At 38.4% G+C, this 72,089-nt stretch overlaps 2 protein-coding genes across 2 annotated transcripts; one reads left to right on the top strand and one right to left on the bottom strand.

Moving 5' to 3' along the window:
- Positions 1-39,314: 39,314 nt before the first annotated feature.
- On the bottom strand, positions 39,315-40,337 carry LOC145114286 (uncharacterized). Its single transcript, XM_079050289.1, has 2 exons — positions 40,089-40,337; positions 39,315-39,995 (listed from the first exon to the last, which is right to left on the bottom strand). Exons 1-2 carry the CDS (start codon positions 40,335-40,337, stop codon positions 39,315-39,317), a joined length of 930 nt encoding a protein of 309 aa, XP_078906415.1.
- A 2,754-nt stretch (positions 40,338-43,091) lies between these two features.
- On the top strand, positions 43,092-44,839 carry LOC145116044 (LOB domain-containing protein 16-like). The gene is made up of 2 exons (XM_079052409.1): positions 43,092-43,498; positions 44,343-44,839. The coding sequence occupies exons 1-2, from the start codon at positions 43,220-43,222 to the stop codon at positions 44,661-44,663; spliced, it is 600 nt and encodes a 199-aa protein (XP_078908535.1). The 5' UTR covers positions 43,092-43,219; the 3' UTR covers positions 44,664-44,839.
- Positions 44,840-72,089: the final 27,250 nt, after the last annotated feature.

The raw sequence follows: 72,089 nt of genomic DNA, 5'->3' as shown, positions 1-72,089 counted from the left end.
ATTTGTCAAACCATAATGACAAGACAAGGTTAGTGACAAATTCATATGGACTGAACTTGTGCAGTCTTAAATTCTTGCCACCTGGCAGCACAAGGGTCTGCCATTGCTTCCAAGTTGTTACGCAACCAATTGAGAACTCTTAGAACTCATATGCAAAGCCAACTTTAAGTGGAACAGGAACAGAAATGGAATATGTCAACACGATAGGTTATAAACCTCAAGTCGTGTGCTAGTGATAAACTACAAGTTTTATTCTTGATTAGATCTTGAAGTTTTTTTTCAAGATCTTTAGACTCCCACTGTCCTCTTGACATATAAGACTTTCTTGTCAAGAACCATTCCTTGACAAAACAAATATTCAAGAGATAGTGCGAATTCTTATCAAGACAAACACTTCACACAATTGGCCTTAGTTGGTCTTTGTTTTATCCAAAACATCACAACTTACCAATTTCAAATGTACAAGAGTAGAACACATTTTAATCTTACATTTGACAAGTGTTAATACACCTTATTTAAGATGTGTCACTCAAGTTACAATCTTGGAGTATGACTCTAAGACTTGTTTTGGAACGAAGTATGACTCATCTTCTTGATTTAACCACTTCAATAATTCATGACTCCTCTTCTTAGCCATAGGAATGCACTAAGATGTCCCTAGAGGATGAATTGAGGTATGGTCTCACAATCATTAAGATGATCATAAAACATGATACTAAAGTACTCTCCCATCTTTTTAGATTTGAGAAACTTTTATCTTTCTGCCAAATTTGATTCTTCTCATTCGTTCTGCCATACATCGAAACTTTTCCAATGTTTCAGAATTATACTTACACTTGTAAGTATAACCATATTTACTCAACTTTAGTAAATCATGACGAATAGACTTATCGATCTTTTGTGGTGGACTTGACCAGTGCACAAGAATGTGTACTCGATCCCTTAGTCCTTCACTTGACTCACATATACATGTGAACAAGGAATTAGTCTTAATTTTCCAAAGATGAAAATTCTCATTCATCATACGAATTGCATGATTCCAAGTTTCTATCCAACTGAAACTTGGATGATGAGAATCTTTCCTTATTTGGTAAATTATGACACTACCAAAACCGAAAGAATCAAATCCATTTTCCAATGTTGCTATCACTGGAATCATATAAACAACAATTTTTCCCAAATGCCATTGTAAGGATACTTAAAAGTAAAATAAAAAACGAAACTTTTCTTTTATTTAAAGCTTGCGGAAAAACTTATCCTTACAATGCAAATGTATATGAAAACTATGTTGTTATCTATTCCTAAGCAATCTATCACAACTCTTAAGGAGCAGCTCAAAAATTCTGATCACCGAACCATGCGATCGAAATCCATCTTTGCGATCAGAATCAGCTTACTCTTCTTTAAGCTTCCTCTCTTTTCTTTGATTCTTACAACTTCAACATGTGACCCAGTCACATCATGTAATAAGAATCTCCAAATAGGAACTTAATAGAGTTAGACAGTAGACTTACCTGAGGTAGAGTCAAACTTTTTGAATTGACCAACCTTATGATCTTTCAGGTAAATAGGAAAGCTTTGCAACCAATGCCCCTTCCTTTGGCAATATAAGCATATGGACTCTTTGGGAATGGTACATAAGACTGTCTCAGACTTAGCCTTTCTCTTTACCATCTGGTCAACCGAGTTGACTAAGGCCGATCCCTTTCCATTGGGAAGAGAAAGCTTTTCTGGATTTTCAATGTTACCATTGTCAATGTCCATGGAAGTTTGGGAAGTTGATCTTCTAATCAAATTTACTTTACCAGTGCTCCAAATCATTGCTGATTTAGAATCACCAAGCAAATAGATAAGATCATTAAGGGTCATGTCATAGTCTGTTACATAGTAGTCCCAAAGGAAACTCACTATGGACTTTAAAAGTGATTGAACAACCAACTTTCTCAAGACTTTGACACCCAACTTGCCCGATCTGTCAATATGTGACTTCATCTCCAAGATGTGAGCATACATAGACCTTGCTTGCCAGTAGGGCTTGAGTAACCTTGAACTATTCAAGAACTTGTGGGTTATGGAGAATAATTGGAGGAGGTGAAGGAAGAGAAGTATGATTTCCATGAACCAACCATGGGACATCATCTTCATTAGGAAAGCTTGTTCCATGAGATTTGGGAAGATCATAGTTGTCTGAACCAGACATTTACAATGAGAGAAATTCAAGTTAGTTGATTTAAAGTCCTTAATATAACACCCAATATGAAATATTAAGGCTAGGACCCAACACAATACTTTTATAACTTGGAAGAGGGATGCCGTAATCCAAGCTATAAAATATTTGAAGGTAGGTGAATGACGATTCACCAATTTCCACCATGAAAAACGAAATAAATTATTAGGTTTTTAATTGGCTTTGAAACTCCTAGATCTTTTGAGATTCATTGAACTTTTCAATGGCATGTTTCAATCTCGATTGTGCCCTCTCAAGTTTTATGACTGGGATGCCGAGGATCACAAAACAAGGTGTGAATAACCATGCAAATATACTTGGTACCCTTAATATTTATCACTTAATCGATGTGCCGGTTAACCACACGCGCTCCACCGATCCTATGATAAACATTAAGTTACCCTTTGCCTACCTTGTTAAATCCAGGTTAGTGTGCCGGTTAACCACACACGCTCCACTAACGACTTAAACAAAGTGCAAAGTGTAATTTCATGGGTTAGCACCAAATTCACATTTTCCTAAAGTAACTAAGATTGGGAATTTATAAAAGGTTTAGTTACTTTACATTTATCATTATACTTATAATGAGAATTATAGTCCTTGTCCTACCCGTTCAGCTAACGACCCTCCACCAGTCAAGGAAGCAGTGGGTGAGAGTGGACACCCATTAAACTGCCATTTTATAGGCAGTAACCTTATACCCCTTTATAGACCGGCTTCGTGAATGAGGCCTACTAACGGTAAGACTGACTTTGTTCTTATATATATGTATATATATATATATATATATATATATATACATATATATATATATATATATATATATATATATATATATATATTAACTTATAATACTATAAAGTATAAGGGTTGAATTTTAACTTTTAAAACTCTAGGGTTTGGAATTAAAGTGTGTGTGAGACTTAACAAATTCCAAAACTTGAGGGCAAGTTTTGAACTATTCAAAAACTTTTGGATTTTCATAACTTATGAGTTTAATTAAGGTTTAAAAACTTTAATGAAGAGATTCTTGAACATCCATAACTTGAGGACAAGTTATGGAGTTCATAAAACAAAAAGACTCTTCAATTTTGTAACCTATGCATTTTAATGGATCTTTAAAAGAAATGACTTTTGGTAATCCATAACTTGAGGACAAATTATGGACTCCATTAAAATACATTTAGATAAAAAATTAACTAACAAACAATTTTTGCAAATAATTCGTATGATCTACCAAAACTCATAAGTGTATGAACTATCATATCAACAATTTCAAGAATTACATAAACACACATAAAGCTTGAAATTTTGATAACAACTTTGAAATTGGTTTACCATAATCATTACCACATCAAAAACAGGTTTTATAAGTCCAAAACAGTTTAAGGTAATGATTCTAGACCAATTCCAGCCTTAAAACTCGAAGATATGCTGTCAGGGGGTCCAACTCGTCGAGTGCATGAACCAACTCGGCGAGTTGGATGAACTTAGGCATGGACTCGTTGAGTCCCTTAATGGACTCGGCGAGTCAGTTGTCCAAACAGCATATAAACTTCGATTTTCAGCAATTTGCATCAAGTATAAAAGAAAACAAGCCTAGGCTCTGATACCACTGATGGGTTTTGAGCATTCTAACACTCCTATGGTGTACATGCAACCCTATAAACCTTGGATCTATGTTTTCTCTATTATACATGCAAATATTCAATATTCCAAGGTTTCATCCTAACTAGCATAATATGAAGTAACTATACTACAAAAGCCTAGTTAGATAACATACCTTTTGGTGTAGCTTGAAGTCTTGAACTTTAAGAACTTAGCCCTAATAGTGTGGAAGGCTCAAGTGGATTCACAAATCACCAAAAATACCTTGGAAAACTTGAGAGAATAGCAAGCACTTCTAGAAATCGGCCCACCCTTTGTCCTCACACACTAGTGCAAATTTCAAGTGCCAAGGACCTCTTTATATAGTATGGAGGATTAGGGTTACATTCATGTAAACCCTAATACCCATGACCTTTCATTTCCATAGGATCCATGGGTTAAACACTCCATGGACTATCCATGAAAGCTTAACCCAACCTAAATGAACTTGACCCATTCCATATAGAGTCCATATTTAATTAGTACCTTTTTTATCACTAAATTAATTCTAAATTAATTCTTGATCAATACTAATTAAATAATATGATTCCATATTAATATATTAGAACTTATAATATATTAATATAAATCATAAACATACTATTCTCAAAATACTATCCATATAAATTGTTCTGGTGAAGTGCAACCCAAATGGACCATGCCAAGTCGGGTCAAGTACATACTAATTATAGTTATGGGCTTAGACACTAATCCAACACTACCTCCTCCCACCAGTCTCGGGTTCTGTCCTTCAGAAGACAGGAAGCAAGTTTGACCTTTTTGCCATCAGGGGAACTGTTAGTGCGGAAGGCATTAGCGACATCCGCTAACCAACGTCTACTCGCGATCGGGTCCTTCTTCCTGAAGAACCACGGGGCTCCACATACCCAGAACTCACGGAAAGTCAAAGTGCGAGCTCCCATCATCGCTACAATCTTAGAACGGAATGAGACCAAATGCTCCTCTAAAACATCCATGATACCCTCCTTGATCATACCAAAGATCATAGGAGTTTGATTGAGTATGTTGCGGGTAATCTCAGATGAAATCAACTCCCACATCTGATCATCCAACTTCCCGACTCCAGAACCCGAGCCTAAACCCACACAAGCACCAGGACCACTAACTGGTCTTCCTCGAAGGGTCACCGTACTGAAAATAGACCATTCAAACCATCAGAACACGCATAAATAAATATCGGGAAGTCTCATACTCTACAAGCATACTGGTATCATCGCAGCTCTCCTTGACTCGAGTACGGATTCTCTGCTTCTAGTAGTACGGGCCCATACTGCATTCCACATCTATCTGTACTTTCCTCAAGGATCACTTCGAATTCTCCAAGTCAATTCCTTATCCATACATACAATCCTCAACAAGACAAGGCTCCCAACACTAAATCTCTTCCTAGGTTTTCCTAGGGCAACCACCACACTACTCCCCACCATCAACTGTAGAAGGACCCCCCCCCCCCCCTAATATCCTCTAACTAGCTCACGAATACAATTACATATCACCGACACCAGATAATTCTTCTAATGAAAGGTCTCAAACTACAACGGTTGGACTCAAACAAGGGTTGTGCAATAGAGTTAAAACCTAACCTTCTAAAAGTATTTAGTCTCAACAATATATAACTTAGTATACTCACTTACTAGTTAGTTGAAGTTAATGGAAACTCCTAAAAGCACAAAGCAAACAACATTCGAGATTCGAGTAATTAGAACAAGCATAACCTAAACATGCCATCCTACCACTGACTGATCAATACTAGCATGCAAGTCTACAAACTCATACATTAGGCACATAAAGGCATCTCTCCTAGAGGCACGATTAGAGGCACGACAATTGTGGTGCTTGCTTCCAAGAGATCTACAAATGAAGGATTCTTGTTATTTACTATAATAACAATAAGGTATTTAATCCTAAACCCTTCTTTGGTATTTTCGAAAATAACCTAGGGTTTCTAGGGTTTATCATTTGATGTTCTTAGTTATAGGTTCAATAGTGAAAACATAGATCATTTAGGTTGCATGTGAACTTAAGGGTTTTAAGTTTAACTGTTTCACCTAATTTCTATAAAGAATGAAGGAGTGGTTTGATTTTTGAGCAAGGATGGAACCCCAATTTTTTGGTACTTTGCAAACTCCAGTGATGATGCAAAGTGAATTTTCTGGTTGTGATCATTGTTTTAATGGGAGTATGAGTTATTCATCGTAGGAACTATAGCATTAATGTGAGAAATTGATCATTCCATCTAATGATTGAAAACCAATCAAGTATTGGTGTTGTTTGTATACATGTGTATGCAAGTTTTTGGAGATGGAATGATTGTTGAGTCTGTTTTTATGCAAAAAGAAATAGACGTGTTGCATCCTAGAATTAGGAGTGCATTTTTATGCTTTGATTCAACTATACATTTGAATATGGTTTTAATTTTCCTGTTAGAGGTTTAAATTTGCTTTTGCTTTTAGGTTTGATGTTTGAATGTGGTGGTGGTGGCGACTGGCGACGATGGTGTCGATTGGGGGTGACATTGAATGGTGGTGATGGTGGCGATTGACGATGGTGGTGGTGGTGGTGCTGCTGCTGATTGGTATTGACGTTGACAATTGGTGACGATGGTGGTGATGGTGGTGGTGATTAGCGATGATGGTGGTGATGTTGGTGATTGGTGGTGGAGCTATTTTATTTATTATATTAAATAATTAAATTAGATAAATAAGAAAGAATGAAATAAGAAAAAGACAAACATATGGGCAATCTTGTCATTTCATATACACTTAACATAGCATCTTAGACGACAACCGTCTCACGGACCTTCATTGTAATATTTGGAAACCATAAGGACCAACTATATCTTTTTTCCCCAAAATTTGATCAAATGTGCAGATCGGAACAAACCACAATGACCAAATATGTAATTTATTTTAAATACCATGGTTCTAAAACACGTGCTCTAAGGCGTGTCATGACGCAAGTTGCGGATATGCCGTCTCGAAAACCTCATGACAACAATGTAAAACGTGGTGTGTGTCAATATGGTTCAAGATGCGTTATGACACTAGTTTTTTCAAGATATTTTTTTTTCATTTTTTTTACATTTTCAAATAAGAGATGAATACATTGAGAATTTATTAACTTTTTGTTACCGGGTTATAATATAACTCTTCAAAAAATCTGATATATAATATATCAATGAATTATATGATTTATCCTCCTTATATATGATTATCGTCTTAAATCACATCTCATGAATTCATGATTCATCATAGGGAAAATGACTTATAAGCCCAACGAAGTTTATAAACCATTCAAAAAGCACTAATTATGTTTTTTTTTGTTCAAGAAAACCTAACGAGCTTAACATTTCATCTAAAAAAACTATACTAACTTACACTTTTGTTCAATTCTCATTAGGGTCATCCTGTTAATGAAAGCCAACGAATGACATGGCTTATGACATGGAATTAAATATCGGGAAAATGATTTGTAAGACCAACGAAGTTTCGAAACCGTTCAAAAAACTCCAATCAAGTTTTGTTTGTTCAAAAAAATCCAACAAACTTAACATTTTGTCTAAAAAAATCCCAATGAACTTACACTTTTGTTCAATTCTCATTAGAGGTAACCAAATTCATTAGGTATACAATTAGTTGGAAAATAACATGACATTATATTTAATGACATTGAATAAACAAATTAGAATTGCTCTTTATTTATTGATTTAGGGCTTGAAGAAGAGAAAAACGAACGACGTTTATCTTCGATCTCTTGTAAAGGCTATTTCTTCTTCTTCCTCTCAATCGTTGATGTCCAACTCAAGATATACAAAGAACATATTTGATGATGCAAACCCTTATGGATGTCGACACCCTTCTTGGATTTGGACATCTAGAACGGAGGATCGTCCAGAGAAAAAGTTAAGGGCTTGTTCGAACATATGGATAAGTGTAATTGGAAGTTTTATCTTGTCTATCTTCTATCTATTTGTTTGGTTCCTTCAAAAGCAATAAGTTATTAAGATGGACATGATAAAACTTTCAATTACATTTACCTATCTGTTCGAACAAGCCTTGAACTTTTTCTCTGGATGATCCTCCGTTCTAGATGCCCAAATCCGAGAAGGGCGTCCAAATCCACAAGGGTTTGCATAATCAAATATATTCTTTGTAAATCTTTAGTTGGACATCAACGACTGGGAGGAAGAATGATCAGTAGCAATTACAAGAGATCAAACACAGACGTCGTCCATTTTTCTCTTCTAAAAGTTCTAAATCGATATATAAAGGGCAATTCTAATATGTTTATTCCATATCATTAAATATAATGTCATGTCATTTGCCAACTAATTGTATACATAATGAATCTGGTTGCCTCTAATGAGAATTGAACAAAAGTGTAAGTTTGTTGGTTTTTTTTGAACAAACAAAATATGATTGACGTTTTTTGAACGATTTCGAAACTTCTTTGGTCATATAAATCATTTTCCCGATATTTAATTATACGTCATAAGCCATGTCATTTGTTCACTTTCATTAGTCGGTTGACCCTAATGAGAACCGAACAAAAGTGTAAGTTAACTGAGTTTTTTTAGACAAAATGTTAAATTCGTTAAATTTTCTTAAAAAGAAAAAACATAATTGAAGTTTTTTGAATGGTTTGAAAACTTTATTGGATTTATAAGAAATTGTGCCTTAGTCATACGTAGTAAATTTTTTGAATCTTTGATCATACCTTCATATCACATTGCTAAATGCTAAGTAGTATGGGTGTGTGTGAGTTTCTTAATATAGAATAAGGTGAAATAGTGGTTTGAGTTGTGAGTTACGTACACGTGTCTGAAGTATTATAAGTGAGGAAACGACAAGGAGCAGCAGTTCCCAGGTGCGGCGTTCGGCGGAAAATTATTTATTTATACAAACAAACTCTCAGCATTTGGACTGGACCCACCAAACTTTGAATAATTACGCACGAGCACTCCATTATCGTTGAATTTTATTTTCAGCGAATAAAAAAAAAGGAAAAATCATGTAATAGTTTAACTTATTATCATAATCCCATATAATTTAGATTTTGAACGCTAACTACTGTTTTATAATTGAATTATTGTGTTTTTTCACAATTTAGTTATTAAAACTAATTTTACTGTCTTTGTTTTAGAAAAAGGACTTATAAAATAAACAAAAATTTAAGTATGTCATTGTTTTACTTTTACAAAAGATATCTCATTTAAAATAAAATTTTAATTATTATATGTTTTAGTTATAATAATTTGAACTTAAAATATATATTCTTAGTAAAATTTTCTTTTCTCAATACACGAATGAGTTCATTGAAAGTCAGAGTAGCACGTAAGGATCTCTCTTTCCAAGATGCTGAGGACGAGACATGCTTACCAAGTGTAAAATCCAACGAATTGAATAGGGCTAATTTGTACAAAGGCTATTAAAAAATAATTAAGGAAGTGATTTTATTTCTACTTAGACCGAAAGGAATGGTAACATGTTTAGCATGTTGTCACATCAGATTTTTTTCATGCCATAGAAGCTAGAATGAGTGCTAACATCAAAGTTGTAAAAAGATAGGAGTGTTGGTGTGTTAGTTTAATATATTATATTTTAGTAAAAAGAAAAAAAAAAAGAAAAGAAACAAAAACCAACCAATCAAAACCCACCATTCCATTTTCTCTCTCCTCTATCCTCTCGCTATGCAGGTAACGAGTTTTTCTTAACACCCTTCTTAACACACGGTAGGGGGTGGTGTAGCAAGTGATAAGAATGCCTTGGCGAGAGCTCTTAGAGAGCCCACTCCTTTCAGCTTTAGAAGTTAAAACCATTATTCCATTATTATTATTATTTTTAGAGTAAATTATACGAATTGTCTTCCGTATAGGTGTCAAAAGACACGTTTAATCCATATTTTCAAAAATTAACTCAGACCGTTCGTATATTATCATTTTTTCACCCGAGTTGTCCATACGGATATAAAATGACTATTTATCCTATATATATATATATATATATATATATATATATATATATATATATATATATTAATTTTCTTTTATTTATTTATCATTTTTATATCAAAAAAAAGAAAAAAATATCTCTACCCAAAAACACCCTAACCCCTTTCCCATGTTTCCTTCTACCCCTTCGTCTCCATTTTTCTCATGTTTTCTTTGGAGCTGCCGAATCTAGAGATTCGGACCCGCCATTATCGGAGCAAAAAGGAAGAACATATATGTTATTTTCTGCCTCCATCTTCGTTCGAAACCCTAGCTCCACCTCTATCTCTGTTTGAAATCCGATGAACCTGAGGTACAGGGATGTGCAACTGACGATAATTCAGGTGATGACGAACCCTAGATGGTTCGACAATGGTGGCACGTTTCGAATCCGTGGCTATCTTCTTTGAGTTTGTTTCTCATTTGGGAGTCGAAGCCGTGTCTGTGATTGCTCTACATTTCGAAGTAAACCAACTGAAGTTGAACCCACCTCTCTTTCTCGTTTCAAGTTTGCTACAGATCAAGATTAGAGTACCCCTCTCTAATTTGGGTGTTATTTATCTCATAAGACAATGAACTGGAGGTTAGGGGTAAGAAATCGTTGAAGAAGGGATTTTTTTTGTGTGATCATTGATTTTCATAAAGGTGTTGGCTTGGTAAGGCCGTGATGATTAAGGTTGTGGTTGGTAGTTATTAAGCAATAGATGATGATGGTGGGGGTATGTGCAGATGTTAATGATGGATGTTTGAAGGTGGTTATGGTGGTAATGAATTCTGGGTGAGATGGATTTAGTGATGTTGGTGGTTGTGTGATTTTCTTTTATTGTTGAAGGCTAATTCGGGAAAAAAGGTGGTAATTGATGGTTGAGGGCGATGGTCCGGTGGTGGTGATGATTTTCTGTCAAAGAATTTAGGGGGAAAGATTTAGAAGGGAAAGGGTGAGGTGTAACGCTTGGTTTCCGGTATGAACTTATTTTTCCAATTGTTTATATTTTTCTTTGGGACACGACGTTTTGGAAGCCTCAACACGACGTGTCGAGATGACTTTGGCCGCGAAGATTAATGAACCTACACGGCGTGTCGAGGTGCCTCAACATGGCGTGTTGACAGCTGGGAAGGAAACCCTAATTTTTAGGGTGTTGCACTTATTTAAAGGCCTTAAGTCCTTTGGTTGGCCTCCTTACCAGCCTCCTATGTCCAAAAACCCTAAAATAAAGTATCATCTTCCTTTGTTGAGTGTGTGAGCTTGTGGAGAACCTTGGGTGTTCATTTTTGGTGCATTTTGAAGGAGCTAAAGAAGCTAGGAGTTGCTTGGCTTGAAGAAGAGGTCTTGGATCCAGAACCACCATCTTATTTGCCAAGTTTTTGAGGTATCAAGTTCTCACCTTGTTTGTTAGTTGCTTAGATCTCTTCTTGGGTTAGATTGTATGCTTTTAGCCATGGTTGGGTGGATATTGGGGATTAGGACGTCCCAAATGCTTTTTCTTTCAGATCTAAGGCCTACATGAACTCTTTTGGCATAAAGGTGCCAACTTTATCGATTTAAGGGGTTCATACATTCGTTAGGTCCTTCATTTAGCCCCTTTTGAGCATTTGAGCTTCTCCTAGTCATGCATGAGCGTAAAGTTGGAAACTTTACGTGGCCTTCCATCTTTAAGGGATCAGATCTGCATGTTGGGGCTATGTCTTTGATGATTAAGTGCTTAATGATTAAGCCCTCACTCTATTAAGCCTATTGGTTTGGGTTTTGGACCCATTTCGGTGGTTCCTAGGGGTATAGTTGGAAACTTTACCCTTCTAGATATCATTTCGGTTGAGATCTGAGCTTTGGAGCTCTTATATTCGATGGAGGCAACTTAATGTATTAAGCTGTTAGATTTATGGCGAACATGGCGTGTTTATTGGAAACACGGCGTGTTGGCTTGGTTTTCCCTGAATTTCCAGTTGATGGAGAAACACAACGTGTTGAAGGACGATACAACATGTTGGGTCAACTCAGACCGTTGACCTTGACTTTTGACTTTTGACTTTGACCAAGTTTTACCTATAAGGGGTATTGGGGCATTTTGAGTTGTATCTAAGGAATTGTTTTTGTTTAGAGGTTGGGTGGAGCTGATATTCGGAGCCGGAATCTATTCAGCTATCGTTCAGCATTCGAGGTGAGTTTCCTCACTGGGCTATAGCGGGTCTAAGGCACCAAGGCCGGCCCTTATTGGTTATGATAGGATGCTAGGAGTCTGTGTGACCCTTGCATGTGTTATGTGCTTCTATGTATACCGGGCGGGGGTCGATGACAGGCGAGGCCTGAAGACTGGAACATAGGCTTGAGTTTATGATCATTATGTGTATTAGCATGATTATGTGATATTGATTGTATGTGTATAGCGGGTGAGGCCCAATAACAGGCGAGGCCTGAGAATAACAGATCTGTATACCGAGTGGGGCTTGATGTTGGGGGGGGGGGGGGGGCCTGATGCCGGGCGAGGCCCGAGGTTGGGCGGGGGCCCAGTATATGATTTGTTATGTGTGGTATGGGGTATGTTGGGGGAATCACTAAGCTTTGTGCTTACGGTTTCTAGTTTATGTTTCCGGTATATCCGGTTGCAAAGGGAAGAGCTCATGTTGACTGCATCGCACACACCATTGGGATTCCGCATATGATATTTTACTCTGATTATATATGCTATTTGATACATTGGTTATTTGAGATGTATGGATGATATTTGGAAATACTATATTATCTATTTTAAAAATGAAATTTTAGGGACCATATTTTTCGATGTTACAAGTTAGTATCAGAGCCTTGGTTTGAGGGATTCGGGCATACTCTCGGGTGTGTCTGAACTCAAACTAAGGATTTGGTAGAATTTTCAAAAGAAAAACGTTTTATAAAAAGGATTTCTAAAAGAGATAAAAGGTGTGGTGCATGCAATCGACCGAGCTCAAGTAAGTTTTCCCAAAATACCCATACATGTTATTTGATATGCTTGAATCTGTGAATCGCATGCTAGTTAGGGCTAAGGATATGCTTAGTTTTGCATATACAATGCTAGGAGAAATGCCTTTGTATGCCTGTTCTATGAGCTTGTAGACTTGCATGCTAGAACTGATCAGTCGGTGATAGGATGGCCTGATTAGGTTATGCTTGGTTTTGATACTTGATGCTCGAATGCTACTTTCTTTGTGCTTTTAGGAGTTCTAGCTAACTTCAGTTAACTAGTAAACGAATATGATAAGTTACATATCATGGGAACTAAATAATTTTAGAAGGTTAGGTTTTAACTCTATTGCGCAGCTCTTTTTTTAGTCCAACCGTTGTAGTGTGAGACCCCTTATTCGAAGAATAATCTAGTTTTAGTGATATGTAATGGTATTCGCGAGCTAGTTAAAGGAAGTTAGTGAGAGTTCCTTCTGCAAATGATGGCGCAGAGTGGTGTAGAGTTTGCCCTAGGAAAACCTAGGATGAGATTTAGTGCTGGGAGCCTTATCTGTGAGGAAGGGTTACATGGATTTAGAGTAACTTGTTTGATTCATTCTCGATCAGACTCCTGTGATCTTCGGCTCGGTCAAGGGGGGTATCTTGGAGGTTTTGGGGGAGCAATTGAGCACGTTCTGTTCTGAGATGATGGCTGTTGCAGGAGCTCGATCTTTAACATTTAGGGAGTTCCGGTCTTGTGGAGCTCCAGACTATCACGGGGTGAAGGACCCCATTGCGAGTAGGCGTTGGTTAGCAGATTTTGCTAACGCCTTCCGCACCAGTCATTGTCCCGAGGGGGACAAGGTCAGATTAGCCTCTTGCCTCCTAAAGGACAGGACGCGGGACTAGTGAGGGGAGGTCAGTAATGTTGTGGGTGATGATGTTGTCGATGGGATGATTTAGGATGATTTTTTGACCAGGTTTTGAGCTGAGTTTGCACCGATTATCGAGGTGCAGCAGCTGGCACGGGAGTTCCAGGATCTCATCCAGACGAATGAAGCGGTGGCTGAGATCACCGCTATGTTTATGAAGAGGGTGCTTCTGGTTCCATAGTATGTGGCGGACAAGGAGTTGAAGAAGGCCCGATATCATGAGATAGTGAGGAGCGACATCCGACAATTTGTGAGCCGACCCAGCTGCAAGACACTGGAGGATATGATCGCTCGAGCTAGGGAGAGGGAGATTGACTTGGAGATGGAGAGGAAGAAGAAGCCAAATGAGGTTCAGACATCAGGGGGTTTGGGCAAAAGGCCCAAGGTATCGGATTCCAGATCCAGGGGCGATCAGGTTCGTAGCCATTGTGGCAAGTGTGGTAGGACACACGAGGGTGCGTGCAGGAGTAGTAGTGGTGGTGGTTCTGGCTGCTTCAAGTGCGGTCGGACCGGTCATTATAGCAGAGATTGTACTGCTACCACCACCTAGGGATCAAATCTGATTTGCTTTCATTGCAATCAGCGGGGCCACAAGAAGGCCCACTGTCCGAGTTTGGCTGCAGGAGGACCGATGTCAGCACCCGCTCCTGCGACTTTGAGGATTACTAACGACCGTCATGTAACATCGAGATTTTTCATCCAAATTTTTTTTATTTTTAAAACACTTATTTAACAGAATACGTTGCGGAAGACTTATTATGATTGTTTCAGAAACATCACCAATGTTACTTTCATGTCAAAATAAACTCATCAAAATATAAAGTTCACAAAAACATGATGATGAAAACCCAACATGTCCAAATGGTATCATAACTAAAGATACTAAATTATACTACCCAAAGATTCCCATCCTCACCAAGGCATCATGTCAAGCTACCTGTTCCATTCCACAGAAACCAACAAGCAAAGAACAAGTGTTAGCATAAGCTAAGTGAGTCAATATAGTACAGTGTTAAGAGAACACTCATATCATAGATGGATTCACACAAAACATCCATACACAGTCAAGGACTCACTAGAAAGACATACAACATCACACCACATAACAAACACATGTTTAGCTCAATTTATTTTAGTTCTTCAGTTAGAGCTTGTTTTATTAGTTACTCTCCTCAACGCCGTTGTAACTAATTTAATCTCACCGCTTAAATATATACTATTTTGTTTCTCCGATTTACATTAATAATCACTCACCGCTCATCGTTGTAATTATTAAAGTATTACCTCCTAGTTAGGGTCTATTTATTCACCGCAAAAACCTCCCCAAAGCTAGACCCCGTTCGCTACTAACGTGACCGGCACGACCCAATGCACTAAGTGAGGTGCGACTCTCACCCGTAATCATTGCCCCCGGTGCACTGCGTTCGCTACTCCGACTGTGCACATACGTATACATGCGTTGTCTTTCAGGATTGGTATGAGCGGTGCCAATTCCAACAGATACACCTCCCAAATCCTACGTGATGTTTGCGCTGGTCCCACCGCTTGACCAACATCACTCCAGTCCCGGTATACCAAGGTGTACCTAGACCATCACTCCAGTCCCGGTATACCAAGGTGTACCAAGACCATGTCCTGAGTGGTTGTCTAGAAAAACCAGTCGGCGTCAAAGTTGGCTTAAGCTCTTTTTTCCTATAGGTATCTTTCAACCCACTAGGCCATCATAATATCCGGATTGGGTATATACCTATGTCTAGGTTTCTACCCTTCGTCCCGCTAGTGTGTTCCCCTTTTTAATTTAATAATGATTAATTAAATAAGGAGTTACACTTTTACCCTTTCAAGTAATCATGTAATTATTATGAATATTCTTTTATTAACATATTACCTCCTTAAGGGTTATTTTCATGCAAACATGTAATTTCATGAAGTTATCACATTTTACATCACACACTACTTTCATACACAACTCATCTATAAAGTTGATACAATACTAGCATGCTTGTCCTAAAACATTTTAAACAAATATTTTCAAACAAGAATTAACATGCTCACATAATGTTCATACACTTCACTCAATCTAGCATGACCCTAGATCACATCTCACACCAAACAAAGAAGAGTCTAGCATGCAACACCCTAGATATCATTACACATAAAACATTTCAACAAGAATGGCATTACAATCAATCACCAAAAGGGCACATGCATCCTAGATAACTAGGTTCATCCCAATCCATCTAAGATATGAGATACTCCTAACAATGTACTTTTAAAACCACAAGTTGACTCACCTTTGCCAAAAATGTGACCAACTCACACTTCAAATATTGTATTGGTTGAAGTATCATCCTTGCCCCTATTACATTTCGAATAACAAGGTTATTGGAGTTCTACAATGCCAAAGATGACAAATCTATAAGCCAAACACATAAATCAACTAACAAGTAAAATTCCCAGTTTTGGACCAAAAATAGCCACCTGTTTAGAGCGGTTTTAGCAAACTTATAACCTGTATAACTTTCGTTTTTATTTCATATTACTGAATTTTAGACTTTTAGCTTTTCAGAATGTACTTTTGAAGGTCCAAAAGATTTTTCTACAATTTTATATGATTTTTACAAATCTGCCTATCAATGCAGCTAAATTCTGACCAGCTGGTGAAAAAGGCGATTTTCACCTAAGTTAGAAGCAACAACAGGTTCTGGAAAAAATTCATGGGTAAACTAAACTCAAAATGGAAACTTTGAGAGTTTACAGATCATTAATTCGATTCCTGGTTATTTTTCTATATTTTTTCCAACACAAGGACAGATTGGTAATTCTTGCTGAATTTTCCAGCTTTGGGTTTCAAGGGCTTTTTGACCACTTAACACATTAAGCCATCACTAAAAACACCTATAAGGGTAAAAATTAACTTCTTAACAGAAATAGCATGATTTAATCACAGAAACATATCCATTTGATTCATGGTGGAATTTAACATAAGTTTTAGAAATCAACAAGAAGAATTGTGACTTCAAAACTTTGATCAAAACATAAACTTGAGCAATAAACTTAACGAAGGTGTTCATAAGCAATTTTTGACAGCATTGAGCCATCATAAACACCCAATAAAAGTGAAATTGAACCATATTAACCTTCAAGGTTTCTAGGAAGAAGAAGATGAGATTATGATCATCAATTAAGAGGAGAATTGACATCCATAATCTTCAATTGACAAGGAATTAGACATATAACCACAACAAAAGAGATTAGAAGATGCTTTTACCAATACTTGGCCAAAAAAATCGATGCACTCATTCTTTCCCTTATCACTCTCGTTCTTTTTTTCCTTTTCTTCGTGGCTTGATCGACGATGCACCCTACCACTAACAAGAATCGGATTTTTTTTCTTCTTCTGTTGATGTCGCACAAACACACAAGGGAGGTTCGGTTTTTTTATGTGTTCGTATATGGAGAAGGGAAAAGAACGCACGATTAGTTTTTCTTAACATTACCCTAATTAATGAACGTAAGGGCTTAACCCCAAGAAAGAAACTGACGAATTGCGCATTCAATGAAATCAATTACATTCGTTTAATTGATTTTGATTGGATTTATAATTGCATTTACATCTTTGATCCCTATAATTTTCTTATAATTACTCTTTGAACCCCAAACGTAAAAACACCAATTCCTCCACTTTCAATAATAACGATTCACCCACCTTGACTTTATTTGTTATATTAAAAGGATTTTATCTATCCTAACTATACCCACAATTTAATTAATTAACTTTTATACCTTTTAATTATTAGCTAATCTTTTACTTATTAATTAACGACCTTTTTATTTAATTTACATCATTTTACAATCTTAAAGTTGAAACAACTAATATTCGACTAACGAAAAACTAACTTCCTTAACGGACGGATTTTCGGGTCGTTACAATTCTTCCCTCCTTAAAATGATTCCGTCCTCGGAATCAAATACCGTTATGAACAACATAGATTAACAAATCGTCACGCCTTTATCAACTACCTAGGTCACTTCTGACTCGTACCCACCCTTTCATTAGACTTTGATGAGCTTGAATCAGTTCATTCATTCTTGCTTGATCTTTCTCTCTCTAAGGTATCTACCAGCTCTCACGTGACGTGTATCAACTCATCGAATCACAAATTGCCCATCAACAAAACACCCGACTCTTAACTTGCCTCAATTGTCGTAATAAATAATTCTCATCCAATGGGAGTCTTTCAGGGTCACACTTCGATGGTCTATAGTTGAAACTCCTTGACCACATCCATAAAAGATAACCACTAATTACCTTGATCCCTCTATCGCATGATCCGAGGGAAACCTTGCACATCCTCACTAGTCACTTGCTCACCACAACACAAATGATGGGAACGAACCCTACTGTTCCCTTCCTGCAAACCTGACACCATCACCTTCCCTCGTTGCATGATTACACCCTAAACCAGAATAGGATGTAGATACTTAATACTTTCCTCTGGATCCTATCCAATCTTAGGTAATTGATACCCTTCAGCATGTAGCGTCTTTTTTTTAACGAATTGAACCAACACTCCCCAAGACGAGGAACTTTGTCGAATAATCCACACTCAAACAACTCATGAAGCTACGTCACCATTTCTTTAATTACCGAATGAACCAATTATAAAGGCGTCATGCCAGAAATAAGGTAAAAGTAGAGCTCTATCTGACGTGGTGTTTATACACTCGACCATTAATCTGGGAGAAACTTCACCATATTCCCTAGTAAGCTCCATATCGAAAAGACTCATCGTCTTCCTTGAACTCTCAATCGTACGAGTGAAGAAGACCTTACATCACCTCATTAGGCAGTTACATGCCTTCATCTCATACGTTTTAGGAATAGAATCTAGATTAGAACTTTATCCCCATAGACATATCCTCCCTCGATAAGTAGAATACGCACACGCTTTTCAACACAAAGAATTTTGGTCTGGTTGGTGGAAAGTGAAACCATACTAACGACAATATCGAATGATTAGATTCCAAAAGGGAGTCGTTTTTAAGGAGAAATATGGTCATCTACAAAGATTCCACGTGCAACCAACATCTTCCTACACCGAGACTAGATCTCCCATAGCCACATTATTATCTAACGTCGAAACCAACAGACTCTGAGGTACATTAAGACGAGCACAAAAGAAATCAATGACATAAAAAGGTCTACCTCCTAACTCTGAGTACCGGACACCAGGTCCTCGGGTTTCTTCGTGGTTCCTCCAGTCCCAAATATATATCATGTGCTTATGATAGTACGGGCCCAATACTAACGTTCACACCTATATATATTTGCTTCTAGCATTACCACAAAGTAACTTATCTCGCTGGTTTAAGTTAAATACTGGCACACCTATTCCGCTCCTGAGGTTCCGTAACCTACTAGAATCCATAGACTTCGATAAAACTTCTCTTCATGGTATGCCATCAACCAACGATAAATAAACAACTTGCAAGGCTTGTCAAATATGTGGAGCCAAATCATCACTCCAACATGATCTTCCATTTCCTCGATACGTGCAACACCATTCGAACTATGAATGCTCTGGGATCACTAAGCTTGTAGGTCATGAGCAGTTCCCCTAACGTCGAGCAATGTCAACAATTACAGTATCCACAAGAGAGGAGAGAGGATAATCTCATAATGGAAAGTAATAAGAGTCCTAAAGTAAAATAACAAATAACAAATAACTCTCGGCACACACCTTCCCCCCATTAAGAATCCTATAGCACTTAATTGAGCCAGTCTACACTGTGAGTCTGAACACCGGCCTCTGTATTCAGTTCACTCACAGCATGGCTCTGATACCAACTTGTAACATCGAGATTTTTCATCCAAATTTTTTTTTATTTTTAAAACACTTATTTACAGAATACGTTGCGGAAGACTTATTATGATTGTTTCAGAAACATCACCAATGTTACTTTCATGTCAAAATAAACTCATCAAAATATAAAGTTCACAAAAACATGATGATGAAAACCCAACATGTCCAAATGGTATCATAACTAAAGATACTAAATTATACTACCCAAAGATTCCCATCCTCACCAAGGCATCATGTCAAGCTACATGTTCCATTCCACAGAAACCAACAAGCAAAGAACAAGTGTTAGCATAATCTAAGTGAGTCAATATAGTACAGTGTTAAGAGAACACTCATATCATAGATGGATTCACACAAAACATCCACACACAGTCAAGGACTCACTAGCAAGACATACAACATCACACCACATAACAAACACATGTTTAGCTCAATTTATTTTAGTTCTTCAGTTAGAGCTTGTTTTATTAGTTACTCTTCTCAACGCCGTTGTAACTAATTTAATCTCACCGCTTAAATATATAATATTTTGTTTCTCCGCTTTACATTAATAATCACTCACCGCTCATCGTTGTAATTATTAAAGTATTACCTCCTAGTTAGGGTCTATTTATTCACCGCAAAAACCTTCCCAAAGCTAGACCCCGTTCGCTACTAACGTGACCGGCACGACCCAATGCACTAAGTGAGGCGCGACTCTCACCCGTAATCATTGCCCCCGGTGAGCTGCGTTCGCTACTCCAAATGTGCACATACGTATACATGCGTTGTCGTTCAAGATTGGTACGAGCGGTGCCAATTCCAACAGATACACCTCCCAAATCCTACGTGATGTTTGTGCTGGTCCCACCGCTTGACCAACATCACTCCAGTCCCGGTATACCAAGGTGTACCAAGACCATCACTCCAGTCCCGGTATACCAAGGTGTACCAAGACCATGTCCCGAGTGGTTGTCTAGAAAAACCAGTCGGCGTCAAAGTTGGCTTAAGCTCTTTTTCCTATAGGTATCTTTCAACCCACTAGGCCATCATAATATCCGGATTGGGTATATACCTATGTCTAGGTTTCTACCCTTCGTCCCGCTAGTGTGTTCCCCTTTTTAATTTAATAATGATTAATTAAATAAGGAGTTACACTTTTACCCTTTCAAGTAATCATGTAATTATTATGAATATTCTTTTATTAACATATTACCTCCTTAAGGGTTATTTTCATGCAAACATGTAATTTCATGAAGTTATCACATTTTACATCACACACTACTTTCATACACAACTCATCTATAAAGTTGATACAATACTAGCATGCTTGTCCTAAAACATTTTAAACAAATATTTTCAAACAAGAATTAACATGCTCACATAATGTTCATACACTTCACTCAATCTAGCATGACCCTAGATCACATCTCACACCAAACAAAGAAGAGTCTAGCATGCAACACCCTAGATATCATTACACATAAAACATTTCAACAAGAATGGCATTACAATCAATCATCAAAAGGGCACATGCATCCTAGATAACTAGGTTCATCCCAATCCATCTAAGATATGAGATACTCCTAACAATGTACTTTTAAAACCACAAGTTGACTCACCTTTGCCAAAAATGTGACCAACTCACACTTCAAATATTGTATTGGTTGAAGTATCACCCTTGCCCCTATTACATTTCGAATAACAAGGTTATTGGAGTTCTACAATGCCAAAGATGACAAATCTATAAGCCAAACACATAAATCAACTAGCAAGTAAAAAATTCCCAGTTTTGGACCCAAAATAGCCACCTGTTTAGAGCTGTTTTAGCAAACTTATAACGTGTATAACTTTCGTTTTTATTTCATATTACTGAATTTTAGACTTTTAGCTTTTCAGAATGTACTTTTGAAGGTCCAAAAGATTTTTCTACAATTTTATATGATTTTTACAAATCTGCCTATCAATGCAGCTAAATTCTGACCAGCTGGTGAAAAAGGCGATTTTCACCTAAGTTAGAAGCAACAACAGGTTCTGGAAAAAATTCATGGATAAACTAAACTCAAAATGGAAACTTTGAGAGTTTACAGATCATTAATTCGATTCCTGGTTATTTTTCTATATTTTTTCCAACACAAGGACAGATTGGTAATTCTTGCTGAATTTTCCAGCTTTGGGTTTCAAGGGCTTTTTGACCACTTAACACATTAAGCCATCACTAAAAACACCTATAAGGGTAAAAATTAACTTCTTAACAGAAATAGCATGATTTAATCACAGAAACATATCCATTTGATTCATGGTGGAATTTATAAGTTTTAGAAATCAACAAGAAGAATTGTGACTCCAAAACTTTGATTAAAACATAAACTTGAGCAATAAACTTAACGAAGGTGTTCATAAGCAATTTTTGACAGCATTGAGCCATCATAAACACCCAATAAAAGTGAAATTGAACCATATTAACCTTCAAGGTTTCTAGGAAGAAGAAGATGAGATTATGATCATCAATTAAGAGGAGAATTGACATCCATAATCTTCAATTGACAAGGAATTAGACATATAACCACAACAAAAGAGATTAGAAGATGCTTTTACCAATACTTGGCCAAAAAAATCGATGCACTCATTCTGTCCCTTATCACTCTCGTTCTTTTTTTCCTTTTCTTCGTGGCTTGATCGACGATGCACCCTACCACTAACAAGAATCGGATTTTTTTCTTCTTCTGTTGATGTCGCACAAACACACAAGGGAGGTTCCGTTTTTTTATGTGTTCGTATATGGAGAAGGGAAAAGAACGCACGATTAGTTTTTCTTAACGTTACCCTAATTAATGAACGTAAAGGCTTAACCCCAAGAAAGAAACTGACGAATTGCGCATTCAATGAAATCAATTACATTCGTTTAATTGATTTTGATTGGATTTATAATTGCATTTACATCTTTGATCCCTATAATTTTCTTATAATTACTCTTTGAACCCCAAACGTAAAAACACCAATTCCTCCACTTTCAATAATAACGATTCACCCCCCTTGACTTTATTTGTTATATTAAAAGGATTTTATCTATCCTAACTATACCCACAATTTAATTAATTAACTTTTATACCTTTTAATTATTAGCTAATCTTTTACTTATTAATTAACGACCTTTTTATTTAATTTACATCATTTTACAATCTTAAAGTTGAAACAACTAATATTCGACTAACGAAAAACTAACTTCCTTAACGGATGGATTTTCGGGTCGTTACAATTCTTCCCTCCTTAAAATGATTCCGTCCGCGGAATCAAATACCGTTATGAACAACATAGAGTAACAAATCGTCACGCCTTTATCAACTACCTAGGTCACTTCTGACTCGTACCCACCCTTTCATTAGACTTTGATGAGCTTGAATCAGTTCATTCATTCTTGCTTGATCTTTCTCTCTCTAAGGCATCTACCAGCTTTCACGTGACGTGTATCAACTCATCGAATCACAAATTGCCCATCAATAAAACACCCGACTCTTAACTTGCCTCAATTGTTGTAATAAATAATTCTCATCCAATGGGAGTCTTTCAGGGTCACACTTCGATGGTCTATAGTTGAAACTCCTTGACCACATCCATAAAAGATAACCACTAATTACCTTGATCCCTCTATCGCATGATCCGAGGGAAACCTTGCACATCCTCACTAGTCACTTGCTCACCACAACACAAATGATGGGAACGAACCCTACTGTTCCCTTCCTGCAAACCTGACACCATCACCTTCCCTCGTTGCATGATTACACCCTAAACCAGAATAGGATGTAGATACTTAATACTTTCCTCTGGATCCTATCCAATCTTAGGTAATTGATACCCTTCAGCATGTAGCGTCTTTTTTTTTAACGAATTGAACCAACACTCCCCAAGACGAGGAACTTTGTCGAATAATCCACACTCAAACAACTCATGAAGCTACGTCACCATTTCTTTAATTACCGAATGAACCAATTATAAAGGCGCCATGCCAGAAATAAGGTAAAAGTAGAGCTCTATCTGACGTGGTGTTTATACACTCGACCATTAATCTGGGAGAAACTTCACCATATTCCCTAGTAAGCTCCATATCGAAAAGACTCATCGTCTTCCTTGAACTCTCAATCGTACGAGTGAAGAAGACCTTACATCACCTCATTAGGCAGTTACATGCCTTCATCTCATACGTTTTAGGAATAGAATCTAGATTAGAACTTTATCCCCATAGACATATCCTCCCTCGATAAGTAGAATACGCACACGCTTTTCAACACAAAGAATTTTGGTCTGGTTGGTGGAAAGTGAAACCATACTAACGACAATATCGAATGATTAGATTCCAAAAGGGAGTCGTTTTTAAGGAGAAATATGGTCATCTACAAAGATTCCACGTGCAACCAACATCTTCCTACACCGAGACTAGATCTCCCATAGCCACATTATTATCTAACGTCGAAACCAACAGACTCTGAGGTACATTAAGACGAGCACAAAAGAAATCAATGACATAAAAAGGTCTACCTCCTAACTCTGAGTACCGGACACCAGGTCCTCGGGTTTCTTCGTGGTTCCTCCAGTCCCAAATATATATCATGTGCTTATGATAGTACGGGCCCAATACTAACGTTCACACCTATATATATTTGCTTCTAGCATTACCACAAAGTAACTTATCTCGCTGGTTTAAGTTAAATACTGGCACACCTATTCCGCTCCTGAGGTTCCGTAACCTACTAGAATCCATAGACTTCGATAAAACTTCTCTTCATGGTATGCCATCAACCAACGATAAATAAACAACTTGCAAGGCTTGTCAAATATGTGGAGCCAAATCATCACTCCAACATGATCTTCCATTTCCTCGATACGTGCAACACCATTCGAACTATGAATGCTCTGGGATCACTAAGCTTGTAGGTCATGAGCAGTTCCCCTAACGTCGAGCAATGTCAACAATTACAGTATCCACAAGAGAGGAGAGAGGATAATCTCATAATGGAAAGTAATAAGAGTCCTAAAGTAAAATAACAAATAACAAATAACTCTCGGCACACACCTTCCCCCCATTAAGAATCCTATAGCACTTAATTGAGCCAGTCTACACTGTGAGTCTGAACACCGGCCTCTGTATTCAGTTCACTCACAGCATGGCTCTGATACCAACTTGTAACATCGAGATTTTTCATCCAAATTTTTTTTTATTTTTAAAACACTTATTTAACAGAATACGTTGCGAAAGACTTATTATGATTGTTTCAGAAACATCACCAATGTTACTTTCATGTCAAAATAAACTCATCAAAATATAAAGTTCACAAAAACATGATGATGAAAACCCAACATGTCCAAATGGTATCATAACTAAAGATACTAAATTATACTACCCAAAGATTCCCATCCTCACCAAGGCATCATGTCAAGCTACCTGTTCCATTCCACAGAAACCAACAAGCAAAGAACAAGTGTTAGCATAAGCTAAGTGAGTCAATATAGTACAGTGTTAAGAGAACACTCATATCATAGATGGATTCACACAAAACATCCACACACAGTCAAGGACTCACTAGCAAGACATACAACATCACACCACATAACAAACACATGTTTAGCTCAATTTATTTTAGTTCTTCAGTTAGAGCTTGTTTTATTAGTTACTCTCCTCAACGCCGTTGTAACTAATTTAATCTCACCGCTTAAATATATAATATTTTGTTTCTCCGCTTTACATTAATAATCACTCACCGCTCATCGTTGTAATTATTAAAGTATTACCTCCTAGTTAGGGTCTATTTATTCACCGCAAAAACCTCCCCAAAGCTAGACCGCGTTCGCTACTAACGTGACCGGCATGACCCAATGCACTAAGTGAGGCGCGACTCTCACCCGTAATCATTGCCCCCGGTGCGATGCGTTCGCTACTCCGATTGTGCACATACGTATACATGCGTTGTCATTCATGATTGGTACGAGCGGTGCCAATTCCAACAGATACACTTCCCAAATCCTACGTGATGTTTGCGCTGGTCCCACCGCTTGACCAACATCACTCCAGTCCCGGTATACCAAGGTGTACCAAGACCATCACTCCAGTCCCGGTATACCAAGGTGTACCAAGACCATGTCCCGAGTGGTTGTCTAGAAAAACCAGTCGGCGTCAAAGTTGGCTTAAGCTCTTTTTCCTATAGGTATCTTTCAACCCACTAGGCCATCATAATATCCGGATTGGGTATATACCTATGTCTAGGTTTCTACCCTTCGTCCCACTAGTGTGTTCCCCTTTTTAATTTAATAATGATTAATTAAATAAGGAGTTACACTTTTACTCTTTCAAGTAATCATGTAATTATTATGAATATTCTTTTATTAACATATTACCTCCTTAAGGGTTATTTTCATGCAAACATGTAATTTCATGAAGTTATCACATTTTACATCACACACTACTTTCATACACAACTCATCTATAAAGTTGATACAATACTAGCATGCTTGTCCTAAAACATTTTAAACAAATATTTTCAAACAAGAATTAACATGCTCACATAATGTTCATACACTTCACTCAATCTAGCATGACCCTAGATCACATCTCACACCAAACAAAGAAGAGTCTAGCATGCAACACCCTAGATATCATTACACATAAAACATTTCAACAAGAATGGAATTACAATCAATCATCAAAAGGGCACATGCATCCTAGATAACTAGGTTCATCCCAATCCATCTAAGATATGAGATACTCTTAACAATGTACTTTTAAAACCACAAGTTGACTCACCTTTGCCAAAAATGTGACCAACTCACACTTCAAATATTGTATTGGTTGAAGTATCACCCTTGCCCCTATTACATTTAGAATAACAAGGTTATTGGAGTTCTACAATGCCAAAGATGACAAATCTATAAGCCAAACACATAAATCAACTAGCAAGTAAAATTCCCAGTTTTGGACCCAAAATAGCCACCTGTTTAGAGCTGTTTTAGCAAACTTATAACGTGTATAACTTTCGTTTTTATTTCATATTACTGAATTTTAGACTTTTAGCTTTTCAGAATGTACTTTTGAAGGTCCAAAAGATTTTTCTACAATTTTATATGATTTTTACAAATCTGCCTATCAATGCAGCTAAATTCTGACCAGCTGGTGAAAAAGGCGATTTTCACCTAAGTTAGAAGCAACAACAGGTTCTGGAAAAAATTCATGGACAAACTAAACTCAAAATGGAAACTTTGAGAGTTTACAGATGCACCCTACCACTAACAAGAATCGGATTTTTTCCCTTATCACTCTCGTTCTTTTTTTTCTTTTCTTCGTGGCTTGATCGACGATGCACCCTACCACTAACAAGAATCGGATTTTTTTTCTTCTTCTGTTGATGTCGCACAAACACACGAGGGAGGTTCGGTTTTTTTTATGTGTTCGTATATGGAGAAGGGAAAAGAACGCACGATTAGTTTTTCTTAACGTTACCCTAATTAATGAACGTAAAGGCTTAACCCCAAGAAAGAAACTGACGAATTGCGCATTCAATGAAATCAATTACATTCGTTTAATTGATTTTGATTGGATTTATAATTGCATTTACATCTTTGATCCCTATAATTTTCTTATAATTACTCTTTGAACCCCAAACGTAAAAACACCAATTCCTCCACTTTCAATAATAACGATTCAGCCCCCTTGACTTTATTTGTTATATTAAAAGGATTTTATCTATCCTAACTATACCCACAATTTGATTAATTAACTTTTATACCTTTTAATTATTAGCTAATCTTTTACTTATTAATTAACGACCTTTTTATTTAATTTACATCATTTTACAATCTTAAAGTTGAAACAACTAATATTCGACTAACGAAAAACTAATTTCCTTAACGGACGGATTTTCGGGTCGTTACACGTCAGGGCCGAGCAGATGCGCCAGCGGCGAAGAGCTCCCGATGTTGTGATGGGTATATATCTTCTCCTTATCTCTTTATTTATATTGAATTGTTGCTTATGTTTATGTCTTTTATTTTAGGATTGTTCCTCGTGAACGATATTTGTGCTCTAGTATTATTGGATTCGGGGGCTACCCGATCTTTTGTGTCGCTTGCGCTTAGCAAGAGATTTGCTGGAGCTCCGGGGGAGCTGCATTTTCTTCTTGAGGTGGAGATTGTTGATGATAGGACGGTTAGGGTTGCGAGAGTTCATCGGGATTGTACTCTCCAGTGTTTCAGTGAGCGGTATCCGGTTGAATTGGTTCGGACCCCAAGTGGGGGAGAGTTGGTGATTCAGGATGAGAGACCTCAGCGTGGGTCGATTATGTGTTCTGCAGCGAGGGCCAGACGCTATCTTCATCAGGGTTGTTTAGGTTTTGTCGCCTATGCATGGATACCCGGGATAAGGGTAAGACGACCGTGGATGATGTGCCAGTCATGCGGTATTATCCAAATGTGTTCCCGGAGGATTTGCCAGGGGTACCTCCAAAGAGGAAGGTGGAGTTCAGAATTGATTTGGTTCCAGGTGCGGCTCTGATAGCCAAAGCACCATATCGGTTGGCTCCTCCCGAGATGCAGGAGTTGTCTACACAGCTGTAAGAGCTGTTAGACAAGGGATTCATTAGGCCGAGCAGTTCGTCTTGGGGTGCCCCGATTCTGTTTGTGAAGAAGAAGTACGGGTCTCATCGTATGTGTATCAACTACCGGGAGTTGAATAAGGTAACAGTGAAGAACCGTCATCCCCTTCCAAGGATTGATGATCTTTTCGACCAGCTTTAGGGTGCATCTTGGTTCTCCAAGATTGATCTGCGATCGGGTTATCATCAGATGTGGGTCAGGATGAGGACGTGCAGAAGATAGCTTTTTGGACTCGATATAGGCAGTATGAGTTCGTGGTGATGCCTTTTGGGCTCACCATTGCTCCGACCGCGTTCATGGATCTCATGAACCGCGTGTGCAGACCAATGTTGGATCGTTCTGTGATGGTCTTTATTGATGATATCTTGGTCTATTCCAAGACTCAGGAGCAGCACGAGGATCACTTGAGGGAGGTGCTGGAGACCTTGAGGAGGGAGAGACTTTTCGCAATGTCCTCCAAGTGCGAGTTCTGGTTGCGCGAGGTGCAGTTTCTGGGGCACCTTGTCAACCAAAAGGGTATTCTGGTCGATCTGGCCAAGGTCGAGGCCGTGATGCAGTGGGAGGTTTCAAGGTCTCCATCTGAGATTCAGAGCTTCTTGGTTTGGATGGGTATTATCGGAGATTCATTCTGGATTTCTACAAGATCGATGTTCCCTTGACCCCACTGACCAAGAAGTTAGTGACTTTTCGCTGGGGGCCTGAGCAGCAGGCAACTTTTGAGACTCTTAGGCAGTGGTTGTGTGAGGCGCCGATTCTAACCCTGTCGGAGGGTGTTGATGACTTCGTAGTTTATTGTGACTCATCGATCACAGGTTTGGAGGCAGTGTTGATGCAGCGGGGTCGCGTGATCGCTTATGCTTCGAGGCAGCCGAAGCCTCATGAGGTGAACTACTCGACGCATAATTTGGAGTTGGGGGCCGTTGTTTTCGCCCTTAAGATTTGGCGGCATTACCTCTATGGGGTTCGTTGTACTATTTACACGGACCACAAGAGGCTGAGGTATTTGATGGATCAGCCGAACCTGAATATGAGGCAACGTCGTTGGTTGGATGTGGTGAAGGATTATGATTGCAAGATCCTTTATCACCCAAGGAAGGCCAATGTGGTGGCCGATGCTCTCAGCCGCAAGGTGGTCGCAGCTTCGATCAGAGATATATGCTTGAGGATGACAGTGATTACTCCATTGTTAGAGCGGATCCACGAGGCTCAGGTTGAGGCTATGAAGGAAGAGAACCGGAAGAGTGAGCGCATTGTGGTTCAGGTGGCTTCCTTCGATTTTGATAGCCGCGGATTGTTGAACCTACATCGGAGGGTCTGGGTTCCTTATTGGGGCGGTGTACTCCATGTTTTGATGGAGGAGGCCCACAAGTCGAGGTTCTCCATCCATCCCGGGGCGACGAAGATGTATAAGGATCTTCGTCCTGATTATTGGTGGCCCTGCATGAAGCGGGACGCAGCATGGTATGTGGAGCGGTGCTTGACCTGTAGGAATGTCAAGGCTGAACATCAGCGACCTTACAGCAAGATGCAGTCGTTGGAGATTCTCGTATGGAAATGGAGGACATCACCATGGATTTCATCACGAAGCTTCCCAGGACCGCGCACAGAGTGGATTCTATCTGGTTCATCGTGGATCGTTTAACCAAGAGCGCGCATTTCATTCAGATCCAGGAGAGTATATATGCAAAGAAGTTGGTTGAGATTTATGTTCGGGAGATAGTGACACGTCATGGGTGCCGGTATCAATGGTTTTAGACAGGGATGTTCGTTTTACTTCAAGATTTTAGAAGCGATTTCATGACGAGATGGGCACCCGTCTCTATTTCAGTACAACAATTCATCCGCAGACCGATGGTCAGAGTGAGCGGACTATTCAGACTCTTGAGGATATGCTGCGTGCGTGCGTGTTGGATTTCGGAGGGAGTTGGGATGTGTATCTTCCGTTAGCGGAATTTTCGTATAACAACAATTATCACGCTAGCATCGATCGACCTCCTTTTGAGATGCTCTACGGGAGGAAGTGCAGGACCCCGATTTGTTGGGGCGAGGTCGGTCAGCGAGTTATGGCGAGTACCGAGGTGGTACTCAAGACTACTGAGCTGATTCAGCAGGTTTGCAGCAGGCTCCAGACAGCTCAGAGTCGGCAGAAGAGTTATGCTGAGTAATAGCCTTCGATTAGGAGATCCTGAGTTAGTATTCTACATGTTTAGATTCCGATTTTCAACAAGAACCTTTTGTAAGTTAAGCTATACTTAGTTCATGTTAAGTGTAATTTTTAATTATAGTCATAGTCGTTATTATGAATCTATAACTAAGGTTTATCAGTAATTCCAAGTCGTTATACTGATTGATCTACTTATGGGAGTGATGTCTAGGCTTGATTTAGTAAGGTGTTTAAAGTGAGATTTTCAAACAGTATAGTCTGTTTACCAAACGGACCCTACCTCCGATATGATCCTACATGGTTATTCCTTATTTAGATCTTGAAGTAGACTTTGGGGTTGTTGAGGAATCTAAACCTATAGGATAATAGTTCCATGAAGTATGAAATTAGACTAAGACTTAGTGTTATGTACATCTAGCTCTTTTGGAAAAAGGTGTAAGGCAAAGCTCTGCCCCATTCACCAATCACCATACTTTGTCAAGTGAGTGCATAATCCCTTTCATGAACATGATTTAATACAAATATTAATTAAAATATTAAATATAGCTCCGTACGGGATGACCAGAAATGGTGGATCCCGATTAGGCAACCGTTAGCGGTATGCCTGGTCATCTTTTAGAGTAGGATGACAACACTTGACCATTCTAGGCGGTCTTGTGAATTACATTGTTAGTGTAGGCTCATAACCTACAGACGTAGATGCAAGGTAATACCTTATTCATCAAATTACTCTAAAGGATTGGGTACCTTAAGAATTACATTGGACAAGGGAGCCCTTAGCTGTGTAGTCAAACCCTTACCTTAAATGGTTCATCGGAGAGATAATTCTCTCTGTTAATCTTGGACTAGTATCTGTGAGGATCGGTAGGAATAGATATGTAGGAATGTAAGCAAATATGGATTTAGTATGGTAACGGTTGGTTTTGTGGGTCTTATAATTAAGGAATATTATCATATCAATATTATGGGATTGAAATCCCTATGTATCTCACCAGGTTTCCCCAACCTGACCCACTCACTTTATATGCATCACAAGTATCAAGACATAAGCTAATGGAACTGGATTAGGATGTTGAGTGATTAAGAGACAACCAACAATAGTATTTAGGAGCATCAGGTCTTTACGCTGTAACTTATGTATATGTATTAATTATGACATCCTTAGGGTTTTCACATTTTAGAAACAAACATTTGTAATCAAAATGATATTTTGTACTTGGATTTTCTACAAATATAAATAAATGATTTTAAAAGCGTAAAGAAAAGTTTTAATTGGTTCTGAAAATTAGAGGATGTCGCAGATTTATAAGGAGCAACAATTTCAAAACTTTGGTAATGCTAATTACTTGAATTCAAAGAACTTCCCTGATCTTAAACTGGCAAATTTTGATACCAGAGAATAAGAAAAATTAATCTTGTTGATTAAGAAACTCTTATAACATCAACTTAACTTCATCATGATCACTACTATTGCATACAATTTCGTAATTAACCCCAGAATCGAAGTAAAATTCATCCATATCCAATTTCAAACCACTACACTTATGAACCGGTCTTACATTTCTAAACCATCCAAGGGTCACGAGCTCCATCAGCTCAACATTGAATTCCTCATTCACTCTCTTCAAGATTTTGCATTTCTTGATGGTATGGCAGGAAGGGGTCAAGTTACTCTTCTTCATCCTTGATGTATCTTATTTAGACATGAATTCACCAATTATAAGGTGGGTGTTTAACCATTCATCCATGAATGCTTATCAGGTCATAATGAATGACTAATTCCAGTTCAAATGGAATGTTTCAAGTAAATCAACAAGAAGCTTAAATGGAATTCTTTTAATTCATGACCGGGTTCATGGCTATGCTAGACTTGTGTTCCAGTTAAGTATGAGTATATATGTATGAACTAAACTAAGCACTATGGTTGTTAATGAACTGAACGTTCAACGAACTGTTCGTGAACCGTTCGATGAGAAGTTTGTTTATATTCATTTATTTAATAAATTAATGAACATGAACACAATTTCTCATTCGATGAGAAGTTTGTTTTTATTCGTTTATTCAATTATGTTTGTGAACATTCGTTTATGTTGTTCTTTTACGTTCATTTGTGTTCGTTCATTTAAGTTCATTTTATGTTCATATATGTTCAATTATGTTACTATATTATATGTCAGTTTATGTTCATATATGTTCAATTATGTTTGTTTATCTCTGTTCTTTTAGCTTGTTCATGAACATAAACGAATGAACATGAACAATGTAATTTTTTAAAGGAACGGACATGAAAAAAAACATCATTCGTTTATCCGTTCGTGTTTGTTTGTTTGTTCGGTTAACTTAAACGAACGAACATGAACAATTCTTGTTTGTGGTCGTTCAGTTCGTTTACAAACCTACTAAGAAATGATTGTTGTAGTTGTAGCTAACACTATTATTGCTAACTGCTAGTTGCATATGTCGCTCTTCAGAGCGACTTCAAGTCTCGAAAATCAGGCTTTTACGCCCGAGTGAAGAGCTGTCTTCAGGGACCCGACTACATGCCCAAAGATCTATTAACAGACTTCTAACCATTATTTAAATACTTTTAGGTCCCATAGTACATGTCTAAGCTAACATCTCTTTAACGACCCTATCTTTAGATTCTCTAGCAGGTGGATTTCTTAAATCTCCTAGAAATAGAAGAAAACACATAGGAAAACAACTAAAAAAACATCAAAAACATGCAACACTATCGATTGTCTTCTTCTACTGAGACAAACTCTTTTGCTAGAAAAACAAAAAACAACAAAAAGACAAGGAAAAGCTCAACTCTATTCTCGATACTATGCTGAAAATCACTCACTCTCTACTTGAACAAAAAAGCATGAAAGCCTACTGTTTGAGTTAGACAAGCATGCATCGATCGTGATCCCCTCACGAGAATTTCTCTCTGACTATAACAAGAAAGAAGACAAGAAAAAATAATTAGTTTGGATTTGAGGGAAAGGTGGCTTAGGAGTCATTGTCGTAAAAGTAGTGTAGCTTTACTTCCACTTCCATAGTCTTAGAGGCACATGGATTCATGTGGGTGATTTGTGATAATAAAGATAGTCCTGGGATATTATTGTTGATCAGTTAGGTGTGGCGAGTGGCAACCTCCTGTGAGAGAGATAGAGAAAAAGAGATTGATAGATAGATAGATAGAGAGTGAGTGAGAGAGAGAGAGAGAGAGGAGGAAGAGGAGGAGAGAAAGAGAAAGAGAAAGAACAGGTGTGATGGGGACAATTTTCTTCTATTTAACTATAAATCATTTAAAAAATATATAAAATGTCAATAAGGTATATTAATAATTTCACATGGATTTAATATTACTTTTTTAACAGAGTTAATCACAATGACCGTTAATGCAAAGAATCTCAAATTTAGGGAACATCTTTTCAAGAAATTACTCATTAGGATCTAACCTGGTATATTTTTCCAAAAACATGGACCATTCATGTAATTTGTCAAACATAAAGTGATCATTCAATAATTTGTCAATAAAAAAGGAAAAAATGAGAAAGGTATTGGGTCTTGTTTTCCCTCTTTGAGGTCGATGGTTCAAGTCACGGCTGCGACATATGTGAAATTATGAGTAGTTTAGAAGTAGACTAAATTTTCCGTTAAAAAAAAGTTATGATCTCCGATGAATTTAAGTTGTGATAAGTGGTCAAAGAAATAATAATTAACTATTAAAAATATCTCATTAGAGATTCTCTTATTGGTATTAGCTTATTATTATTTCTTTTATAGATAATTGGTGTTACTATTTTTATTACTCAAAATAGACTAATAATACAATTAAAATAAATAATAGTAAAAAACTTTAAATTTGTTTTTATTGATTATCAGATACTTCAAATATCTGAATATTACAATTGTTATGTGGTGTAACGTAGTTACGCTATAATGATAATTCAGTAGGCATTAGACACGTCTTTATAAAATACCGTTAACATAATGATCACCATAAATATTAGCGATAACAATAGCTATATGATTTGTGATATCTTGTTGACTAAACATTAACGTGAAGCACTTTGGAGATTCTTGTCTGCTTAGATAATTATCGATTACACCATATATGTTTGCAATAAGAAAAAGAATATTCGACATAATAAGCCAATGTTTAGTTCATGAAAAAATGCAATCCAAAATAATTCAAAGAATTTTTTTGGACAACAAGAAGAATTTATTTAAATGACAACAACCAACAAGAAGCTAGTTGAAAACAACATTTACAAACGGTTTTTGGATCCACCAAAGATCCCAACACACATTTCTACCCCATTTAGATCTATTTATAATCCAATTTTAAGAGAACATTTGGATCTCATTAAAAAGGATATGTTTTGACTTCTCCAAGCCATCGTACAACTTGTTGTTTCTTGCCCGCCATAATACCCATATGAAAGTGAGTATAATCACAACCAAACCCTTTGCGTACTTGTTTTTCGAGTTCTGCCCAGAGACCAGTCTTACCAAGTCTTCTAAAGTGTTCACCTGACCCACTTTTTGATCCCACCATCTAAATACCAGTAACATTGTTTCTTTACCAGTAATGCATTCAAGAAAGACATGTATTTCAGACTCCTCTTTTACGTTGCAGATAGGACACAAAGCTGAGGGTATATTAATACCTCTACAGATCAAATTAAGCCTTCTGAGCAGCCGACCAACTCTTTCCCTCCAAAACACAAAGTTTACCTTTCCAGGACCAGTCTATTCCAATAAGTTCTTCCTAGAGACCAGTCTTACCAAGTCCTCTAAAGTGTTCACCTGACCACTTTTTGATCTCACCATCTAAATACCAGTAATATTTTTTCTTTACCAGTAGTGCATTCAAGAAAGACGTGTATTTAGACTCCTCTTTGACGTTGCAGATAGGACACAAAGTCGAGGGTATATTGATACCCCTACTGATCAAATTAAGCCTTGTGGGTCAAAAGAAACACAAACACATGAAATCACAACATCATCAGCACTTATTTATTAAGAACCAGAAGGTTTTCAAGAATACTTACAACCAAACCTCACTACATACAACTCTCTTCTCTCTACAAAGAACCTCACTATAATCACTCACCTATACTACACACCCTATGAATGACTGATTAAGAACAGAAGGTTAAACCTAAGAACAAGAACACTAATGACGAGAGAAAGAAGAAGTGATATGTATGAAGATGAATACACATCTATCTCCATTCCTCACACAACCAATCAATTTATACCTATGACTAGTCAACCGGGTCACTGATCTACAATATGGATCGGATATGACCCGCGTGTTTCATAACCTCACCATCTCACTACTCCAACCCAATAGTTCTGCAACTTATACACTATATACCCTTCTGCACCAAATCATAACAAACACAAGAAAATATATATAAAATAAATAAACTAAAAATATTAAAAGGATACTTAAAAGGATATAATGAATTATAAGTTTGTAACATTAAACTCTCATAATTCAACACCCCTCCGCAAACTTATAATTCAAACCAGGTTCAACATTTATTCTGAAAAGGATCAACCAGACCTAAACCTTTACAAATCCATTCATGCTGAACAACATTCCAAAGGTTTAGTAAAAATGTCTGCCAGATTAAAATCTGAACTTACTTTATGAACTTCAACAATACCTTTAGACACTCTATTTCTTATAAAGTAAGTGTCAACATCAATATGTTTTGTTTTTTCATGAAACACTGGATTATGAACAAGTTTTATTGCTGACTCATTGTCACAGAAAATAGAAACAGGTGTTAGATCTGTCAACCCAACATCAAACAATATTTTTAAAATCCACATAATTTCACAGGAAATAACACCAAGTGCTCTATATTCTGATTCAGTAGAGGATCGAGAAACAATATCTTGTTTCTTACTTTTCCAAGATACAATAGTATTACCAAGAAAAACAACATACCATGTAGCTGATCTTCTAGAGACTAAACACTTAGCCCAATCAGCATCAACAAAGCTTTTTAGATTTAGATTACTCTTTGAAATAGAAAAACCCCTTTCAGGATTTAACTTAAAATATCTAAGTAATATTATAGCAACATTAAAATGAGATTTTCTTGGTGAATGCATAAATTGACTCAATACCTGAACAGCATATGAAATATCTGGACGAGTAATGGTCAAATAAATGAGTTTTCCGATTAATTTTTTATAAAGAACAATATTTTTAACAAGCACATCATTAAAATCAATTCGTTCTCCTCTAATTACAACATTACAATCTAGAGGAGTCTTAACTGGTTTACAACTCAACATTCCAAATTCATGTAATAACTGAATACAATATTTCCTCTGACATAAACAAACACCTTCATTTATATCTATAACTTCAATACCCAAAAAAACGTTAATTTTCCCAAATCTTTGATTAAAAATTTGGATTTTAAAAAACTTTTAAGTTTATTAATTTGTTCATCACAATTACCACTCAAAATTATGTCATCAACATATACAAGTAATATAACAACATTACCATTAGAAGTTTTAACAAATAGCAAAAAGTCATTCATACTTTGAACAAATCCAAACTCAAATAAAAACCACATAATTTTTCATTCCACTTTCTGGGAGCTTGTTTCAGCCCATATAAAGATTTCAGTAATTTACAAACTTTGTTATTATTTTTATCATTATAACCAAGTGGTAATGTCATATAAACATCTTCATCCAACTCACCATAAAGAAAAGCATTGTTTATATCTAATTGAAATAAATTCCAACTAAAATTAATTTCAAGAGAAATAACAATCCTGATAGAAACCATTTTTGCAACAGGTGAAAAGGTTTCATCAAAATCTATACCTTCTCTTTGGTTATACCCCTTAGCTACAAGCCTTGCCTTAAATCTCTCTATTTCACCATTAGATTTATACTTTTTTTATACACCCACTTACAACCAATAGGTTTTCTATCAGCAGGTAAATCACAAATTTCCCAAGTATTATTCATATATAAAGCTTCAATTTCTTTATTCATAGCATTTACCCAGTTAGGATCCAAAGATGCTTGATAATAAGATTGTGGTTCAACATATTTATTTAAATTGGTTGCAAAACACTTGTTATCAAGACTAAGAAAAGAATAATTAACAGATCTTTCAATTCCATATTTATACTTTCCTTCTATAACAAAATCATTAAATTTTGAGGAAATCTAGACTCACGGTTATATTTTCTAACTCCTAGTAACTGAGAATCAGAAGTAGAAATAGTATTATTAAAGTTTTCATCAGAACTATTAGTGGGACCTAATGCAACAATCTCAGGTTGCGAACAAGAAGTTTCACAACCAAGAGTACCTTCCTGATTAGATATAGTTGCATCTAAACTAGGACTACCATCAATACCAAAATCAGTTGCACTTGATGGTTGATCAACCACTGTATCACCATCCTGATTATTACAACTTAACTCTCCACTATTTTGATTATCATGAAAATTTTCAGAAAACAAAAGTTCATCATTGGAAAATGGATCCCAAGGATCATTATTATGTAAAAAGGTTGTCTCAAGAAATTTAGAAACTTCATTTGATTTAGAAGCCAACTTAAAAGGAAAGACAGTCTCATAAAATTTCACATCCCTAGAAAAGAAACAATAACCATTATCTAAGACTAAATAAATTGTAACCTTTTTTAACATTAGAATAACCAATAAGAACACATTTCTCAGAACGTTCAGAAAATTTATCAGTATTGTTTAGCTTTGTAGCAAAGGCCAAACATCCAAACACACGAATTTTATCATAAACTGGAACATGATTATAGATTAATTCAAAAGGAGTTTTACCATTTAAAACAGAAGATGGTGTTCTATTTATTAAAAAAACTACAGTTAAAATAGAATCTCCCCAGAATTTTTTAGGTAACCCAACTTGAAACAACAAAGACCTAGCTACATTCAATTAATGCATATGCTTCTGTTCTACCACTCCACTTTGTTGTGGAGTGTGAACACAGGAAGTCTGATGAATAACTCCTTTGGTTTCAAGAAAACTATTCATTTTTAGATTAACAAATTCTGTTCCATTATCTGATCTAATAACCTTTAGGTTAACATTAAATTGATTTTCCAATAACATAACAAATTCATGAAAACAGCTAAATACTTCATCTTTAGATTTCATCAAAAAAACCCATGTAGCTCTAGTATAATCATCTACAATAGTAAGAAAAAATCTAAAACCACCAATAGCAGCAACTCTATAGGGACCCCAAACATCTAAATGAACAAGTTCCCCTAGATTAAAGGACTTATGCTCACTCAAAGGAAACGGTTCTCTAGTTTGTTTAGCCTTATCGCAAACATCACATGGCATAACTGACTCATTATCAAAATTGAAAACTGGTTTTAAAACATTTAGGGCTTTATCAGTTGGATGTCCCATTCTATTATGCCATGTTACTTTTGATACAAAACATTTATGACTATTAATCACTGAATTTGACCTACCTAACAATTGATTTTCCAAATAGTAAAGACCTCCAAATTCTTTACCAGTCTTCACAGTCTCCATTGACAGTGAATCCTGAATAAAATAGTTATTTTCATTAAAAACAACTTTGCACTTACTTTCTTTACAAATCTTGTGAACAGACAAAAGACTAACATGAAAATCATGAATAACAAAGACATCAGACAAAATAATAGAATCAGAAAGACTAATGTTTCCAATCTTATCTATTTTAGCAGTTGAACCATTAGGATGATCAACTCTTAGATTAAGTTTGGAGACATCAACCACATCAGAAAGTTGTGATTCGAAAGCAGTCATATGTTGACTTGCTCCTGAATCAACAATCCATTTTCTTTTATTAAAGAAAACACTATTACAAGACATACCTGCCATATTAGCATTAACAGATACACCTTCTGATAACTATTTCTCATGAAGAAGAGACATTAACTTTGTATATTGATCATTTGTTAAAAAATGATGATCTGACTTATCAGAAGAAACAATTGAAGCATTAACACTTTCACTAACATGAGAAGAAGTACCAGATCCAGTAGATAACTTATTAAACTCAGACTTGGGTTTAAAATCCTTAGGATACCCAATAAGCTTATTACATTTCTCAATAGTATGACCTTTAATTCCACAATTCTTACAGATTAAATTCTTATTTCTACCTTTAAATGTTTTATTATCAGTAAATTTACCAGCAAAAGCAGAAGAATTGTGACTTTTATTAGACAAAACATAAATATTCCTATGTTTCTGATTAGACTCTTCTCTGGATACAACTGAAAAGGCAGTTTTAACATCAGGCAATGGTTCCATTATAAGAATATGACTTTTAACCTGGTTATATGAGTCATCAAGACCACTGAGAAACTGCATAAGTTTCATGAGTTTAGAATGATTTTTAGTATGAGTAGCAGCTTCAAAAGTGCAATCAAGACACTTTGTTAAGCCATCAAATTCTTTCCATAGACCATCCAACTTCTTAAAATAATCAGACACTGACAAACTACCTTGAGTGAGACTATTAATTTGTTGATGAATATTAAAAACAACAGAACCATAAGCCTTATAATAAGTTTCACAAAGTTCATTCTAAACATCCAAGGCAAATTCAGAACATGCATGTCCAATGTAAATGGATTTAGAAAGTGAGTTAAGAATCCAAGAACACACAATAACATTAACCTTGTCCCACTTTAGAGATTTAACAGCATCCTTATTATCTTTTATTTCAGTTCCTTCAATAAACCCTTGTTTATTTCTGTCTTTAAGATCCCTAGTCATTGAACTTTTCCAAACCCTAAAATTTTCAGTACCAAGCAGTTTGAAATTTATAATAGTTGTCACAGAATGATCTGAAGGATGCAAATATAGAGGATCATCAAAATCAACAACATCATTTTTACTAGATGACTCTGGTGGTGTATCAGACATGATTAAATGATTAACCAATCAAGAAATTAGATAAATCAGAAATCCAGGAACCAATCACACTTCTTCCACAATAGTTTCTATAAACAAGACAAGAATCATAACACATACAAGGCCAGAGCAAGCTTGTTCACATACGAGAAACAATATGATCAGAAGATAGCTTATCTATCCAGAACACCAAGAATAAAAAAAAATAGACAAAGATGTGTGCGAAACTTACAAAGATCCTTAAATAATAAGCTCAGCAAGAAGCAATGTAGTTCCGATGAATCTGAAACACAGATTCACCGCTGAGAAATCGAAACAAGCATTCAAATGCCAGAACCAACCTGATTTTAGAACCTGGTTTGCACAATCTTAACGTTGACCTTCGAGATAACGTTGACCGTTAGAATTAACACAATATCAACCCTAATCGTTTACATCTATCACAAACGTTTACTCTTAAGATGTGACAAGAGAACAACCAGGTTGATGATCACCTCACGATCTGAACAGATCGGAAACAAACCCTAGATCTGATAATAGATCTAAAGAACCCCAGGAGAGGACAAGAACGAGCCAGGACCAGACCCAGACACAAGATCTGAAAGCCTAACTCGATCTACAAGAAACGACCTGAAACCCTAACTCGATCTAAACCCTAACTCGATCTAGACGAAGAACAGATCATAAACCACCGTAACTCGGCTCTGATACCATCAAAAGAAACACAAACACATGAAATCACAACATCATCAGCTCTTATTTATCAAGAACCAGAAGGTTTTCAAGAATACTTACAACCAAACCTCACTACATACAACTCTCTTCTCTCTACAAAGAACCTCACTACAATCACTCACCTATACTACACACCTTATGAATGACTGATTAAGAACAAAAAGTTAAACCTAAGAAAAAGAACCCTAATGACGAGAGAAAGAAGAAGTGATATGTATGAAGATGAATACGCATCTATCTCCATTCCTCACACAACCAACCAATTTATACCTCTGACTAGTCAACCGGGTCACCGATCTACAATATGGATCGGATATGACCCGCGTGTTTCATAACCTCACCATCTCACTACTCCAACCCAATACTTCTGCAAATTAGACACTATATACCTTTCTGCACTAAATCATAACAAACACAAGCAAATATATATAAAATAAATAAACTAAAAATATTAAAAGGATACTTAAAAGGATATAATGAATTATAAGTTTGTAACATTAAACTCTCATAATTCAACAGTGGGCAGCCTCCCAACTCTCTGACTTATGTTGTTGAAATAGCCTTCATAAATCAATATGTATTCTTTTAGAGTGTACTAATAACTTGTTGTATATAAATCATATTGAGTTTCATCTTTTATCATCTTTATTCTTTGAATAACATACGCATATCCAAGAGATTATGTCTTATTTTGCGTGCATTCTATTAAATTTTCATTGATAGTTGAATACCTAAATATTGAAAAAAAAAGATTAAAATCTAATAATGTTTACAAAAATATAACTATCTAAAAATATATTAAAACTTTCAAATAAATAATATATACCTTATTAGTAGGCCTGCCAATCTTGTCGTGTTCGAGTTGGTGGGTCGCGGGTTGGCGGGTTAAAATACACCAACTCAAACACGACCCATTAATTATATAGGTCACCGGTTGGCGGGTCATTGGTTGATGGGTTTGGAACATAAACTCATATACGACCCGTCAATCCACTTATTTATAATGGTTTACAGGTTGGGGGTTCATGGGTTAGATTTGGGTTTGTGGGTCAGATTCCATAAATAAAATAGATAATTAAATATGAATAAATTCTAGATGTAAATGAAAATGAAAACATTCATGAAAACATGTTCAAACTAAAACGTTAATACAAATAGATAAATTCAAGTGTTAATGTAATAGTCATATTAATATAAATCTTAATCCTACATTCCTACGAATAATATTTAATACATTTAAAAAATATATTTTTTTTTTTTAAATTTCTAAATGGGTTGGCGGGTCAACCCATATGTTTTTTGACAAACCCATATATAACTTATTTAATAAACAGGTTGGCGGATTGACGGATTGAATAACTCAACCCAAACCCGGGTCGTGTCAAGAATTATCAGGCATACTTATTAGAGCATTAGGTATGGACCCGTTGAGGTAGTGTTATAACACCTTATAACACAAAGGGGGAAATGATATTCATGATGTTATGACCATGTTATGAGGAGGTTAAGAGGAGAAAAGTAGAGAGAGAATATATGTGCAGCCAATCAATCTTCCCGTTTCAATATGTCATAACGCCAACAAAATATGCCATAGCACCAAGGGGGAAATGGTGTTCATGATGTTATCACCATGTTATGAGATGTCACATCAGCAAAAATATCACTTCTCGTTGCCCATACCATATGCTCTTAGTATGAAAATCCATTGTGTATCAAAAGAAAAGAAAACAATGTACCAGCAGCCAGCTGGCCAACCCGTTTCATTATATTAAACTTTAACCATTTTCCTCGTCAATTTTACCAATTTAACCGATCAATTATATTACTATTATATAAAAGACAAATAGGTAATGAAGGCATATTAAAAACTCATATTGGAATAGTCTAACCTTCATTGAAGAAGCAATTCTAAATTTGCATAAACAATTATTACTTGTCTCTTTACACCCCTACATACAAACCTGCTTTGTCTCCTTTTCCTTCCTTTATAATTCCTCTTTTTTCACCATTTTCTAGTCCCCTCGTGTGCATTTAATCATCATCATCATCTTCTTCTTCTTCTTATTCTTTCTTCTTCATCATCATCTTCTTATTCTTTTTTCTTCTTCTTCTTATTCTTCTTCTTCATCCATATACTTTTCAAATTTCAAGCTTCTTTCATGGCCGCCACTGGTTCACCTTGTGGTGCATGCAAATTTCTGAGAAGAAAATGCACTTCGGAGTGTATTTTTGCACCCTATTTCTGCTCGGAACAAGGCCCCGCACGGTTTGCCGCCATTCATAAGGTGTTTGGTGCAAGCAACGTTTCAAAAATGCTGCATCATGTGGCGGCTGCAGATCGCTGTGAGGCGGTGGTTACCATTGCTTATGAAGCTCAAGCTAGAATCAAAGATCCTGTTTATGGTTGCGTTGCACACATCTTTGCCTTACAGCAACAGGTACATAATTTCCTGATGTAGTCGGCTAAATTCTCTGGCTTCTTCTATTTCTGGATATGTTTTTTTTGAACGGTATATATCTGTAGATATATAGTTCAAAATTTTATATAAAATCATAAAATAGAGAATTTTCGGCACCAAAACTAAATGGGATTAGTATGTGGAGTTTTCACAATTTTTTTTTAATAAAAGTGTTTGAAAAATCTAATTAAATATCATAAATTTATTAAAAAAAAAAAAATCGCTTTAACTTGATCAATCTGTGAAATGTTCACACCGGGTGGCATATTTTCTAGTTCCGCTGCTAGGTATAAATAGTGACGGAGCAAAGGGAGGGGTTTGTTATCCCCCTCAAGAATCTGTAGTTAATTAATGTAAAAATCTTTCTTATAGAATCATATTTTTCAGAATTTTAATTTGTCTTATAAAATAAAAAAGTTTAATGTGTAAAATTTTCTCCCTTTGCGAATTCAATCATGACCGGGAAAAAAACAGTAATGGAGTTAGGGATCGGGGCCTGCTCATGGATTCTCCTACCTAACAGATTATAATATAAAGGGCTTGTAGCCCAGCGGTATCAGGTGGTGCCCTTCCTTTTTGAGGTTGAGAGGTTGAGGGTTCAAGTTCTGTGGTTGACATAGGTAGAATATGTGTTGAATATGTGTTGTTAGTTTAGTAGTAGATTAGATTTGCCGGTTAAAAAAAAAACAGATTATAATAAATAATTTATTGTTCCCTATTCACATAATTCTAGGCATAAATAACTTATAAAATCGTCATTTATTTCATTCCTGTATCATGATCTTTTCGACATTTTTAATAAACCAATCTAATGAATCTTTAGGTTGCATATTTACAAGCACAAATAATGCAAGTAAAGGCTCAAATGGCACAAGGGTACGTGGATTCAAGAAATCTTGAAACTCCCAGCATGGCTGGAGCAATGCCATATCATAACTACATAAATGCTGCAAATTTCACGACCTTCACTACATCACCACAGAGCTCCATGGAGTCAATCGATCACAACTATGAAGGCATTGGGATTCAAGAGATTCAAAGCCGAAATGGTTTCAATAATGATCATGGGTTATATAACAAGAGACTTTCTGAAAGTGATTTGGGTGAGCTTCAAGAACTTGCAGTCAGAATGATGAGGAACTGATCTTGATCAGCTAAAGTTTGATCTTGTGATCGAATATATTATGTAATATGTATATATAGAGTTTAAGTTAGAGATGAATTAGATAAGAGTACGAGGCATGGATCTTGGATAAGTTTCTTGAAGATGTTCATGGTGAAAACCTTAAATTGGAGAAGTTGGTGCATTTTACTTGGAAATTTTGGATGTCCCGGTTTTAATTATGTTTTAAAACATGCATTTTACGTAATATATGTTTTAAAATGCAATTTAAATGAAGATTTTGTTGAATTTTGAATTGACCACTTGTCTTTTTTTTTTTTTTTTTTTTTACAATTTAGTATATCGAATGCATTTAATATTAATATGTAGAGAGATAGGTTAATGTGTTCTGAATATTTATTGTATGGATGTAGAAATCAATATATGTCAATTATTTAAATAGGGTAAATTTGTAATCTTATATTTTTAATAATATTTTTAATTTAACTAATTGATTCGTATATGAATCAAATCCCTTTATATTATGCAAATATTTATGAATATCTTAATTATCATTAAGCCTAATAATCTATATACATTCACATCATCTGTGAATCATACACTACTTTTCCATCTCTGCTTTCATCTTCATATTTTTTATATTTCATAGTTTAATGGATATTCTACTTTTCCATCTCTGCTTTCATCTTCATATTTTTTATATTTCATAGTTTAATGGATATTCTTGAAGACAAATAGGTGAAGGTATTTTAGTTTTATCATGATTATTTGTAATCATAAATACTTAATACAATTTATTATTGCCAGCATAATTCTCCGGCTGATAACAATTCAGATTTAAAGTCTTCTAAGAATAACGAAGACAATGAATATAAGAAGTTTGGTAATGTCAAAGATTCCAAGGTGAATGAAGTTTTCAATAAAAAAGATGTGGGATTTGCTTTGGAATTGGTCATGATAAGAGAAATTATCCTTATACATTTGCCAAGAAAGCATAGAAGTTCAAGAAGTTCATGAATTTAGACGTTTTAGCTATTATGAAATTGATTTCCAGTAAAATAAAAGTAGGGTTTGATGAATTTTAGGGGTTTTTCCTTCTATTTTATGTTTACAGTCAATAAATATCACTAATAGTTCGTGATTTTATGAATGTTAGTGATTTTTTCTTCTATATTTATGTTTACAGTCATTATATATTAATACTAGTTCATGGTTTATGTTTTTTTTATAAACAAAACGAATAACATTCTAACCGCATTCATATTAGTTCATGGTTTATGTTATTATGACAAAATTAGCATATTTAATATAAAGACTCCGAGGTTTAGTTTTGTGTTATAAGTAGAGTTGTGTAGTGTGGTTTAGGATATAAAACATATAATGTGAATTGTGTTGCTAGTCTTATTCTATATTTGATTAAAAAACTATAACAATGCATAATTATGTTAGTCATATTTTTATAAGATTCTGACAGAATGAAGCCTATATAACAAGACAGTTATATAAGTAATATTTTTTATATGATTCTCATAATATGTCTGAAATAGTAAAATCTGAAAAAAAAACAATTTACAAATTAACAAACCAAAAAACTAATGAAATATTTTTTCTTTTATAAAAAGCTAACTTTAATCTCATAGTTCAACATAATTTTTTAATCAAGTATATAATAAATTTTAAATTTTAATAATGTATTGTAATACTGGAAAATTTTATCTATAGAATATGAATAAGTTAAGTAAAAAGAATATCCTTAACGCATAGTAGGATCCTTATCTTTAGTATGTTTAAAAAAAGAATCAAAATTAAATCATTCTTAATTAAGGAATGCATATATCACGCCTTTATAGTTACAAATCATATGCTTTTTCCCTCCTTTATTTTGTACTTTAGTTTCACAAAGTTTCTAATATTCAATTTACATAATAACTAACAACATTTATGAACTCTCTTGGCGTTTATTCGTACTTTAGAATTTCTTATGGATGATGAAGTATCAGTTAGTAATAATAATATTCATGATGAACATGAATTTCCTATTGATCATGTAAAGGAACTTGAAGGTTACGAGTTATCTAATCATCATACACTATAAAATCTATATTTTATGATAAGGAAACTAGTAATCCCAATAGAGGTGAATTTTTTATTTTTGTTAAGGTTTTTCCATATTACAAATTCTATATTTTGATAAGCATGTTTAATTTTGTTTATTGTTATTTTCATTATAGCGACATTTTAATGTACAAAGCAGACACTCCATCCAACTTCATTCAAAATCGCACAGATGACCAGACTGCCCCATCGGTGAAAGTAGCAATCATAATTAAGGTGATGTATTTTAATTATGTATTTTTTAATTTGTATACTTTTGTTGTTATGTGTATACCATATATATTTTAACTCCGTTACACTCATTATATTATAAGATGTAGAAAAAGAAAATGAGTTCAATGATGATGATACAGAGGATACTATTGACTTCCAGAAAGGCAACGATACCAAAAACAAATTATATTATGAATAAATAACAACATTTTATATGCTTATCACCCTTGACATGCGCAATAAATGCTAGCCTTTTATCCAACTTGATATTTTCATACATCATGTTCTAAACATATGCAAGCTGAAAATCAATGAATAAATAACCAAATCATTAAAAAATAAACAAATAATTTTTGAATAAATAACAACATTTTAATCTACAAACATTAGTCACTTACCATCAATGTGACAACCCGTTATTTCCTTTTAATAAGATTCTAAACTACAAGTATGTTTATTTAGCTTATATACAAATACATGTGAAAATCATAGAAGTAAGGTACTAAAAGTCCAACACTTAACATCAAATTCACACTTGATTAAGTCAAACTTACACTAGTTCAAAGTTAAGGGGCTATTCTTGAGTTAATCCAAAATTTAAGTCATGAAAACACCCAAAAATGAGGTTCATGGCCAAGAAACACTCCTTAAATGGAGTTTACGGCCAAACATCACTCCTAAATGGAAGTTCACGATCCATTTAGTTGAAGAAGAGTAGTTCACGATCCAACCTTATGTAATCAAGAGTGTTTATGGACTCATCAAAGTGAACACCCTCTTATTGGGCCGAAAACCCAAATTTAAGCCCATTAACCAACCGTAAACACCTTAGGCCCAATGCCAAGTCATCCGTAAACACCTCCTATATATGTGTTTACACCCTCATCAATTCATTTCACTCATTTCCAGCCGTAAACAACCCCAAAATCCTCTCACCTATCAACCGTGAACAGTTCCTTTTTCTTTCAATCTTCAAATGTTTACAGTCCCATTCCTTCAAATCTTCAAACAATCTACCAAGAACATTCATATTCATCTTCAAAGCTTCATATGGCCTTCAAATCTTCATAAATTCATATGATCCAACCGTGAGTTGGAGGAACAACTCGGCGAGTCTGTTGAAGATTGCCGTGGACTCGGCGAGTCTGTTCTTGGACTCGGCGAGTCAGAACGCAAAACCCCAACCTCTTCTGGTTAAGACTCAGATCAGTGAGTTGAGTGGTGACTCAGTGAGTTGGACATGATAGGACTCAGAGATTGTTGAACTCGACGAGTCATGGGGTGACTCGGCGAGTCGAGTCATGATATAAGAGTTTTCTGAAGTTTGGGAACTCGGCGAGTCAACGGGTTGACTCGGCGAGTAGGGTCAATCAGGAAGGTTGACTTTGGCCAGGACTTTGACTTTGACCAGTTTAACCTTCAAGGGTATTATGGTAATTTGGATATTTATGTCAATGGATCATTGATGGCTATATATGTTGGAGTTTGGGGCAGTGCTTCGGGATTGTGCTTTCGTGGTTCGGTTCGGCAGTTGCAAGGTAAGTATCCTCACTATACCCAAGGGTCTAAGGCACCAAGGTCGGCCCTTTGATTTGTTATTTGAGATAGTTGCTGTTGTGATACGTTAGTTGGCATCCTGGTAGATAGGATGGCTATATGATGGCATGCTATGTTAGATCGGTATTCTGGTAGATTGGATGTGGCTATGCCTAGTGACCTGTAGTTGGTCTGACTGTCTGTATGCTGGTAGGAGATTACCTATTATATGTGCACGTGTTGAGCAGTAGTAGAGGGTATTCCATCCCGGTAGGATGATAGGGCCCTAGTATGTTGTCTTGTAGATTGTTATATGGTTATTTGATAGGTGCACATGTTTGCTAGTATGTGGTCATTCCAACCCGATGGTTGAGGGCCAGGAGTATTCCATCCCGGTAGGATGATTGGACTCATAGTAGGTGGGCATTCCAACCTGATGATTGAGGGCCTGGGGTATTCCATCCCGAGGGATGATTGGACCCGTAGTAGTTATTGTATGTATAGGTGTGTGGGCATTCCAACCCGATGGTTGTGGGCCGAGAGTATTCCATCCCGAGGATGATTGGACTCGTAGTATGTTGGCATTCCAACCCGACGGTTGAGGGCTTGGGGTATTCCAACCTGACGGTTGATTGGACCCACAGTATGTTGTTCATTGCTGTATGTGTATGGTTATGTGTGTACGGGTATTTTGGGGGAACTCACTAAGCTTTCGAGCTTACGGTTTTCAGTTTATTGTTTCAGGTACATCAGGTGATCGTGGCAAGGCAAAGGCGTGATCGTACCGCTCCTCATATTTCATGATTTTGTGATTTGGTTCTGGGGATACTCTGATGTTTAAACTATTTTGAAAACAAGTTGTAATAACTTAATGGTTTTTGAATGGGTTAAAATGTTTTGAATTGGCTTGAATTTTATGGGTGTTACAAGTTGGTATCAGAGCCTTGGTTTGAGTGAATTGGAGGAACATTCGTGTGAATCCAGTCTCAAATCAAGGAAAGATTTTCAAATGGTTTTCAAATGGTTTCAAAATAAGTAAAGGAGGATGCAGAGGGTACGATCAGCCGGAGCCAATAAGTAGACCCCAAAATACCATACAAGTTATTTGATTATGTGATATGATTAGAACATCATGCTAGTACTAGGCTAGGGATCTTCAGGAATTGCATGATAGAATTGCCTGATTGCATGATGCCTGCTAGCCTAGGGTTTTCCTTGTATAAGATTGACATCATTACTATAGTTACTTGTGTATGCATCACGGCTGTATATAATTAAGATCTTATAGCCTGAGAATGTTTAATTCGGCCTTATGTTCTATTCTTATTGGTTAGGGCTTAGGGTAGGATCGAATATTCGAAAGTCTATGGGGTCCAGCGTTATGTATGGCTAGCATACACTAGTGCTGCAGGGTTGGTGGAAGTTTCATGGATGGTTGGGTTGTGTGAGGCCGGGAGACCAGTTATGAGATATTTAGCATTCCTCTAGGAGTGAGGATTGAGCATTCGTTATGTTATGTATATTTTTAGGGTGTTGTGGTGATACTTGAGACAAATATGGGTAGGTGTGGAAGGTAGTATGGGCCCGTACTACTGAAAGCACAGGACCCATACGCGTAGCAAGGAAGTCACAACCCCTAGGGTTTAGAAGGGAGTTGGTCCCCGGTTATCTAGGCGGATTGTCTGATATCTTCCTCTTCTATTTTCAGTATGGTGGTTACGATGCGTGTCGTGATTGGATCCGGATCGGGATCAGGCCAGGGTGATCAGGGGGCCCCAGTGGCACCTGAGATTATCGGTCAGGAGGGGCCAATGTTGACAGAGGATCGGGTCAGGGAGATCATCGGCGAGGAGGTGGTCGAGATTGTCCGGGGTCAGATTCTGGAGTTGTTTGGGACTATTAAGTCCGCTATGAGGGAGTACTTCGATGATCGTTATTCAGCTCTTACTGAGACGGCTGCCGCGGCAGCTACAGCGGCTGTAGCAGCGGCAGGGGGAGGAGCCGGTCGGGGCTTTCAGTATCGGGACTTCGATAATACGAATCCCCCTACATTTGACAGAGTTCAGGATCCTATTGTTGCGATGAGATGGTTGTCGGACGTGGAGGGATGTTTCTTCACGTGTTCGTGCCCTGCTGAGCAGAGGGTGAGGTGTGCTCTGAACCTTTTAAGGATCGGGGCGAAGGATTGGTGGAGGTTGACTACGGGATCATATTCTGACGCTCAACGGGCTGCGGTTACTTGGGATCAGTTCCGAGACATGTTCAGTACCCGTTCTGTTCCGCGGGTTGAGCGGGAGAGATTGGCTCAGGAGTTTTTGGAGCTTAGAAAGGATTCAGAGTCGGTGACGGAGATCACCAGGATGTTTACGGAGAGGGCAATGTTCTGACCTGAGTTTGCTTCGGAGCAGGCTCAGATGACCCGGTATCTGAGGATGCTCAAGAGGGACATCAGACAGTTTGTGTCCACGCAGAGATGTGATACTTGGTTGGAGTTACAGGAGGCTGCCAGGCGGCGCGAGCTAGAGATTGAGCTCCAGCTGAGGGAGCAGAGGCAGGCCCCGGTGCAGTCGCAGCCTGCGCCGAAACGGATGAGGGCTGCTGATTATCGTCAGGAAAGCCAGAGGAGTCGCACTTGTGGGAAGTGCGGTAAGGTACATGATGGAGTTTGTCGATCTTCTTCTGGGTGCCACAAGTGTGGCAAGGAGGGCCACATAGCCAGGGATTGCAGGCAGCAGGCTCCAGCTGCCGGAGTCCGACTTTGTTCTCATTGTGATGAGGTGGGCCATATGAAGGCCCAGTGTCTTCTCTTGGCTGCCAGGCCAGTGCAGGTCCCAGCACCATCCACGTTGAGACTTACTGACGGGGGCCAGGGTCGAGCAGAGCCTCCGAAGGCTCCAGGGCGTGCTTATCATCTTGTGGCGGAGGAGATCGGGACAGTGCCAGAGGTGACAGCCGGTATGTCTTTTCCTTCTATATCTTGTTCATGTTATTATGAGTTGTTTGTTTCCTGCATAAGTTATTAGAGCATAGTAGATGATAGTGAGAAGTTATTATTGAGAAATTATATAGGGGTAGTATCTGGTGATGCATTCAAGAGAGAGGAAGGTCATGATCCAGAGATTCGGAATCATCAGCGGGAACTCGGATCCCTTGAAGTTCGTTGTCTCGGATTGGGACGATTGAGCCGCGTACCAGCTTTGCCGCCGGTAGACAGTAGTTAGTGCTCTAAGTGGGGGAGAATTGGAAATTCTCGGATGGTGCGTGGTTTGGAAGGATTTCGCCTGACGCAGTTTGGATGTCGGTTGCGGGAAGTGGTGCGATGAGGCGTTCCAATTATGGTAAAGAACCCTGTATGTATGGTGGATCTTTGAGCGAGCAGTGAGGATACTGCTATGCTATAACAATCAGTGGGGTTGTTCCCAAGTGTCGGAAATGTTGAGGGGCATGCGGAAGACTCTTTATGGATTGTAGGTTATGCAATCAGTTTCTGAGTATATATACGTGTTGTGGGATAGCGACGTGCTCCATAAGTGGATGATGTAGAGTGAGGTTCCGAAATTTCGGCACCGACTGATGATGCGAAGTCATGGTTCAGGTCTCTTTGGAAGAGGAGAAGGTGAGTAGCTCCATATTGGAGATTTGGACAGAGGAGCTAGAGATAGCGGAGTTGATAGACTAGGGAGCAGTCTAGACCGGCGCTGAGAACCGTGTGACGATATTCCAGTCGTAGGTTGTGGACCTAGGGATCGCGAGAGTAATGTTCCCTGTCATGGTATGTTTGGAGTAGACGTGATGTCGAGTTTTGGGTGAGTTACACTCGGTTGTGTCGAATCAGAGGAGATTGAGGGAGCTGCAAGGTTGGATCCTTGGGCTTCACGTATGGTTGTAGGCATGGGTTAGGTGAGTAGTGGTATTCCAATCTAGGGTATTCCATCATGAGGATGACCGGACCCTATGATTGATTAGACCTGGTGTGTTTGGTATACCAACCCGAGGGTTGATTGGGCCAAACATGCATGAGAATGCAAGGGTATACCATCCTTGGGATGACTGGACCCGTTATAGGCGTACCTGGTATTCTAGCCCGAAGCTGATTGAGCTAGGTACGAATGATTATGTGATATAGCTGGTTGATTCATGGGAGTTGATAGAAGCTGAAGGATGCAGTATCCTGTCATGGTAAAAAGGGAATAGATTCGGGATGGGAAGAGGATTCGTCCTTATTGCAGGTTATCCGGGTTATCGCCAATTTTTGGGCGAAGGAAAGGTGGATTAGTGTTATAGCAGAGCTCAGTGGATTATTGTGTTGTCTAACTTTCGCAAGTCTCGAAGGTGTGTTCATGTCAGGAAGGTGGCAGTATCATCGGGTCATACTGGATTGATGTGCTCTGACATTAAGTAGAAAAGGCCGGTGGTCGGCCGGGAGTATTGGCAAGGATACCACACGAGAAGAAGTTATCTCAAAAGGGGTACAGTGGTAGGGTCTGGAAGGACCAGAGTTGATTGGGAAATCAGAGTCTGCAGTGCAAGAGGTATATTCAGAATCGTACACTGCAGTAGGCTTCGAGGACGAAGCCTAATTTAAGTGGGGGAGAGTTGTAACATCCCAAAATTTAGAAGTATGATTGAAGGACTTAAGTGTAAATTGAAGAAGGTACTCGACGAGTAGGTATGCTTACTTGTCGAGTCGGAGCGGGTTCTGGTCGCGAGTTAAGTGACCAACTCGTCGAGTCGGCAGCTGGACTCGACGAGTTGGTGTTGAAAAGAGAAAACCCTAATCTTAAGGGTTGCACCCTATTTAAAGGACCATATGTCCTCCCTTCAGCCTCCTTATTGCCCTTGAGAGTCAGTAAACCCTAAAATCGTGTGAGCTTCCATTGTTAAAGAGATTTGAGCTTTGGAGGAGGAATATTGAGAAGGGAGCTTGAAAATCAAGAGGCTAGCATCAAGGGATTGGTGTAGATCCAGAATCTACTTCAGCTTGGGCACATTTTGGAGGTAACAAGCTGTTACCTTGACTCTATTGCATTTATATCTATTCAAGAATGAGATTTGGGGCCATTTTGGCATGTTAAGGATCTATTTCGGGTTAGGGGTCTAGATCTGAGGTTGCTACTTCAGATCTAGACTTGTCTTGGTCCAGAAACTCACAAAGTATCAGCCCTTGGCTTGTTGGTGAAGCATCCTTGTCTTAAACCTTAGCCCTAGATTGATTTGGGCCTATAGCTCTTTGTTTCCACGTAAAGTTTGCAACTTTACGTGAGAATCATGCCCTAGAAGAGTGGATCTACAGTTTGGAGCCCCTGCATGACTCGAAAAGCCTCTGTATGAATAAAGGACTGAAAAGACTCGGCGAGTCTATTCTTGGACTCGGCGAGTCTGTTGAAGATAGGCATGGACTCGACGAGTTGGAGGAACAACTCGGCGAGTCTGTTGAAGATTGTCGTGGACTCGGCGAGTCTGTTCTTGGACTCGGCGAGTTAGAACGCAAAACCCCAACCTCTTCTGGTTAAGACTCATATCAGTGAGTTGAGTGGTGACTCAGTGAGTTGGACATGATAGGACTAAGAGATTGTTGAACTCGACGAGTCATGGGGTGACTCGGCGAGTCAAGTCGTGATATAAGAGTTTTCTGAAGTTCGGGAACTCGGCGAGTCAGCGGGTTGACTCGGCGAGTAGGGTCAATCAGGAAGGTTGACTTTAGCCAGGACTTTGACTTTGACAAGTTTGACCTTCAAGGGTATTATGGTAATTTGGATATTTATGTCAATGGATCATTGATGGCTATATGTGTTGGAGTTTGGGGCAGTGCTTCGGGATTGTGCTTTCGTGGTTCGGTTCGGCAGTTGCAAGGTGAGTTATCCTCACTATACCTAAGGGTCTAAGGCACCAAGGCCGACCCTTTGATTTGTTATTTGAGATAGTTAGTGCTGTGATATGTTAGTTGGCATCCTGGTAGATAGGATGGCTATATGATGGTATGCTCTGTTAGATCGGTATTCTGGTATATTGGATGTGGCTATGCCTAGTGACCTGTAGTTGGTCTGACTGTCTGTATGCTGGTAGGAGATTACCTGTTATATGTGCACGTGTTGAGCAGTAGTAGAGCGTATTCCATCCCGGTAGGATGATAGGGCCCTAGTATGTTGTCTTGTAGACTGTTATATGGTTATTTGATAGGTGCACATGTTTGCTAGTATGTGAGCATTCCAAACTGATGGTTGAGGGCCAGGAGAATTCCATCTCGGTAGGATGATTGGACTCATAGTAGGTGGGCATTCCAACCTGATGGTTGAGGGCCTGGGGTATTCCATCCCGAGGGATGATTGGACCCATAGTAGCTATTGTATGTATAGTAGGTGGGCATTCCAACCCGATGGTTGAGGGCCAGGAGTATTCCATCCCGGTAGGATGATTGGACTCATAGTAGGTGGGCATTCCAACCTGATGATTGAGGGCCTGGGGTATTCCATCTCGAGGGATGATTGGACCCGTAGTAGTTATTGTATGTATATGTGTGTAGGCATTCCAACCCGATGGTTGTGGGCCGAGAGTATTCCATCCCGAGGATGATTGGACTCGTAGTATGTTGGCATTCCAACCCGACGGTTGAGGGCTTGGGGTATTCCAACCTGACGGTTGATTGGACCCATAGTATGTTGTTCATTGATGTATGTGTATGGTTATGTGTGTACGGGTATTTTGGGGGAACTCACTAAGCTTTTGAGCTTACGGTTTTCAGTTTATTGTTTCAGGTACATCAGGTGATCGTGGCAAGGCAAAGGCGTGATCGTACCGCTCCTCATATTTCATGATTTTGTGATTTGGTTCTGGGGATACTCTGATGTTTAAACTATTTTGAAAACAAGTTGTAATAACTTAATGGTTTTTGAATGGGTTAAAATGTTTTGAATTGGCTTGAATTTTATGGGTGTTACAAGTTGGTATCAGAGCCTTGGTTTGAGTGAATTGGAGGAACATTCGTGTGAATCCAGTCTCAAATCAAGGAAAGATTTTCAAATGGTTTTCAAATGGTTTCAAAATAAGTAAAGGAGGATGCAGAGGGTACGATCAGCCGGAGCCAATAAGTAGACCCCAAAATACCATACAAGTTATTTGATTATGTGATATGATTAGAACATCATGCTAGTACTAGGCTAGGGATCTTCAGGAATTGCATGATAGAATTGCCTGATTGCATGATGCCTGCTAGCCTAGGGTTTTCCTTGTATAAGATTGACATCATTATTGTAGTTACTTGTGTATGCATCACGGCTGTATATAATTAAGATCTTATAGCCTGAGAATGTTTAATTCGGCCTTATGTTCTATTCTTATTGGTTAGGGCTTAGGGTAGGATCGAATATTCGAAAGTCTATGGGGTCCAGCGTTATGTATGGCTAGCATACACTAGTGCTGCAGGGTTGGTGGAAGTTTCATGGATGGTTGGGTTGTGTGAGGCCGGGAGACCAGTTATGAGATATTTAGCATTCCTCTAGGAGTGAGGATTGAGCATTCGTTATGTTATGTATATTTTTAGGGTGTTGTGGTGATACTTGAGACAAATATGGGTAGGTGTGGAAGGTAGTATGGGCCCGTACTACTGAAAGCACAGGACCCATACGCGTAGTAAGGAAGTCACAACCCCTAGGGTTTAGAAGGGAGTTGGTCCCCGGTTATCTAGGCGGATTGTCTGATATCTTCCTCTTCTATTTTCAGTATAGTGGTTACGAGGCGTGTCGTGACTGGATCCGGATCAGGATCAGGCCAGGGTGATCAGGGGGCCCCAGTGGCACCTGAGATTATCGGTCAGGAGGGGCCAATGTTGACAGAGGATCGGGTCAGGGAGATCATCCGCGAGGAGGTGGTCGAGATTGTCCGGGGTCAGATTTCGGAGTTGTTTGGGACTATTAAGTCCGCTATGAGGGAGTACTTCGATGATCGTTATTCAGCTCTTACTGAGACGGCTGCCGCGGCAGCTACAGCGGCTGTAGCAGCGGCAGGGGGAGGAGCCGGTCGGGGCTTTCAGTATCGGGACTTCGATAATACGAATCCCCCTACATTTGACAGAGTTCAGGATCCTATTGTTGCGATGAGATGGTTGTCGGACGTGGAGGGATGTTTCTTCACGTGTTCGTGCCCTAATGAGCAGAGGGTGAGGTGTGCTCTGAACCTTTTAAGGCTCGGGGCGAAGGATTGGTGGAGGTTGACTACAGAATCATATTCTGACGCGCAGCGGGCTGCGGTTACTTGGGATCAGTTTCGAGACATGTTCAGTACCCGTTATGTTCCGCGGGTTGAGCGGGAGAGATTGGCTCAGGAGTTTTTGGAGCTTAGAAAGGATTCAGAGTCGGTGACGGAGATCACCAGGATGTTTACGGAGAGGGCAATGTTCTGCCCTGAGTTTGCTTCGGAGCAGGCTCAGATGACCCGGTATCTGAGGATGCTCAAGAGGGACATCAGACAGTTTGTGTCCACGCAGAGATGTGATACTTTGTTGGAGTTACAGGAGGCTGACAGGCGGCGCGAGCTAGAGATTGAGCTCCAGCTGAGGGAGCAGAGGCAGGCCCCGGTGCAGTCGCAGCCTGCGCCGAAACGGATGAGGGCTGCTGATTATCGTCAGGAAAGCCAGAGGAGTCGCACTTGTGGGAAGTGCGGTAAGGTACATGATGGAGTTTGTCGATCTTCTTCTGGGTGCCACAAGTGTGGCAAGGAGGGCCACATAGCCAGGGATTGCAGGCAGCAGGCTCCAGCTGCCGGATTCCGACTTTGTTATCATTGTGATCAGGTGGGCCATATGAAGGCCCAGTGTCCTCTCTTGGCTGCCAACCCAGTGCAGGTCCCAGCACCATCCACGTTGAGACTTACTGACGGGGGTCAGGGTCGAGCAGAGCCTCCGAAGGCTCCAGGGCGTGCTTATCATCTTGTGGCCGAGGAGATCGGGACAGTGCCAGAGGTAACAGCCGGTATGTCTTTTCCTTCTATATCTTGTTCATGTTATTATGAGTTGTTTGTTTCCTGCATAAGTTATTAGAGCATAGTAGATGATAGTGAGAAGTTATTATTGAGAAATTATAGAGGGGTAGTATCTGGTGATGCATTCAAGAGAGAGGAAGGTCATGATCCAGAGATTCGGAATCATCAGCGGGAACTCGGATCCCTTGAAGTTCGTTGTCTCGGATTGGGACGATTGAGCCGCGTACCAGCTTTGCCGCCGGTAGACAGTAGTTAGTGCTCTAAGTGGGGGAGAATTGGAAATTCTCGGATGGTGCATGGTTTGGAAGGATTTCGCCTGACACAGTTTGGATGTCGGTTGCGGGAAGTGGTGCGATGAGGCGTTCCAGTTATGGTAAAGAACCCTGTATGTATGGTGGATCTTTGAGCGAGCAGTGAGGATACTGCTATGCTATAACAATCAGTGGGGTTGTTCCCAAGTGTCGGAAATGTTGAGGGGCATGCGGAAGACTCTTTATGGATTGTAGGTTATGCAATCAGTTTCTGAGTATATATACGTGTTGTGGGATAGCGACGTGCTCCACAAGTGGATGATGTAGAGTGAGGTTCCGAAATTTCAGCACCGACTGATGATGCGAAGTCATGGTTCAGGTCTCTTTGGAAGAGGAGAAGGTGAGTAGCTCCATATTAGAGATTTGGACAGAGGAGCTAGAGATAGCGGAGTTGATAGACTAGGGAGCAGTCTAGACCGGCGCTGAGAACCGTGTTAGGATATTCCAGTCGTAGGTTGTGGACCTAGGGATCGCGAGAGTAATGTTCCCTGTCATGGTATGTTTGGAGTAGACGTGATGTCGAGTTTTGGGTGAGTTACACTCGGTTGTGTCGAATCAGAGTAGATTGAGGGAGCTGCAAGGTTGGATCCTTGGGCTTCACGTATGGTTGTAGGCATGGGTTAGGTGAGTTGTGGTATTCCAATCTAGGGTATTCCATCATGAGGATGACCGGACCCTATGATTGATTAGACCTGGTGTGTTTGGTATACCAACCCGAGGGTTGATTGGGCCAAACATGCGTGAGAATGCAAGGCTATACCATCCTTGGGATGCCTGGACCCGTTATAGGCGTACCTGGTATTCTAGCCCGAAGCTGATTGAGCTAGGTACGAATGATTATGTGATATAGCTGGTTGATTCATGGGCGTTGCTAGAAGCTGAAGGATGCAGTATCCTGTCATGGTAAAAAGGGAATAGATTCGGGATGGGAACAGGATTCGTCCTTATTGCAGGTTATCCGGGTTATCGCCAATTTTTGGGCGAAGGAAAGGTGGATTAGTGTTATAGCAGAGCTCAGTGGATTATTGTGCTGTCTAACTTTCGCAAGTCTCGAAGGTGTGTTCATGTCAGGAAGGTGGCAGTATCATCGGGTCATACTGGATTGATGTGCTCTGACATTAAGTAGAAAAGGCCGGTGGTCGGCCGGGAGTATTGGCAAGGATACCACACGAGAAGAAGTTATCTTAAAAGGGGTACAGTGGTAGGGTCTGGAAGGACCAGAGTTGATTGGGAAATCGGAGTCTGCAGTGCAAGAGGTATATTCAGAATCGTACACTGCAGTAGGCTTCGAGGACGAAGCCTAATTTAAGTGGGGGAGAGTTGTAACATCCCAAAATTTAGAAGTATGATTGAAGGACTTAAGTGTAAATTGAAGAAGGTACTCGACGAGTAGGTATGCTTACTCGTCGAGTCGGAGCGGGTTCTGGTCGCGAGTTAAGTGACCAACTCGCCGAGTCGGCAGCTGGACTCGACGAGTTGGTGTTGAAAAGAGAAAACCCTAATCTTAAGGGTTGCACCCTATTTAAAGGACCATATGTCCTCCCTTCAGCCTCCTTATTGCCTTTGAGAGTCAGTAAACCCTAAAATCGTGTGAGCTTCCATTGTTAAAGAGATTTGAGCTTTGGAGGAGGAATATTGAGAAGGGAGCTTGAAAATCAAGAGGCTAGCATCAAGGGATTGGTGTAGATCCAGAATCTACTTCAGCTTGGGCACATTTTGGAGGTAACAAGCTGTTACCTTGACTCTATTGCATTTATATCTATTCAAGAATGAGATTTGGGGCCATTTTGGCATGTTAAGGATCTATTTCGGGTTAGGGGTCTAGATCTGAGGTTGCTACTTCAGATCTAGACTTGTCGTGGTCCAGAAACTCACAAAGTATCAGCCCTTGGCTTGTTGGTGAAGCATCCTTGTCTTAAACCTTAGCCCTAGATTGATTTGGGCCTATAACTCTTTGTTTCCACGTAAAGTTTGCAACTTTACGTGAGAATCATGCCCTAGAAGAGTGGATCTACAGTTTGGAGCCCCTGCATGACTCGAAAAGCCTCTGTATGAATAAAGGACTGAAAAGACTCGGCGAGTCTGTTCTTGGACTCGGCGAGTCTGTTGAAGATAGGCATGGACTCGACGAGTTGGAGGAACAACTCGGCGAGTCTGTTGAAGATTGTCGTGGACTCGGCGAGTCTGTTCTTGGACTCGGCGAGTTAGAACGCAAAACCCCAACCTCTTCTGGTTAAGACTCATATCAGTGAGTTGAGTGGTGACTCAGTGAGTTGGACATGATAGGACTCAGACATTGTTGAACTCGATGAGTCATGGGGTGACTCGGCGAGTCAAGTCATGATATAAGAGTTTTCTGAAGTTCGGGAACTCGACGAGTCAGCGGGTTGACTCGGCGAGTAGGGTCAATCAGGAAGGTTGACTTTGGCCAGGACTTTGACTTTGACCAGTTTGACCTTCAAGGGTATTATGGTAATTTGGATATTTATGTCAATGGATCATTGATGGCTATATGTGTTGGAGTTTGGGGCAGTGCTTCGGGATTGTGCTTTCGTGGTTCGGTTCGGCAGTTGCAAGGTGAGTTATCCTCACTATACCTAAGGGTCTAAGGCACCAAGGCCGACCCTTTGATTTGTTATTTGAGATAGTTACTGCTGTGATATGTTAGTTGGCATCCTGGTAGATAGGATGGCTATATGATGGTATGCTCTGTTAGATCGGTATTCTGGTATATTGGATGTGGCTATGCCTAGTGACCTGTAGTTGGTCTGACTGTCTGTATGCTGGTAGGAGATTACCTGTTATATGTGCACGTGTTGAGCAGTAGTAGAGGGTATTCCATCCCGGTAGGATGATAGGGCCCTAGTATGTTGTCTTGTAGACTGTTATATGGTTATTTGATAGGTGCACATGTTTGCTAGTATGTGAGCATTCCAAACCGATGGTTGAGGGCCAAGAGTATTCCATCTCGGTAGGATGATTGGACTCATAGTAGGTGGGCATTCCAACCTGATGGTTGAGGGCCTGGGGTATTCCATCCCGAGGGATGATTGGACCCATAGTAGCTATTGTATGTATAGTAGGTGGGCATTCCAACCCGATGGTTGAGGGCCAGGAGTATTCCATCCCGGTAGGATGATTGGACTCATAGTAGGTGGGCATTCCAACCTGATGATTGAGGGCCTGGGGTATTCCATCCCGAGGGATGATTGGACCTGTAGTAGTTATTGTATGTATAGGTGTGTGGGCATTCCAACCCGATGGTTGTGGGCCGAGAGTATTCCATCCCGAGGATGATTGGACTCGTAGTATGTTGACATTCCAACCCGACGGTTGAGGGCTTGGGGTATTCCAACCTGACGGTTGATTGGACCCATAGTATGTTGTTCATTGCTGTATGTGTATGGTTATGTGTGTACGGGTATTTTGGGGGAACTCACTAAGCTTTCGAGCTTACGGTTTTCAGTTTATTGTTTCAGGTACATCAGGTGATCGTGGCAAGGCAAAGGCGTGATCGTACCGCTCCTCATATTTCATGATTTTGTGATTTGGTTCTGGGGATACTCTGATGTTTAAACTATTTTGAAAACAAGTTGTAATAACTTAATGGTTTTTGAATGGGTTAAAATGTTTTGAATTGGCTTGAATTTTATGGGTGTTACAAGTTGGTATCAGAGCCTTGGTTTGAGTGAATTGGAGGAACATTCGTGTGAATCCAGTCTCAAATCAAGGAAAGATTTTCAAATGGTTTTCAAATGGTTTCAAAATAAGTAAAGGAGGATGCAGAGGGTACGATCAGCCGGAGCCAATAAGTAGACCCCAAAATACCATACAAGTTATTTGATTATGTGATATGATTAGAACATCATGCTAGTACTAGGCTAGGGATCTTCAGGAATTGCATGATAGAATTGCCTGATTGCATGATGCCTGCTAGCCTAGGGTTTTCCTTGTATAAGATTGACATCATTACTGTAGTTACTTGTGTATGCATCACGGCTGTATATAATTAAGATCTTATAGCCTGAGAATGTTTAATTCGGCCTTATGTTCTATTCTTATTGGTTAGGGCTTAGGGTAGGATCGAATATTCGAAAGTCTATGGGGTCCAACGTTATGTATGGCTAGCATACACTAGTGCTGCAGGGTTGGTGGAAGTTTCATGGATGGTTGGGTTGTGTGAGGCCGGGAGACCAGTTATGAGATATTTAGCATTCCTCTAGGAGTGAGGATTGAGCATTCGTTATGTTATGTATATTTTTAGGGTGTTGTGGTGATACTTGAGACAAATATGGGTAGGTGTGGAAGGTAGTATGGGCCCGTACTACTGAAAGCACAGGACCCATACGCGTAGCAAGGAAGTCACAACCCCTAGGGTTTAGAAAGGAGTTGGTCCCCGGTTATCTAGGCGGATTGTCTGATATCTTCCTCTTCTATTTTCAGTATGGTGGTTACGAGGCGTGTCGTGACTAGATCCGGATCGGGATCAGGCCAGGGTGATCAGGGGGCCCCAGTGGCACCTGAGATTATCGGTCAGGAGGGGCCAATGTTGACAGAGGATCGGGTCAGGGAGATCATCCGCGAGGAGGTGGTCGAGATTGTCCGGGGTCAGATTCCGGAGTTGTTTGGGACTATTAAGTCCGCTATGAGGGAGTACTTCGATGATCGTTATTCAGCTCTTACTGAGACGGCTGCCGCGGCAGCTACAGCGGCTGTAGCAGCGGCAGGGGGAGGAGCCGATCGGGGCTTTCAGTATCGGGACTTCGATAATACGAATCCCCCTACATTTGACAGAGTTCAGGATCCTATTGTTGCGATGAGATGGTTGTCGGACGTGGAGGGATGTTTCTTCACGTGTTCGTGCCCTGCTGAGCAGAGGGTGAGGTGTGCTCTGAACCTTTTAAGGCTCGGGGCGAAGGATTGGTGGAGGTTGACTACGGGATCATATTCTGACGCGCAACGGGCTGCGATTACTTGGGATCAGTTCCGAGACATGTTCAGTACCCGTTATGTTCCGCGGGTTGAGCGGGAGAGATTGGCTCAGGAGTTTTTGGAGCTTAGAAAGGATTCAGAGTCGGTGACGGAGATCACCAGGATGTTTACGGAGAGGGCAATGTTCTGCCCTGAGTTTGCTTCGGAGCAGGCTCAGATGACCCGGTATCTGAGGATGCTCAAGAGGGACATCAGATAGTTTGTGTCCACGCAGAGATGTGATACTTTGTTGGAGTTACAGGAGGCTGCCAGGCGGCGCGAGCTAGAGATTGAGCTCCAGCTGAGGGAGCAGAGGCAGGCCCCGGTGCAGTCGCAGCCTGCGCCGAAACGGATGAGGGCTGCTGATTATCGTCAGGAAAGCCAGAGGAGTCGCACTTGTGGGAAGTGCGGTAAGGTACATGATGGAGTTTGTCGATCTTCTTCTGGGTGCCACAAGTGTGGCAAGGAGGGCCACATAGCCAGGGATTGCAGGCAGCAGGCTCCAGCTGCCGGAGTCCGACTTTGTTCTCATTGTGATGAGGTGGGCCATATGAAGGCCCAGTGTCTTCTCTTGGCTGCCAGGCCAGTGCAGGTCCCAGCACCATCCACGTTGAGACTTACTGACGGGGGCCAGGGTCGAGCAGAGCCTCCGAAGGCTCCAGGGCGTGCTTATCATCTTGTGGCGGAGGAGATCGGGACAGTGCCAGAGGTGACAGCCGGTATGTCTTTTCCTTCTATATCTTGTTCATGTTATTATGAGTTGTTTGTTTCCTGCATAAGTTATTAGAGCATAGTAGATGATAGTGAGAAGTTATTATTGAGAAATTATAGAGGGGTAGTATCTGGTGATGCATTCAAGAGAGAGGAAGGTCATGATCCAGAGATTCGGAATCATCAGCGGGAACTCGGATCCCTTGAAGTTCGTTGTCTCGGATTGGGACGATTGAGCCGCGTACCAGCTTTGCCGCCGGTAGACAGTAGTTAGTGCTCTAAGTGGGGGAGAATTGCAAATTCTCGGATGGTGCGTGGTTTGGAAGGATTTCGCCTGACGCAGTTTGGATGTCGGTTGCGGGAAGTGGTGCGATGAGGCGTTCCAGTTATGGTAAATAACCCTCTATGTATGGTGGATCTTTGAGCGAGCAGTGAGGATACTGCTATGCTATAACAATCAGTGGGATTGTTCCCAAGTGTCGGAAATGTTGAGGGGCATGCGGAAGACTCTTTATGGATTGTAGGTTATGCAATCAGTTTCTGAGTATATATACGTGTTATGGGATAGCGACGTGCTCCACAAGTGGATGATGTAGAGTGAGGTTTCCAAAATTTCGGCACCGAATGATGATGCGAAGTCATGGTTCAGGTCTCCTTGGAAGAGTAGAAGTGTTGGATTAGTGTCTAAGCCCGTAACCATATTTGTCAAGTACTTGACCCGATTGTGCATGGTCCTTTTGGGTTGCCTTCACCAAAGCAACTTGACTGGAGAAATAATAGAGAAAGAGGTTATTATGATTTATTAATATGTTATAAGAATAATATATTAAAGGAGAAATCATATTTGTTTAATTAATATTGGTCAATAATTAATTAGGAATTAATTTTGTGATCAAATGTAATTAATTAAACTAGAGGGGCTGAATTGTAATTATGTGATAGTTACAAAATATGGTAATGGTTATCCTAAATATGGGTTGAACGAATTCAAGGAGAAAAGGATCCTTGAAATCGTCCAAAGGATAAAGGATAAGGGATTTCAAGGCTTATCTTATGATTGCTTGGTGGGCAAGCAACTAGATAAGGATAAGGACTGAAACCTTAATCTCTACACCTATATAAAGACCCCTAAGGCTCATGAATTCGTCCATGCCTTCCCAAGGGGTCCTAGGGACGAAATTCTATACCTCTTCCCTCTCTCTATTACCTCTCCATTTGCTCTTGGTGTTTGTGAGCCATTAGAGGCACTACACTTGTGGTGCTTGCTTTCAAAGACAAGAAGATTCAAGATTTAAGTTGTTATTACAATATAACAACAAGAGGTATGTAATCTAACCTTTTTGGTTAATTTCGAAAATAGTAAGCATCATTAGGGTTTTATTATGTGTTCATAATGTTGTATAACTAATAGTGATAACATAGATCCAACTCTAGGGTTGCATGCACACATAGGATTGTTTGTATAAAACCCATCAGTGGTATCAGAGCCATTGGTTTTTGTTTTCAATTAGCATTATACAATTGTATGACCTTGACATATTAGGGTTTATTGCCAATAAACCCTAGGAGGCAAGAAATTTCGAGATTAGGGTTTCTATACCCTAATTTGCGAAAATTTGAAAGGGTTTTCAAATCCTTTCCTTAAGCCTCAAGATTTCGAAATCTAGGGTTTGAAAAACCCCATGATTTTCGAAATTAGCCTCCTCCCCTAGATAAGATCCTAAATTTTAGGGATTTGGATTATCCTATATCTTGTAATTATCCTTTAATAGTTATATATGGTAATTAAAGATTTTGAATTATCCTATCCCATGATTTTCGAATTTTAGAGGGATTAAAAGGATTAGGATAAATTAATTGTTTAATTGGTAATTATCCTTTATGATTTAGATAATCCTTTATGATTTAATAATTTAAATTAATAGTTTAATTCAAGACAATTATTAAATCAAGAGGTTTAATATTTAAAATTTTAATTTAAATAGTCTTAAATTCGAAAATTTTAAAATGAGATTAAAACCTAATTGTTTTGAAAAGTTTCAAAACTTGCCCTCAAGTTTTGGAATTTAAATTGTTTGATTAAAAGGTTTAATTTTGAAAAAGTCTAAATTCTAAAACCCTGATTTTGAAAAGTTCAAAGTACACCCTTATGGTTTTATTAAATTAGTTAAGTGTATAATTAAAAGAGAGTTAATAAATCCATAATGATATGGTTTATATTTAATTAAATTAAAAGTGTAATTTATAAAATTAAACCACCTAGTATTTTAAAAATGTAAAATACACCCTTATACTATATATATAACATTGAAAGTCTAATATTATATATGTATAACTAAAATGCTAGTCTTACCGTTAGTAGGCCTCATTCACAAAGCCGATCTATAAGGGGGGTATAAGGTTATGGCCTATAAAATGGCCGTTTAATGGGTGTCCACTCTCACCCACCGCTTCCTTGATTGGTGGAGGGTCGTTAGCCGAACGGGTAGGATAGGGCAAACCCTTTCCATTAAAAGTATAATGAAGTATAAAGTAACTAAATGTTTTTACAAAATTCCCAATCTTAGTTACTTTAGGCAAAAGTGAATTGATGCAATCCCATGAAATTACACTTTGTGCCCTTGCGAAGACGTTAGTGGAGCGCGTGTGGTTAACCGGCACACTAAATGGTTCTAAGCAAAGGTAGCAAAGGATGACTCATTGTTTGTCATAGTTCGGTGGAGCGTGTGTGGTTAACCGGCACATCGAATAGGTGACTGTAACATTGGGGGCACCATGTAAGTTTGCATGGTTATTCACACCCTGTTTTGTGATCCTCGGCATCCCAGTCACAAATCGAGGGGCATATCGAGATTTAAACATGCCATTGAAAAGTTCAATGAATCTCAAAAGATCTAGGAATTTTCAATAGATTTAAAACTTAAATTTCTTTTTCGTTTTTCAAGGTGGAAATTAGTGAATCGTCATTCACTTACCTTCAAATGTTCTGCAATTTGGGTTACGGCATCCCTCTCCCAAATTGTAGAGTATTGTGTTGGGTCCTAGCCTTAATATCTCATTTGGGTGATTTATTAAGGATTCAATCAATCAACTAACTTGAATTTTTTCTCCCGTTTTGTAGATGTCAAAGTATGACAACTATGGTCTTCCCAAATCCCGTGGAACAAGCTTTTCACATGAAGATGATATTCCACGATTCGATCGGGGAACAAGAGATCATGCTTCACTTCCTCCACCTCCTCCTATTATTCTCCCTAACCCACAAGTTCAAAAGATTGAAAAGTTCAAACTCACTCAAGTCCTTTTGGCAAGTAAACATGAAGAAGGAAAGTCAGTGTGTGCATACGTCCTAGAGATGAAGTCACACATTGATAGGTTAAGAATGTTGGGATATGTTGTCTGTGAGGAGCTGGCTGTTGACTGGGTCCTTTAGTCACTTCCTGATTCATATAGTGAGTTCGTAAGAGAGTACTATATGATGAACCACGACGTAACCCTCATCGATCTCACCTATTTGCTTATAGCTGTTGAATCAGCAATGATTTGGCGTGCTGGTCAAGCAAATTTGTCTGGTGAGTCAAACTCCCAAACTGCAATGGGCACTGGCAACATCGGAAGTCTAGAAAGAACTAAGTCTATGATTGTCCGATGTGCTGTGCCAAAGGAGTCCATTTGATTTTATTGCCAAGAGAAGGGACATTGGAGACGAAGCTGCCCTAACTACCTGAGAAATCTAAGAGATGGGAGAGTCAAGATGCATGGCTCCACTTTAGGTAAAATCCATTAACTAACTCTTTTAAGTTCCTATTCTAGATTCTTAATACATAACGTGATAAGATTACATTTTGATGTTTTATAGGATCGAAGAAAAGAGAGGAAGCTTAAGGGAAGAAGTGAGCCGAATCTAATCGTGAAGAAATGGATTTCGATCGCATTGCTTGAAGATTAGAATTTTTGAGCTACTACTTGGAGTTAGAATAGATTGCTATGAAATATGTATTAACATAGTTTTTCAATTAAATTGCATTGTAAGGATAAATTTTCCGCAATAAAATAAATTTTGATTTTATATTATTTATTTATCCTTGAAATGGCGTGTATGAAAAAATTGATGTTTGTAAGTTTCTATTATTAGCAATAATGGATTTGATTCTTAATTGTATTATTTGTGGAAAGGTCAAGAATTTACCAAATAGGGAAAGTTTCTCATCGCCCAAGTTTCAATTGGATAAAAACTTGGAATCATACAACTTGATTGCATGATGAATGAGAAATTTCATATTTGGAAATTTAGACAAATTCTTTGATAAAGTGTCAAGTGTAGGACTAGGAGATCGAGTACACAAAGTTGTGTGTTGATCAAATCCACCACAAGAGTAATAAAGATATTCGTCATGATTTACTAAGGTTAAGTAAATATGATTATACTCATAAGATTAAGTGTAATTCTAAGTTGATTGAAAGAGCTTCAATCAATAGCAGAACGAAATTAAGAAGAATCAAGTAAGCAGAAAGATAAAAGTTTCTCTATTCTAAGAAGAAGGGAGAGTACCTTTTATTATGTTTTATGATAGGTCTTAATGATGAAGAACCATATCTCAGTTAATCCTCTAAGTGAGTCTTAGTGCAATTGTATGTCTGAGAAGAGGAATCAAGAATTGAAGAAATGGTTAAATCAAGAAGTCAATCATACTTCGTTCCAAAAACAAGTCTTAGAGTTAAGATTGTGACATTGAGTGACAAGTCTTAAGAAGGTTTATAACATTCATCAAATGTGGAAAGTTGTGATGTCTTGGATAAGACAAAGACCAACTAGGACCAATTTTGTGAAGTGTTTTGTCTTGATAAAAGCTACACTAACTCTTGAATATTTGTTTGTCGAGAAATGTTTATTGACAAGAGAATCTTATATGTCAAGGAGTCAGTGGGAGTCTTAATGGTCCTGAAAGGTTTCAAGAACAAATCAAGAATAAACCTTATCATTCATCACTAGCACACGACTTCAGGTTTACAACCTATCGTGTTGACACTAATTTTATTTCTGTGCCATTCCAATCGAGTTAATTATGCATGTGAGTTCTACGAGTTCTCAATGGATTGTATAGGGGCAAGACACCTTGTTCAATGGAAAGTACATTGAAACGAAGGGGTGAGCTGCTCAATAACTTGGAAGTAATGGTGGGACCCTTGATGGCAAGAAATTAAGAAGAACAAGTTCTATCCATAAGAGTTTGGATTTGTCACTAACATTATCTTGTGATTATGGTTATGACAAATTCACATGGATAAGAACGAATACACCACAAAATCTAAGTGTCATAAGGTTTCTTTCATTCATAAGAGTGATTGTAAGGAAACGCTTTCACTAAGAGAGATTTTGAAGATAGCATTATGTAATTTGGGTTTCTCAAATTCAACTATGATTACGGCATTCCTCTTCATAGTTCTAATTGTGGGAAATGGCAAATGGGTCTGAACAATTTAGACTTGTTGATATGAGTCCTAGAATCGTTTAGACATATACATATGAGTTGTCCAAGGAAAAGTGTATGAGTTTGAGAAGCTTAGATAAAGTCTTATCAAAGCATCTAGTATTAGAAATATGAACTTAAGAAATTGTTTTCTAGAAGTTCAGCTAATTTCTGAATACATGTCGAAGCTAGTGGGAGCATAAGTGTTATGCTGGTAAAGAAATAATCATCATGTAAGTGGGAGCATGATTATTATGGTAAGTATTGCCAGTTAGCAATATTAATTATAGAAAACAAGAGTTATACTTTGCAAAGTTGTAAGGGTTGAAAAGTTGTTTTGCTATAATTAAGGGAGAGAATATTGTGCTTCATTTCAAATCTAAAGCTTAGATTGAGAAATTTTAATAAATTTAGTCAAAGGATACATAGTGTCTTCTTAAACTTCGATTATGATTATGGTATCCCTCTTCATAGTTCGAATTGTAAGAACGTGACACATAAAATATTATGGCAGAAGATTGATAGAGTATCGTATCTTTTTGTAAGACATTATGCATCGTGTCCCATACGCTTCGGGTAAAGGATCGATTGCAATTGCTATAATATTTGACCATTCTAAAATTTTCCAAATGTCTAGCGCATTAAGAAGGGAAAAGGACAAGAATTGGTATTGACTAAGATAATTAAACAACTATCAAAGGACGACCCAAAAGTTCCATGAGGATTGGTCGCTTGTGAGTAGTTGGAAGTATGGTATTGAATGGATCATATCGACATTATTATGAATAGATAAGATTCTATTAAGAATGAGTTATCATATGGTAAATATGGAAATGTGTCGTGACTTCACAAGAGGATCATTGCATAAAATATTAGAATTTGACATATTCTAAAAGGTGGCAAGAATTTGGTATTCTTACACTAATTATAAGGATTGGGGATTGTGAAATGAGTTGCATTTGAAAATTTTCAATTAATCTATTTCACAAAGTATGGACCATAGGAAACCAAAGTGTGCATGCTTTGAGCATGGGACAATTGTGGTTATGATTCGAGTTATAAAGTTGATTATCTGAAACATTAAACAATGGATAATGAGTAATCGATATGGTGATAAATAAAAGGTGTTTTATTTATACTCAAAGGTTTGAGACCATATAGGATTAGTATTATTCTTGTGTTTCTCTTTGCATGTTTTGACTTCCAGAATAATTGAGTTTATTAAGAATAATCAAATTATTCAAACGGTCCGCAGTCGTTCATATGTTGGAAGTAGGTATGAATGAAGACTGTCATGAATTGGTTTGTAGATTGTCTAAAGTGTATTAGACATAGCAAAGGTTTGCTGTAACGTTCATGAGTGCTTATGAATATGATTTTGAGCATTGGATTAAACCCACGCTCACTTGGATCGCTTCATGGATTTTATCACGAGCGATTGGTGAGACGATAATATCTTGTATTCTTGAAACCGAGATGTGTGAGTTGTATCTTGCGAATCGGTTACACATTGATAATATGTAAACGCACCAGTAACTTGGTGTTATAAAACTTATTGTTGTGTGTGATTTGGTGAGTGGGTGCAAGCAAACATTGAGTCGAAGTTTATCCGTTCCTTTTACCCAAAGTGGGATAAAAGCGATATTTGTGGGCCCCTCGATGATTTAGTGATGACAAACGTAAATGCTCGGCCGGGCTAGGGCTAATTTGATTTGTTCAATTAGTCAGTCGTCGTAAATCGGAAATTGGGAAACAACACATAGACTGAGAGAATGATTTCAATCCATGTCTCACGTCTATACGATATCTAGAATGGAGGAATATATGATCCCTTATCTAAAGGACAGGTTACTGATAAGATCAGAGTTCGACAGCGTCTTTGAGAGCTACGATTGCTAATCGGGTAGTACTTACTATTATAGTTACTAGACTTATCCAAGTGGGAGACTGTTGGATTAGTGTCTAAGCCTGTAACCATATTTGTCAAGTACTTGACCCGATTGTGCATGGTCCTTTTGGGTTGCCTTCACCAAAGCAACTTGACTGGAGAAATAATAGAGAAAGAGGTTATTATGATTTATTAATATGTTATAAGAATAATATATTAAAGGAGAAATCATATTTGTTTAATTAATATTGGTCAATAATTAATTAGGAATTAATTTTGTGATCAAATGTAATTAATTAAACTAGAGGGGCTGAATTGTAATTATGTGATAGTTACAAAATATGGTAATGGTTATCCTAAATATGGGTTGAACGAATTCAAGGAGATAAGGATCCTTGAAATCGTCCAAAGGATAAAGGATAAGGGATTTCAAGGCTTATCTTATGATTGCTTGGTGGGCAAGCAACTAGATAAGGATAAGGACTGAAACCTTAATCTCTACACCTATATAAAGACCCCTAAGGCTCATGAATTCGTCCATGCCTTCCCAAGGGGTCCTAGGGACGAAATTCTATACCTCTTCCCTCTCTCTATTACCTCTCCATTTGCTCTTGGTGTTTGTGAGCCATTAGAGGCACTACACTTGTGGTGCTTGCTTTCAAAGACAAGAAGATTCAAGATTTAAGTTGTTATTACAATATAACAACAAGAGGTATGTAATCTAACCTTTTTGGTTAATTTCGAAAATAGTAAGCATCATTAGGGTTTTATTATGTGTTCATAATGTTGTATAACTAATAGTGATAACATAGATCCAACTCTAGGGTTGCATGCACACATAGGATTGTTTGTATAAAACCTATCAAGAAGGTGAGTAGCTCCATATTGGAGATTTGGACAGAGGAGCTAGAGATAGCGGAGTTGATAGACTAGGGAGCAGTCTAGACCGACGCTGAGAACCGTGTGAGGATATTCCAGTCGTAGGTCGTGGACCTAGGGATCGCGAGGGTAATGTTCCCTGTCATGGTATGTTTGGAGTAGACGTGATGTCGAGTTTTGGGTGAGTTACACTCGGTTGTGTCGAATCAGAGTAGATTGAGGGAGCTGCAAGGTTGGATCCTTGGGCTTCACGTATGGTTGTAGGCATGGGTTAGGTGAGTAGTGGTATTCCAATCTAGGGTATTCCATCATGAGGATGACCGGACCCTATGATTGATTAGACCTGGTGTGTTTGGTATACCAACCCGAGGGTTGA

The sequence above is a fragment of the Lactuca virosa genome, chromosome 5 (genome assembly GCF_052849685.1).
Source record: "Lactuca virosa cultivar CGN04683 chromosome 5, Lactuca_virosa_CGN04683_v6, whole genome shotgun sequence".
NCBI lineage: Eukaryota > Viridiplantae > Streptophyta > Magnoliopsida > Asterales > Asteraceae > Lactuca > Lactuca virosa.
This window is presented reverse-complemented; position numbering and strand designations above follow the sequence as displayed.

Coding starts and splice junctions, on each gene's coding strand:
- LOC145114286 (XM_079050289.1), bottom strand. CDS start 40,337: ATGTCTGATACACCACCAGAGTCATCTAGTAAAAATGATGTTGTTGAT. Junction 39,996..40,088: donor AATCTCTAAAGTGGGACAAG/GTTAATGTTATT, acceptor TTGGATGTTTAG/AATGAACTTTGTGAAACTTA.
- LOC145116044 (XM_079052409.1), top strand. CDS start 43,220: ATGGCCGCCACTGGTTCACCTTGTGGTGCATGCAAATTTCTGAGAAGA. Junction 43,499..44,342: donor TCTTTGCCTTACAGCAACAG/GTACATAATTTC, acceptor ATGAATCTTTAG/GTTGCATATTTACAAGCACA.